General features: G+C 52.1%; 2 protein-coding genes across 12 annotated transcripts; one reads left to right on the plus strand and one right to left on the minus strand.

The window, feature by feature from the left end:
* Positions 1-5,676: 5,676 nt before the first annotated feature.
* Positions 5,677-21,700, minus strand: ARID5A (AT-rich interaction domain 5A). Of its 9 annotated transcripts, none has more exons than XM_063789602.1 (8): positions 20,065-21,209; positions 17,709-17,854; positions 10,812-10,927; positions 8,869-9,007; positions 8,523-8,575; positions 8,043-8,140; positions 7,578-7,737; positions 5,677-7,212 (listed from the first exon to the last, which is right to left on the minus strand). In XM_063789602.1, exons 2-8 carry the CDS (start codon positions 17,740-17,742, stop codon positions 5,998-6,000), a joined length of 1,815 nt encoding a protein of 604 aa, XP_063645672.1. In that variant the 5' UTR covers positions 17,743-17,854; positions 20,065-21,209; the 3' UTR covers positions 5,677-5,997. The 9 variants fall into 9 exon arrangements, with proteins under 9 accessions (XP_063645672.1, XP_063645670.1, XP_016804468.1 ...); XM_063789600.1 differs by having other exon boundaries at positions 8,043-8,299; positions 20,065-21,206; XM_016948979.4 differs by lacking the exons at positions 17,709-17,854; positions 20,065-21,209 and adding an exon at positions 21,556-21,700.
* Positions 21,701-48,641: 26,941 nt separating this feature from the next.
* On the plus strand, positions 48,642-60,684 carry NEURL3 (neuralized E3 ubiquitin protein ligase 3). Of its 3 annotated transcripts, none has more exons than XM_016948975.4 (4): positions 48,642-49,153; positions 57,400-57,885; positions 58,873-58,944; positions 59,883-60,684. In XM_016948975.4, exons 1-4 carry the CDS (start codon positions 49,078-49,080, stop codon positions 60,083-60,085), a joined length of 837 nt encoding a protein of 278 aa, XP_016804464.1. In that variant the 5' UTR covers positions 48,642-49,077; the 3' UTR covers positions 60,086-60,684. The 3 variants fall into 3 exon arrangements, with proteins under 3 accessions (XP_016804464.1, XP_525820.2, XP_054534598.1); XM_525820.8 differs by lacking the exon at positions 48,642-49,153 and adding an exon at positions 52,902-53,054; XM_054678623.2 differs by lacking the exons at positions 48,642-49,153; positions 59,883-60,684 and adding an exon at positions 52,902-53,054 and having other exon boundaries at positions 58,873-59,311.
* The last annotated feature ends 8,710 nt before the right edge of the window (positions 60,685-69,394 follow it).

Raw genomic sequence — 69,394 nt, forward strand, 5'->3', positions numbered from 1 at the left:
GGCACACGGGATGGGTACCTAAGCCAGGAAGGCTTCCTGGAGGAAGAAACTTCTGAGAGGCTGGAAGGAAAAGTGGGAGCAGTGACATGTTTTTCGGGTGAAAGGAGTGGCATGTCCTTCTATAGTTGAGGGACAGCCAGGCAGGCCAGGGAGCTGGAGTGGGGCCTCAGGGATCAGCCAAGACAGAAACTGCAGGGGTTTGGGTGCTGTGGGTGGTGGAGGGTGGGGTGGAGGTGAGCCAGGAGCCTGGGGAAGGAAGCAGAGCCCATGAAGAGCCTTCCAGACTGAGGCATTTGGGTTTTAACTTGAGGTCAGTGGAAGGTCATGGACCAGGTTTATGCAGAGGGGTGAGCTGATCAGAGCTGGACTTTGAAATGATTTTTTTTTTTTTTTCCTGAGACAGAGTCTCGCCCTGTCACCCGGGCTGGAGTGCAGTGGCGTGATCTTGGCTCACTGCAACTTCCGCCTCCCAAGTTCAAGCGATTCTCCTGCCTCAGCTTCCCAAGTAGCTGGGATTATAGCACCTACCACCATGCCCAACTAATTTTTGTATTTTTAATGGAGACGGGGTTTTGCCATATTGGCCAGGCTGGTCTCAAACTCCTGACCTCAGGCAATCTGCTCACCTCGGCCTCCCAAAATGCTGGGATTACAGGCGTGGGCCACCGTGCCCAGCCTTGAAATGATTTAAAAAATTTATCATCTACTGATTATCCCCATACTCAAGGCCACAGGCCCCAGCTCAAAGGCACTGCAGTTACTCTACAAATGACACCAGAATTGTTCCACTTGTACTCTATCCTATTGGTGTGGATCCTAGATCATCCCTCTCCAGCTGCTGTGGAAAGACCTTTCTGGTTTTTGGACAGCCTACCTGGGTTTCTCCCAAGAGGCAGCCTCCCTGACGACTACCCAGGGATCAAACTCTGTAGCTCAAGGCCAAGGGATGTCCAACCCAGACTTCTAGGATTTGACTGCCCAATCCAAGACCTGCTCCTCCACAACCCTTGCTCATGTGGGAGAGAAACTAGGCAGCTCTGCACAGGAGCTGTGGCTAAGATGTGGCAGTGAGGTCAGGACCTACATCAGACAGACCATCATCAGGCACGATTAGATCATCATGCATGTAGACAGAGATGGCAACTAAGTGGCTGGTGAGCCTCCGCACCGCTGCCTGTGGCCTTGGCAGACATTACTAATCAATTGCATCACTGTCACACTGAGTCAACCCCAAGCTGCAGACAGCCACCATCAGTCAAAGTTGATACCTGGGGGGAAGTGACTTGCCATACTTAGACGCTGACAGGATCCAAAGTTCAGTGTGACTGTGAGTCAGAAGCCAGGCGGGAGAGCAGGAATGTTAAAAAGCAGTGAGGTAAAGGGCAGGGCACGGGGCGGTCAGGCTGGTAGAGCAGAACTGCTGGTGGGGAAGGAGGTGATGATCCACATTCATCAGAACTTTAGTTTACAGAGCACTTTCACTAAATGCCCACCACTCTTGAGGTAGGAGTGACTCATTTCCATATCACAGGTGAGGGAATGGAGGCCAAGAGAAGGGTATGCACCTGGCGTCACCCAGCACAGCAGCTACTGTCTTGGTCTACGGAAGACACACCTCCTCTGAGGTAACAGCCTCAGAGGTTACCGGGTAAGCAGAGGCCTCAGATAAGATTCTCCCCTCACAGTGTACCCTGAAGCGGGACCCCAGGGAGAGAAGGCAGTTGGAGCTGAGTCGGCAGTGCGTGCTGTTAGGTGATTGACCCCTGGCTGGGGGCGGGGGGAGCCCTGATGTGTAGCACGTGCTGATTTCTTTCTTCTCTTTCTTTCTTCCTTTTTTTTTTTTTTTTTTTTTTGACAGTCTCACTCTGTCGCCCAGGCTGGAGTGCATGGCACGATCTTGGCTCACTGCAACTTCTGCCTCCCAGGTTCAAGTGATTCTCCTGCCTCAGCCTCCAGAGTAGCTGGGATTACAGGCGCCTGCCACCACGCCCGGCTAATTTTTGTATTTTTAGTAGAGACGGGGTTTCACCATGTTGGCCAGGCTGGTCTTGAACTCCTGACCTCAGGTGATCTGCCTGCCTCGGCCTCCCAAAGTGCTGGGATTACAGGCGTGAGACATAGCGCCTGGCCAGAAATTCTGGTTTTTAAAGAGAAGCCTGATACCCACATTTTTATGTGAAATCTGATTTTTAAATTCTGGCAACTATTTAAAAACATTTAGCTGGCTGCCGTGACATGCACCTGTAGTCCCAGCTGCTTGGGAGGCTGAGGTGGGAGGACTGCTTGAGTCCAGGAGTTTGGGTGCTGCAATGCATGATGGTCTTGCCTGTGAATAGCCACAGCACCACTCCAGCCTGGGTGACACTGCAAGACCCCATCTCTTAAAAAAAAAAATTAAACACATCTCAGGCCACTGTCAGCAGCCTCTGTTGTTTTTTTGAGACAGAGTTTCACTCTTGTAGCCCAGGCTGGAGTGCAATGGCACAATCTCAGCTCACTGCAACCTCCGCCTCCTGGGTTCAAGTGATTCTCCTGCCTCAGCCTCCCTGGTAGCAGGAACTACAGGTGCATGCCATCACGCCCAGCTGATTTTTGTATTTTTAGTTGAGATGGGGTTTTGCCATGTTAGCCAGGCTGGTGTCGAATTCCTGACCTCAGGTGATCTGCCTGTTTTGGCCTCCCAAAGTTCTAGGATTACAGGCATGAGCCATCGCACCTGGCCCACCCTCCGGTTTTGAGTGTAAACCTTTGCTGAGTGGTGGAGGTCTCTCACTTCCCTGCCTGGGCTCCCAGCTGCCCCTCTGCTTCCTCCCCTGCCAGCCCATGGCTGTGCCCACCCTGAGACCACTCCCTCAGCTCCCTCCAGTGCAGGTCGCTTCTCCACGCTGTCCCGAGGTGGGGGTTGCTGCCAGCCCATGTTGCTGCCCCTGCATCGTAGCCTTGCTGTGGACCCCGAGCCCCTCCTCCCCACTTCTTGCCTGACCTTGGCACAAAGGCGGTGACTCCAAGGATTCCCACGCCCCAGCCCCTTCGTTCCTTGGCCTGCTCTCCTCCACTCACTCCCACGAGTGCACCCAGGTACAGGGAACGTCAGCCATGCCTCTTATCCCCAGGCCACCTCCTTGAGTCCCGCGGTTCTCGGAGCCCCACTGCGCTGCATCAGTCCCGCCAACCGTCCTTGGCTCCCCGCACCCAGCCTGGACTCCAGGCCTTCCACTGGCCTGGCTCCCTGCACTCGCCTCAGCTCCCTGTCCCGCTCTGCTGTGCCAGACTGTCCCGGCCCAGCGCCTCCTCGGTGGAACCTGACTCTCCCCTACTCCGAATCTTCACACAGCTTGTGGCCTGGTCCCGCCGGAACCCAAAACCCGTGCCACCAACCTCAGGTGGAACCTAGTGCTTCCCAGAGGCCCCAGGGCATGGTGGTGCTCCCGTCTGAGATCACTCATTCTCGTCCCCTCCTCCCCTCAACCTCAGGTCTCCAGCCCTGGTACTTGTCCTCAGTCTCTGCTCACTGAGGAATCAGAGGCACTGACGGGACCCCACCATTCAGGCGGGTTGTGAGCCAGGACGCTACCCTCCGAGAATCGGGTACAGCTAGTACCGGGCTGTGGGGCACTGGGCCCAGAGGGTGCCCTGGGAGCATGACTACATCCGGCTCTAGCATCTGTGCCAAAGCAGGGTCCCCTGCGTCCTGCCCAGGGCGCCCACCTGCCCAGGACAGACGTCCCACGGGAAGTGCATTCTTCAGATCGGCCTCCAGAGGGCGCCGTGATCGCAGCGCTGAGCTGCCTGCCCTCAAGTCCTGCTGACGGGCCGCCTGCCCATCTTTGTGCCAGGGCCAGGCCAATGTTGCTTCGCAGATGAAGGGCACCCTGCCCCATCCTGGGCAGGACCCTGCACACAACAGGGTCACCTCCCCTTTTATCCAGGGGATCTGACCCCAGTGATCTGTGGCCCAGCACCCAGGGCCTGGAGGGTGGGCAGAACTCAGCTCCTCCCTTCTTTTTTTTTTTTTGAGACCGAGTTTTGCTCGTTGCCCAGGCTGGAGTGCAGTGGCGCAGTCTCGGCTCACTGCAACCTCTGCCTCCCAAGTTCAAGTGATTCTCCTGCCTCAGCCTCCCAAGTACCTGGGATTACAGGTGCCCGCCACCATGCCTGGCTAATTTTTGTATTTTTTGTACAGATGGAGTTTCACCATCTTGGCCAGGCTGGTCACAAACTCCTGACCTCAGGTGATCCACCCCCCCTTGGCCTCCCAAAATGCTGGGATTACAGGTGTTAGCCACTGCACCCAGCCCCTCCCTGTTCTTTATCATCCACTGAGCCTCCACAGCTCGGAGAGATGGACTGCACACGGGCGCATGTGGCAGTGCGGAGCTCAGGGCTGGTCACTCCAGGTGCTCAGGCTGACATCTTGGCATCTCTCAGAAGGAAAGAGGTGGAAGGTTGGGAGATGCCCCTGCAGAGCCTGAGTGCTCTCAACAGCAGGGACCACCACTCTTTGCCCCTCCACCCGTCACAGGCCTCGCTTGGAAGGTGCCTGAGCTCTCCTCCACAGGCTGCTCCTGAAGGAGGTGGCCAGGGGCAGGGGCTGGATAGGGTGCCCTTTTGGCCTGGCCACCCACTCCCTGGTGCCAGGCATGCTGCACGTTCCCTGGTCTGGGTTCTGTCATCGTGGATGGTGGCCTTGGGCAAGCAAGACCCTGCCCATCCCCGGCCTTGGCCTCTCTACCTGCAAACTATGGGGGCCCTTCCCATGGCCGGAGTTCATGAGCATCCCAGCCCCAGCGGCCAGGGGTAAGTTCCAGTGGTGCGTGTCACCCACTGACCTGCTCACACCTGTAGCCCCGACATCTGCCCTCTGCTTGGCCAGCAGTAGCCCCACTTTTCCAGGACTACATGTGAAGCTGTTTGGGTGCAGGCTGCTTGTGGAGGGAGGGGACAGTGCCTCTGAAAAGAACCCACCCTCCCTCCTCCTGAGCCAAGGCCCTGCTCCCATCCGGCCTGCAGGAAGCAGGGTGTCAAGCCGCAGGGATTCTAATATGAGCCCTGGGGCAACCACATCTGAAACTGCAGGGGCTTGTTACCGATGCAGACACCCAGGCCCAGACCAGTGGATTTGCTCCCCTTTCCCTCCAGGCACCTCCGGTGATTTCAATCCAGTGGTCATTCTGGTCTGTCCATGCGGTTCAGGCAAGTGGGGTGGGGCTGCAGAGAGGGCTCAGCTGCAGGCCCCAGAAATCTACATCCACCACCAACGCAGACCAACTCAGGCTTCCTGGTCACACCCCCAACCCCCCAGGGGCACTGGTAACAGCCTGGGGTCCTGCTCAGAGCACGGGAGTCACACAGCCTGTGCAGCCCTCCCCTGCCCCTCCTGCCAGGGGAACCTGGGCAAGTCACCGACCCTCCCAGGACCTCCAATCCCCATCTCCACAATGAGGAAGGCAGCAAGCATTCCCTGAAGCTCAACTAGGAAACTGGACTGAAGGCAAGGACAGATGTTAGAGGCTGCCTAAACGGCAGAGGCTGGGGTTTGCTTTGGGCCCGCTCTTGAGTGGGGTAGTGGCGTTCAGGTCCACCTCCTTGGCCCCCTAATGGCAGCCCCACCCACAAGCTCACCCCCGCCTTGCCTGCCGTTGCAAAGGCCCATACCACACACACCTCAGGGCTACGTGGATTCACACTGGTGTCTTTTTATTGGATTTTCCGTGGGCAACCTGGGTGCTTCGAGCTCTGCTCTGGGGCAGTGGGAGCTGCCCATCCTCTCCCAGCGCCTTATAACAACTGGGTCCTCTGCTCCTGGGCTCAGGCTGCTGCCTTGAGATAAACCCAGTTTTCCCATTGCCTTCTTCTTCACTTGTGCCAGGCTGCCCAGCCAGGGGCATGGCCCGGGTGTCCTGGGTAGCAGGCACTAGTTCAGAGCCCCCTGGCAGCAGTACCTGCCTGTTGTAGGCCCCTGTCGACTCCACAGTGCACACGACACCATGGGCTGGCCTACAGCTTGGTGTTGAGGTGGAAGAAGTGGGGCGCTGCATAGGTTGTGACTGGTGGTGCGTGCCAGGCAGATGAGGCCGGGCAAAGTCTGTGGCGGAGGGCACTGTCGAAGGACGTTGGGGGGAAGTGCATCAGGCCAGCGGCCATGGGCGGGGGGCCTGCAGTGGCCAGGAAGTGGGCCGGGAAGGCCGGGATGACCAGGGGGCTGAAGGGGAGTGCAGCCTGGCCCTTCAAGGGGCCCGGGGTGCCAGTGAAGTTCAGCGGGCAGTGCAGCATGGTGCCCCTGTAGGCCTCTGGGGGCACAGGCCCCAGGGCTGGGCCCAGAAGGCAGGAGACCAGGCCGGACCCTGCAGGTTTGGCCCCACACTTCTTGGCATCCGCCTCCTTAAGAAAGGGAGACACGGCCCGCAGTCTCTTCCCACTGTGGGCAGCACCCTCTTCCTCCAGGCTGCGCTTGCTGCCCAGGCCTGGGCTACTGGGGAAGGTGGGCGGGAGCGTGGGGCTCTCGGCTGGGACCTTGGCCATGGGGGACACCCAGCAGGCTTTGGGCTTGGGGTAGAGGATGCCCTTTCTGGAGCCACCTTTATGGAACGCAGAAGGGCGGTTAGCGTCCCCGCCCCACACCAGCTGGGGCTCTTTCACTGACAGCCCCTCTTTGCCAGGAGGCCCCAATAGCACCCCATCTTTAAGTCTAGAGAAGAAGTCCCTGGGGTGCTGGCTGACAGGCTTCAGCACCTCGGTGGGGTGGGTGTGGAAGCAGCCCTTGAAGATGGGGGCTGCCGGGCAGGGGCCTGCCTGCGCCTCCTCTCTGAGGCTGCCACCTGGGGCCTGCAATCCCTCCTGAGGGGTCAGCCGGTGCCTGGAGTTCTCAGTCAGCCCTTTGGGGCTCTGGGGACTCTCTGGGAGGTGAACAGCTGGGGACGCCTGGGGCTCTGCCCCATGGCGGCAGCCCTCCTCCTGGCACTGCAAGGCCTCCACCTTGCTCACCTGGGCCAGGAGCTTCTTTTTGGCCAGTGGTGACATGATGCCGTGTGTCCCCTTGCAGTAGAAGCTGGATAGGAGCCGCTTGTAGGCCTCAGGACAGCTGCTGGCACCCACAAAGGACACAGAAGACCCAGAGGCCAGGCCCTGCTGTTCTGTGCTGTTCCTGGGGGGCTCCTGGCTGGGAAGTGGTGCTGGGTCAGCAGCATCTGCTTTGGTCTTTCCTGGCATCATCTGGAATGAGAGAAAGTCTTGCCTCAGGACTGCCTGAGCCCCACATCCTGACCTGAGGAGCAAGAGGTGGCACTTTCAGGCCTGCCCAGGTCCCCCGCTAGCCCCTGCAGTCCTCTGTACAGAATTTTCCAAAGGTGCCCTGTCCTCTGAGTGGACACAGCCTCAGGTGCCTGGTGGGTGGGCGCAGGCCGGAGTTCAGAGTCCACTTGCACAACCATCTGTGGAGAACCTGGAACCTTGCAAGTCCCGCCCTGGGTGCAGGTTCTGTGTATTCTGAGCAGACAGCTCCGCGGCCACAGGGAGTTGTGGGGTAGGGGGCTACAAGAGGCAAGGGACAGGGTGGCCCCAGCCAGCCGCAGGCCTACCTGGTCCATGCGCCGCTCCTCCTTGGCCTTCTTCGGCCTCTCGGTGGCCCCATCATCCCCCCTGTTCTCCTTAGCCATCTTGTACTGTTTCCTGGGCTTGGAGGTGGGCAGCGGCTTGTCATCCTCCCCCTTCAGGTGCCGCACGTACGGCAGGACCAGCCTGGTGAGGAACCACGCATGTCCCCCAGGAGGCCGGCGCCCATCCCCTCCCTGGGCCTCTGTAGCCTCCTCTGAGCCCCCTTCCCCGCCGGCGCCGAGGAGGGCCCTCTCCTGGTCCCAAAGCTTCAGCTCCCTCAGTGAGTGCGCCCAGCCAGCCTGGGCTCCCGCAGCTCTGAGGGCGGCACAGCGCTGAGGACGGCGCATACCCTGCCCGCTCCGGGCAGAGTCCACCCGGCCCTCCCGGCAAGGTCGGCCAAAGCCCCGCAGGGTAGGCGGCGTCCAGCACCCGGGCCCGCCCCGCCGTACCTCTCGTAGTGGCGGCGCGTGCACGTGGCCGCGCTGGTGCTGCCTGGGCTGCCCCCCAGCTCGTCGTACACGTTCTTCCAGAGGCGGCGCCCGGTCACCTGCAAGGGCACCTCGTGAGGGCGCGGCCGGCGGGCGCCCCCTGGCGGCGGGGTCCTCGCAGCTCCGGCCGCCCTCGCAGGGACTCGAAGGACTGCAGTTTGGCAGCTGCTCTGCGGCTCCAGCAGCGGCCAGCCGATTCTCTCTCCTAGGGCCATGGACTGCTGGCCCAAGCAGTTTTCCCAACACGGGGCGGGCAGAACAGATGGGGAAGGCTGAAAAGCTGCTTTGAGCAGCAGAGTACCAGCGGGGAAGGCAGGGAGGCAGGGACGCAGGGGTAGGACTGGGGATCCTGGCTCTTCCTCTGTCCAGAGGCAAGGACAGCGCTGCAGGCTCATCCCAGGGATATGCAGTTTGGCAAGGACTGGGAGGTGCCTTCCTTACCAGCTCATAGGCCCCCAGCTTCTCCACTGCTTTGTAGATCTTCCACAGGTTAACTGGGGGAGAGAAGAGCAGGCTGGCCGTCAGTCTCTGTGGGAGGTGGGGACAGCATGCCACCCCTTCCTGGTGCCCTGACAGGCCAGGCACAGACCAGCACACACCCAGCCAGGGCCACTGCAATAGATGGGCAGGCTGTGCCCTGTGCACCCCTGGCCCAGTGGCAGCCTGGAGGGAGGCCTCCTTTCTATCTGCAACCTGGGTCACCCAGAGTGGGAGTGCCTGCCCGATGCCCTGCCTGGGCGGGGTCCCCTGCTGGACCCCCCTCCCTGCCTGCACCCCAGGGACGCACTCTGCTTGAAGCCGAGATGGGGCACCCTCTCGATGGGCGTGTGTCGCTCCTTCATGAACTTGTAGAGGCTGACCAGGAAGGCCTGCTCCTCCTCCCGCTCCTGCTCCTCCTCCCGCTCCCCGCCTGCCTCGGGGGAGTCCTGGGGAGAGAACAGGAGGCATTGGGATGGGCCCCAGTTGGTGGCTGGCTGCTGGGGATGTGCAGAAACCACTGGCTGTAGGAGGAATAAGGTACCTACCCCAACCCCAGTTTCCCAGAGAGCACCTAGCCACTGTACTGGGAGGGAGTGACTGTTCCTGGGTTCGGCAGACACAGGTGTCAGCTCTCAGCACCCCAGGACAGGAGCTAGAGTCCAGGACCTCCCCGGAGGCTGGGTACCCCAGAGCAGCTGGCTCCAGAGGCTGCCACGAGAGCAGTCCCCAGCCTTCTCCAGGCCAGGGTCACTTCTCTGTCTTGTTCTTGATTTGTCCTATTTGTGTCAGCTCCTCCGCCAGACTAGGAACTCCAGGAGGGCAGGCTCAGTGTCCCTGGGACTCCCCCATAACCGCAGAGGGAAAAGCTGAAGGAACAAAGGTGCTTGGTGCTTTCTGGTGCCGTGGGGTTACTCTGTGAGGCCCATGTTCCCCGAGCCTCTGTGTGGCCCCAGCCTGCCGTGCTGAGCACAGGGAGGTGAAGCTCTGGGCTTCAATTGCACACTGCTGTCAGGGGCGCAGGACTTTTGGTTGCGGGTCCCAGAGGGGCAATCTCTGCTGATGCTGTTTATCCAGCGAGTGGCTCGGGGCAGAGAGCCTAGGGCCCATACCCTGCTCAGAGAACAGACAGCTTCCAGGACATAAACCATCTGGACTAGGACAGCACAGACAGCCATGTGTTCCAAAAATATTTGATCCAGCTGGGCACCGTGGCTCACTCCTGTAATCCCAGCACTTTGGGAAGCCGAGGTGGGCAGAGAGATCACTTGAGGTCAGGAGTTTGAGACCAGCCTGGCCAACATGGGGAAATCCCATCTCTACTAAAAATACAAAAATTAGCCAGGCCTGGTAGTGCATGCCTGTAATCCCAGCTACTCGGGAGGCTGAGGCAGAAGAATCATTTGAACCCAGGAGCTGGAGGTTGCAGTGAGCCAAGATTGTGCCACTGCACTCCAGCCTGGGTAACAGTGAGACTCTGTCTAAAAAAAAATAATAATAATTGATTCAAGTTTATTTCAGTGTTTTTACTTTTTTTGTTAGTTGTAAATAGCTTCTGTAATAGCTCAGTGTTTTTAAGGTATTAAAGACCTCTAAGAAGAAACAACATAGGAACTCACATATCACCCATGAAATCATAACATGCTGGGGCCCTGAGGCTGGTCTGTGCAGACCTCAGAAGGAAGGCTCTCTCATAACTGCTCAAGTCAATCTACTCCTCCAGGCCTCTATTCTGAATTCCTGGCAAGCTGCTAAAGACAACTACCATTTGCAACCACTTTTCTGCATGAATCAGGATATTTTTCCAGACTGTGCCACCAAAGCAAATGGCCAAAATGAATGAAAGCCGGGGCCGACTGTGCTCCGAAAAAGCTGCCTGCAGCTCCCCCTTCAGATTCTGTGCTCATCGAAACAGTCTTGCTGGTCTCACCGAGTGACTTTATACGCCCATGTTATGCATCTGAATGAATGGATGTGAATGTGGTTTTACATCATGGGCTGGAGCTTTTGTCTGTTTAATGGATCAGGGTGGTGGGTCATCTTCATTTCAAAAAAGGGTTCTGCTACAAAAACCAAGATTGAAACTCTCTGCCACAGATGACAAGTAAGTCCCCTGGCTGCTGGGCAGGGCCAGGGTAGGAACATATCTCCCTCCTGAGAGCTTGGGGAGTGTCCAGGTTCACCTGGAGGCGGAGCACAGGTGAGGGTGGCAGGGAAGAGTGCCCAGGGAGTCAGCAGAGGGAGTCAACTCACCTCCAGCGAGATGGGGTTCTGGATCCCGTTCTGCTTGCCAGCAGGTTTGGGGGATGCAGGTGGGTCTAGGGCGTCACCCTCCGTGGACTGCTTCCTGTTCCCTTTGACAGGGGCTGCTGCAAGGAGAGAGGGAAGGAGGAAGGAGGAAGGGGTGGGGAGAGAGCATATGAGATGCAAGCAGGGAGGAACAGGAGCACTCTCCCTACTCCCAATCGGAGTTGCCAGAGGGTGCCAGTGCAGGGGCTCACTCCTGTGATCCCAGCACTTTGGGAGGCCCAGGCAGGCGATGACCTGAGGTCAGGAGTTCAAGACCTGTCTGGGCAATGTAGTGAGACCCCGTCTCTATTATTAAAAAAAAAAAGAATTGGCCAGGGGGAAGGGGTGTGTCCCTGGCTGCACATAGGCTACATGCACACACACACACACACACACACACACACACACACACACACACACAGGCCCTCCTCCCCGCTCCCCTACAACCCGCTGCATCCGCTCCACACCTGCCCCTTTTCTTTCCTCTGCTCTAGCTATCTCCCCACATCTTTGAAGGAAACACAAAACCACCTTGAGGTCAAGTCACAGGAGGCCGGGGTTGGCTGTGGTGCTTGGGGAAATCCTGTCTCCAAAATCTGCCCCATGCTCAGACACAGAGTTGAGAAGCAGCTTAGTCTCACTGGAGAGCTAAAGGATCCCATGGCTGTGGCCCCAAAGCAACACAGGGGTCCCTGGGTAGTAGTTCCTCTGGGAATATTCAGGAATATCTGACCTTTCCCTGAGCATCTGCAGAGTTCTAACTGCCCTAATAAGGCCACATGCTCTCCTCACCTACAAGGGTCCTGGTGACCCCTCAGGTCTCTGCTGACAAGTGCCTTCCTCTGGGTGGCCTCCTCTGGCCCCTGGCCACGGGCAGCTCCTCCCTCGCCCTAGGCTACTCACAGCCATCCTGGCTGAACTGCCTGTGGCTCCTGGGGCTCCCTGATAGTTGGGTGAGGCTTCCCATACCCCACACAGCAGGTGCCAAGCTGGAATGAGCAAGGCTCACAACAACCCTGCGTGGTGGGCAGGAGAAGCCATGGGCTGTATTTTACTAAGAGCCACCATGTGCTGATGGTTGCAAAAACGCAACACCTCTGCCACTGCAAAAACCACAACCACTGGAAACTGCCTGAGGCCACACAGCAGGCTGGCAGCAGATACCAGACCAGGAACCCACGTCTTCTGACAACCTTTTCTTTCTGTCCTTTGTTCTTTTGTTAATCAAGTATGAATTGGTTCACTCCCTCCCAGGACATCCTTATTGTTAGGAACCTATGAGATTTCCCTTCCATCCCAGACAGAAAAAGAATCTCCTCAGGAACAAGAAACCCAAACCAGTGTAAGCCAGGGGCCAGTGGTACTCAGAGGCACAGGGTAGAATCCTTGGCCACTGAGTGGTCCTGCTTTGGTAGGTGTTCTTATGTCTTGCCTCCATGTTGATGGCTGCTGACTGATTTCAGGGTGGTGGTTTCTTGGGCTGGGGTGACTGTGGCAATTTCTTAAAATAAGACAACAATGAAGTTTGCCACATCCATTAACTCTTTTTTTTTTTTTTTTTTTTGAGACAGAATCTTGCTCTGTTGCCCAGGCTGGAGTGCAGTGGCGTGATCTTGGCTCACTGCAATCTTCGCCTCCCAGGTTCAAGTGATTCTTCTGCCTCAGCCTCCCGAGTAGCTGGGACTACAGGTGCGTGCCACTAAGCCTGGCTAATTTTTGTATTTTTAGTAGACGGGGTTTCACCATATTGGCCAGGCTGGTCTCAAACTCCTGACCTCATGATCCGCCCACCTCGGCCTCCCAAAGTGCTGGGATTACAGGCATGAGCCACTGCACCTGGCAACTCTTCCTTTCATGAAAGATTTCTCCATGGCATGCATGTGATGCTATTTTTGACAGCATTTTATCCACAGCAAAACTTTCAAAACTGATGTCCATCCTCTCAAACCCTGCTGCTGCTTTATCAACTAAGTTTCTGTAACATTCTAAATCCTTTGTTGTCATTTTGACAATGTTCACAGCATCTTCGCCAGTAGATTCCACCTCAAGAAGCCACTTTAGGATGGGCGCGGTGGCTCACGCCTGTAATCCCAGCACTTTGGGGGCCAAGGTGGGCGGATCACCTGAGGTCAGGAGTTTGAGACCAGCCTGGCCAACGTGGCAAAACCCTGTCTCTACTAAAAACACAAAAGTCAGCTGGGTGTGGTGGCAGGTCCCAGTAGTCCCAGCAACTCGGGAGGCTGAGGCAGGAGAATCCTTTGAACCTAGGAGGCGGAGGCTGCAGTGAGCTGAGATTACTCCACTGTACTCCAGTCTGGGCGATGGAACAAGACTCTGTCTCAAAAAAAAAAAAAAAAAAAAAAAAAACCAAAAGAAAAGGAAAAGAAAAGAAAAGGAAAGAAAAAAGAGAAGAAAAAAAGTCACTTTCTTTGCCCACCCATAAAAAGCAACTCCTCATCCACTCAAGTTTGATCATGAGATTGCAGCAATTCAGTCTCATCCTCAAGCTCTGCTTCTAACTCTAGTTCTCTTGCTGGTTCCACTGCATCTGCAGTGTCTTCTCCACTGAAGTCTTGAAGCCCTCAAAGTCATCCAGGAAGGTTGGAATCAAATTCTCCCAAATGCTTGGATATTTTGACCTCCTCCCACGAACCACAAATGTACCTGAAATGCTCTCCGGAGGTTTTCAATGTATTTTGCCCGGATCCATCAGAGGAATCACTATCTATGGCAGCTACAGCCTTACAAAATGTATTTCTTAAATAATAAGACTTGAAACTTAAAATTATTCCTTGATCCTTGGCTCTAGAATAAATGTTGTGCTAGCAGGCATGAAAACAACATGCAGCTCCTAGTACATTTTCATCAGCGCTCTTGCATGACCGGTTGCCTTGTCAATGAACAATAATATTTTGAAAGGAATCCTTTTTTCTGAGCAGTAGGTCTCAACAGTTGGCTTAAAATACTCAGTAAACCATGTTATAAACAGATGTGCTGTCATCCAGGCTTTGTTATTTCATTTTTAGAACACAGAGTGAGTAGATTTACCATAATTCTTAAAGGTTCTAGGTTTTTTGGAATGATAAATGAGCACTGGCTTCAACTTAAAGTCACCAGTACCAGCTGCATTAGCCCCTAACAAGAGAGTCAGCCTGTCTTTTGAAGCCATGCATTGACTTCTCCTTAGCTATGAAAGTCCTAGATGACATCTTCTTCTGATACAAAGCTGTTTCATCTACATGGAAAATCTGTGGTAGTGTGGCCACCTTCATCAATGATCTTAGCTGGATCTTCTGGATAAATTGCTGCAGCTTCTACACCAGCCCTGGTTGATTCGCCTTGCACTTTTATGTGATGGTGATGGCGTCTTTCCTTAAACCTCATGAAGCAACCTCTGCTAGCTTCCAACTTTTCTTCTGCAGCTTCCTCACCTCTCTCAGCCTTCACAGCATTGGAGATTTAGAGCCTTGGTCTGGATTAGGCTTTGGCTTAAGGGAATGTTATGGCTTGTTGGATCTTCTATCCAGACTTCTCAAACTTTCTCCATTATCAGCAATAAGGCTGTTTTGCTTTACCATGCGTGTTCACTGGAATAGCACTTCTGATTTCCTTCAATAACTTTTCCTTGGCATTCACAACTTGACAAACTGGTGCAAGAGGCCTAGCTTTCGGCCTATCTGGGCTTTCGACCTGCCTTCCTCACTAAGTTTAATTATTTCTAGTTTTTTTATTTAAAAGTAAAGACCTGTAACCCCTCCTTTCACTTGAACACTTAAAGACCATTGTAGGACTGTTAATTGGCCCAGTTTCAATATTGTTGTGCCTTAGGCAACAGGGAGGCCAAAGAAGAGAAAGAGAGGAAGAGAGATGGGGAATGCTGGTCGATGGAGCAGGTGGAGGAGGAGCACACATAACATTTATCGATTTAGTTCACTGTCTTTGTGGGTGGGGTTCATGGTACCCCAAAACAATGACAATAGTAACATCAAAGATCACTGATCACAGATCACCATAACAGATATAATAATGAAAAAGTTTGAAATGTTGTAAGAATCACCAAAATGTGACACCGAGACACAAAGTGAGCACATGCTGTTAAAAAATGGCATCGATAGCCTTGCTTGATGCCGGGTTGCCACAAACCTTCAATGAGTAAAAAATGCTGTATTTGTGAAGTACAATAAAGCAAAGCATGATAGAGCAAGGTGTGCCTGTACATTCTCTCCCTCAGTCCCGGAGGAATTCCATTTTAAAGAGGGGGAATCTGAAGCCAGAATGGTTATGGGTAAGTTGCTTGCCTCCCTGGGGGACCAGGATTCAAAACAAAGTCTGATTCTGGTCCAGTGGCTGCTGTGGTTATCAACATTTGCAAGGCCTTCATGAAGAGTCCAAGTAAGCCTGGAGAGAAACCAGTCCTAAGGCTTGTCAAAGAGAAAGAGACCAGGGCCACCCTCTTGGGCTAGCCTCTGACCCACCAGTCTCCAGAAATCCTGGGTACTAACAAGTGACCCAGCAGACTGATGCCTTTCCAACCAAGTCCTCTGTGACTCTGTGCTTCAGTCTTCCCTGCTATGAAATGGGAGAGGAAGATCCTTGAGTTCTTTGCTAGCTATCCGTGAATTCCTGAAGTCTTCCAGGTCCAGAAGCACCTCCTCCACTGGCTCTTCTCCCACTGCCTGCTACCCTTAGCTCACACATCCCCTCCCCTCATTCCTGCTGCCCCAGAGCCTCGGCATCGACAGACCCTCTCCATGTCTTCCTTGGTGTGACTGGGGCTTCTTAGTCACAGACTTGCTATGTGACCCTTGGCAAGTCGCTGCACCTTGGGCTTCAGAAAAATACAGTGGTTAGACAGGGCCCATCAGAATCACCTGGAGGAGCACAATGCTCTGGCCCCATCCTCAGAGTCTGATTTAAGGTCCAAGGTGGGGCAGCAGGGTTTAAAGCTCCCCAGGGCATCCCAGTGGGCAGCCAGGTTGTGAGCCACAGGGCGAGAGGGGCCCTAGTCCCTTCTGCATGGTTCAGAGTTTGCAAGCTCTGCCTGGACCACACCGGGGGAAAATCTCCTGGAGTTGGGTGCTCGTGTTACCTGGAAAGGAGGTCACCAATCCGAGCTGTTTAACCCCAGATGGGAAAGGGATTAGAGCTGTCGCCTTAAGCCACAAAGGGAAACATTCTATCTCTGTGTCCAGCTGAGTCCCCAGATGAACTCGGTCTCCATTCTCAGGGTTAGTGCTCTGTCCTGCCAGGGCCCTCTGGGTTGCAGGCCTTTGGGCCCCCACTTCTGCAGCATTAGATGAGCAAGAAGGGAGAGTCCTCTCCCCCTTGGTCTCCAGGGTGCCCTCTGTCTTGTCCCTGGCTGCCCTAATCCCTCCCTTTCCCTGATCATTCACAGATCAGGGTTATATTTGTAAAAGGGGTTCTGCTATAAAAAATAAGCTTGAAACCCGCTGCCATAGATGTTGGGCCATGCAGGTCCAGCGTTGGGAGGTAGAGAGCTGGGAGCCAGGCAGGCAGGACCTGCGTGGTGGGGTGGGCCCTCTCCTGGCTCTGTGGAGGAGGGAAAAGGCTTATGGAGCTGGAGGCCCCGTCTCCCAGCCCCACTCAGCCCACAGGCAGGAGAAACCCACTTGCCCCTGATAGCTGCTGCTGCTGCTGTGAGCCACCGCACTACTGCCTTGTTCCCAGCCTGTGTGTGCAGATTCTTTTCTGGCACAATGCCTTACATGTTTTATTTGTAACAGAAGTGGGGGATCAAATGCAAAAAAGAAAACTGCTCTCCATAAGAATGTCATCCAGACTTCACCTTTCTCCATCCAGCAAGCAATAATGATGATGATGGTGATTATTGTCTCATTACTCACTTGTAACACATCTGGAATCTATTCCAGTATACAGGATGAAATAGGGATCCTAGCCATACTTTCCCCTCATTGGTTGGGGGTCCCAGTGAGTAGCCTCCTCCCCCAATGGTGTAAAATGCTACTTTCCCCATAATGTCAGTGCTTATAAGGAACACATCTGGGACTATTTCTGGACTTTCTATTCTGTTTCATCCATGGTGGGATGCTAGGACCTGTGCACACTGTTTTAATTTTTGTAGCTTTATAAAACAACTTACTATCCAGAGAGCAAGTTGCCCAATATTACTCTTCTTTTAAAAATATTCCATCTGAACTTTGGGATAATTCTGTAACATTCCCTTTAAAAAAAAACAAAAACAAAAACACTTTGGGAGGCCGAGGCGGGCAGATCATGAGGTCAAGAGATCGAGACCATCCTGGCCAACATGGTGAAACCTCGTCTCTACTAAAAATACAAAAATTAGCTGGGCGTGGTGGCGCATGCCCGTAGTCCCAGCTACTCAGGAGGCTGAGGCAGGAGAATCGCTTGAACCCAGGAGGTGGAGGTTGCAGTGAGCTGAGCTCGCGCCACTGCACTCCAGCCTGGCGACAGAGCGAGATTCCTTCTCAAAAAAAAAAAAAAAAAAAAAAAAAAAAAAAAGCCAGGTGCGGTGGCTCACTTTGGGAGGCCAAGGCAGGCAGATCACTTGAGGTAAGGAGTTCGAGACCAGCCTGGCCAACATGGTGAAACCCCATCTCCACTACAAATACAAAAATTAGCGGGCGTGGTGGCACACGCCAATAATCCCAGCTACTCGGGAGGCTGAGGCAGGAGAATTGCTTGAACCCAGGAGGTGGAGGTTGCAGTGAGCTGAGATTAGGCCACTGCACTCCAGCCTGGGTGACAGAGACTCCGTCTCCAAAACAAACAAACAAACAAACAAACAAACAAAAAACCCCCACTACCGGGGCTTTGATTGCATTTAAATTTAGAAACTACTTTGAGGAGAAATAATACCTTTACAGTATTGCATCTTTCTTTTCAGGACCATGTGTCTCCATAATTCAGGTTTCCCTCTGCAGTCCTCAGAAGTTCCTTCTTAAAAAGCCCCTGTGCTTTCTTGGGGAGGTTTATTCCTAGTTTGTTCCTTGAGTTTTGTGCAGCTAGAAAATGGTGTTAGAAAAACCCTGATAACAGTAGTTCACTCCACAAAAGCCCCCCTGCGATTTCCTCATTTCACTGCTGGGAAGAGGGCCGAGGCAGGCTAGGTGGCTGCGCCAGAAGATGAGCCTGGGCTCCTAGTGACCCAGTCCCTCACTAGGCAGAGAGGGGGTGCGGCAGGGTGCTGGGCAGGAGGATTGCGTGAGGCTCTTCCTGTGCTATGAGTCTGATTTCTTTCCAACTCCATAGCTCCTGTCTGAGTCAAGCTCAACTCCCAGATCCTAAAACTCCAGCACTGAAGATGTTAGTCTGTCACTGCCTCCAGTAGAGGATGCTCCCATAGGTCTACTTGTTCTCAAGTTACATGCTCCACCGACTCAAATCAGTGCCCTGGCTGGTGTGGGCTAGGCATCTCATACAACATTGCTTTGCTGAATCTTCCCAGCCATCCAGATATAACAGATATAATGTCTGAGGCTCAGAGAACTTCAGTAACTTGCCTGGGGCCACAGAGCTTATCCATGGCAGAGCTGGGATTCAGAACCAGGGTAGTCTGACTCCTGAGAGACGATGATCCCTGAGAGCTAGAGATTTTTTTCTTTCTAATGGGAGCAGGGAGACCTCAAGTTCCTTATCTGTGCTCAGAGGATGCAAACTTGTCCCCTTTCCCCAAGTAGATGTGCAGTTTCCCAGCACATCGCTCCTGACACTCTGCTAACAAGAGCAGGTCTGTGTTGACTGCTAAGGCATCCAGGCTCAGGGATGGGAGGGGGCTGGTCAGAGAGCTGGGCAGCAGCGGGGAGAGGGGGAGGGCCGGGAAGGGGCATGGCCCCCACACTCTATGAATCAACTTCCCTGGCCTGGGTGGGGGAGGGCCCAGAGGACCCACCATCTTTGAATAAGGGGTGTTATCTCCATAATCTTGAGGAAGGAGGAAAGACCTGTTGATACCTACTGAGATTCCATTTAAAAAACTGCTACCTGTTACCTGAGAGAGTAGGGGGCCAGCTCTGGCCAGGGCCCAACCAACCTGGCGAAGCAAAGGCAGGTATGCAAAGGCAGGAAGGTGAAGGCAGTCGGGCGGTGGTTGAGAGTCACTGAAGACAAACTTAAGATGTCTCACGGGGCTTAGCCAGGACTAGAAGGTAGCTATGGGGCCAGGCAGTGGGTGGATGTGGGGAAGTCAGTGGGCCCCTGCCCTGCCAGACATCAAGCTGGAAGCAGATGAAAGTGGGCCAAGAGGACAGATGGGGCAAGGGGTTCCAGCACTGCATGGCTGCACCTCTTACCAAGTTGGTCACTGGTTCTGTATCTCCCTTTCCCCATCTACAAGATGGGCGTGCTAGACTCAATGTGCCCAATGTTCTCAGCAGAAAAAAGTGAGAAGAGAAAGGAGGCTTCCCCCACAAACCACAGCCAGGCTCAGTGAGAAGATCAGAGGCCTGCCTGTCCTGCTCCCTCCCCAAGGCACCTCGCTGCCCAGCAGGTGCTCCGGAAACATCAGCCTCCTGGGTGCAGGATGAGCGCAATGGACTTACAGACCCCTGTTGCCCAGAGAGGGGCAGTGACTAGTACAAGGCCACACAGCTCTCAAGTTTAAGGGTCTGCTGGAGGCACACACCCCTTTCCTTCTCTCCCTCCCCATCTTTCTGCTGCCCGCCCCACTCACCCTGGGTGTGATGGGAAGGAAGTGACACTTCCTTTCATGAAAAGTCACCGACTGGGAACACTGCGTCAATTACCACAATAATGGTAACAGCAGCCTCAATAACAACCAGCAGACGCCGCCCCGCCCCCTCGGCTGAGGTTGTTGGCTTAAGTTTCTCTAAGCTTGAGCTGGAGCAAAACAAAGACAGCCTTTGAAGCGGCGAAACGGCCGGTCCACTCGGCAGCCCGGGAGCGGCGGCCAGGCCGAGTCTACGCGAGCTTGCTCCAGCAGTTTGGGGAGGGGGGCCTGCCAAGTGTTGAGCTGGAGCCAGCAGTGAGAAGAAACGCGATGGGCCTGGGACCCCCACTCCCTAACAGGGCACAGGTGCAGCTCAAGCCACAGCCCAACCTCAGTACCTCAGCTTGGGGGAGGGCGAGAGAGACAGGGTCTGGGAGCAGCTGAGGCCACAAGAGCCACCAGAGGGTACAGAAAGGGAAGGAGGTGCGGGGGACACTGAATGTGAGGCTACCAACTTCCAAGCCCCATTCTCCCCGTCCCTCTTACCGGGCTCTGGGATGTCCTAAAAGCCCCAGTTCCAGGATGGGACTGTCCCTCCCCACTGAGTCTGGGCCACATTTGGTGGTGACGGACAGTGAGAGCTCCTCAGATGGTTTCGTGTGTTCCCATTTCACCTACGGGGCAGAGGCTCAGAGGTGCCAGTTGACGTCTCTCAACTGTAGAAGCATATTATCGGAGGCCCTTTCTACCTCTGCCACACCAAGTTCTAGGTCCCAGGCGGGTCCCTAAGGCCTGGATTGGGCTCTGAGCACTGCTGCGGGGTGAAGCCCTCGAGCCCCGACCTCCCACCCCTCCTGTGCTCTAGCGTTGCCTGTAGGCGCAGTGACGCCACCGTGCGTGTGGGCTCCCACCAGAGGAGCCCGGGTGGGGCAAGAGGCACCTGTTGTCCTCCCCTGGGGCCCGCGGAGCACTCCTTACTGGCCCAAGACTCTGCAAACAAAGGGACACTGGACCCGCAGCGCCTTGGGACCCCCTGGGCCCTCGGGGGTCCTGCACCGCGCAAGCCCCACCACGCCGGCGCTGGGCGGAGCGTGACGCGACCCCAGCCCGGGCGACCCCTAGACACCGCGGAGGGACGGAGCGCGGGCCCGGGTTGGCCCGCAGCTCCCGCCGAGCGCGAAGCCGGGCATCGCCTGCAAGCTCGTAGCCCACGCTCTTGCCCTCTTCCCCCGACGCTCCCCAGCCGCCACCCCGTCCCTTCTGCAGACCGAGGGAAGACAAGGGGACACACAAGGGACAGGAGAGGAGAGCAACCAGGGAAGCGACCCCTCTCCTGCGGGGCTGCGGCGGGTGGGCGGAGAGACAGGAGAGGAAAAGAGAGAAGGGAAGAGAAGGAAGGGGCAGGGGGCGAGAAGCCGGGCTCCCCGGACCATCGGCGCAGCCCGCGGCCGAAAGAGGAACAGTGGAGCCTACAAAGCGCATTGAGCAAGTTCTTCACACCCGCGCAGCCCCTTTCAGGAAACGGCGGCCGCAGAGGAAAGGGCCGCGCGCTCCGGACCCGGAGTCTGTGCCCGGCGGCGCCGCGGTTCTGAAACCTGCGGGATGTCACGGGGCGGAGGGGCGGCTGCCGACAGCTGTCACAACAAATTAGCTGAGCCCAGCTCGAGGTGGAAACCGCAGCAGGAAGTGGGACGACAGAGCCGTACCGGGCTCGGCATATTTCAGGCAAGAGACGGCGAAAAGAGTTTCGAGATAAACGCCCGGGAAGCCCCTGGCCGCCAAAACTTTTTGTCTTTCCTTTTCTCGAAGCTCGCGCGGACGCCCAGCCTCACCCCTTCCGCGCCGGCCGGGGAGCGCTGAAGCCGCGGGCCGGGCTCGCTCCCCTTGGCCCGCGCCCCGAAACCCACCCCGGGCCCCTCTCCGCCCCACACAGCGCACCGACTGCCACGAGGGCTGGAGGGGACCCGACGCCGGCACCTTGAACCTCCCTACAGGGCCGCCGAGCCCCTGTCCGGGCCGCGCCGCAGAGCCGCTTACCCATGGCCCGGAGAGGTCCCGCGGCGCCCGCCCCGAGACCCTCAGCGCGCGGCTGTCCGGACCCCGCGCTCTCTGAGATACTGGCTCGCGGCGCGGCCCGCCGGCCACCTCCCCGCAGTCCCGCCCCGTCCCGCCCCTGCTCGCCCCACTCCGGGCTTCCATTGGTAAGCCCGGCTTCGTCGCGCGGAGAAGGCGGGGGGCGGGGACCGCCCTTGAGCCCGGGGACCTCTGGGAATTGTAGTGCGCGCCCCTCGCCTCTAGGCTTTCAGAGTGGAGCCCCTGGAATAGGCTCCTCACCTAGAGGAGCGGAGGTAGGACCCCCAGGAATCATTGCTGCCTTGTGCCTCAGTTTCCCTGGAGGCAAAACTAGAGCCTTGGAAAAAGCCTCCTTGCTTTCAGCAGAGCACTGAGGGCTCTGTGGAGCGAGCAAAGTGCTTCTGACTTTGATTTGAAAGTGGCCCTGTGCATTTCCCAGTCCCCACCTAGCCCAGCAAAGAAGGCCAGGTGAGGCCGGGAGCGGCGGCTCACGCCTGGAATCCCTGCTTTGGGAGGCGGAGGCGGGAGGATCACTTGAGCCCAGAAGGTCGAGGCTGCAGTGTGTCTTGATCACACCACTGCACTCTATCCTGGATCCTGGGCAATAGACGGAGACCCTGCCTCCAAAAAAAAAAAAAAAAAAAGGAGAGGTGGTTAGTGTGAGCTAGACAAGGACCAAACTAGTAAATCCTTGGCCTAGGCTCTGTGGCCAGGCCTGCCAGTAATAGTCAATGTCCACACACATAATGCAGACAGAGTGTGGCAGCTACAAGCTGAGTAGTCCAAAGAAGGGGCATGAGTTCAGGCTGTGGGAGGTGGGAATGAGGCCTAGGGTGAATGGAGGCAGGAGGAGGTGCCCAGCCAGCCATAGCAGCAACCTGGACCTGTGCAGGCCAAAGAGGAAGAAACAGAGGCTCAGGGTTTCAGTCTCAGCAGGTGGCTAGCTAGGATGGGAACCCTGTTCCTAGCACATAGAAGCTACACAAAAATCTTTGTTGATGAATTTTAATACCCATAATAGCTCTATGCACTTGACACCATCATTGTCCTCATTTTATAGGGTAAAACTGAGGTCTGAGAGATTAGCTCAAGTAGCACAGCTGGTAGGTGTTGGAGCCAGAGCTAGACCCAGGAAGAGGAGCCCTCATACCCAGGCATCCCGCCACCCACTTTGCACCCATTACTAACCACTCATCATTCTGGTGCCCCTCCTCACACTAAACGAAGGGACCAGGGCTGCAGTTTGGTGAACCTGAAACCCTGGCCCTTACCCTTTGGCCCTGGGATGGAAGATGTCTGCAGGCTCAGTCTAGAGCAGACGACCCTGTGGGATCTGCAGGATAAATCCCCTGTCTACCTCATAATGGGTTGGCTTGTAAGAGCCAGCACCTGTAGAATTGGTAATAGACACCCAGAACAATCATAATGGTAATTATAACAATGCATCCCACTTTGGCAAGTTTACAAGCCACTTTCCCCTCCAGGAAAGCTAAGGCTGTGGTGGAAGACACTATGATGGGATGCCATCAGGAAGCACCTTTGTCCATTCTGGAAGCATTGATTGGCAGGCACTATGCCCAAGGTTGGGGATGGAGCTCTGGATGCAGCCCCCGGGGTCACAATCTAGGCCAACCCCTCACTTGTGGGTTGGATACCCCTAATGACAAGGAACTCACTATCTTATAAGACAGCAGCTCATCCCACCAAGAGTTAGGGTTATTCTGCCATCCGGGCAGCTGGGCACATTCTGACAGACAAGGGCTGTTGTGCAAAGCCTCAGCAAGTCAACACCTGCCTGTGCCAGCCTGGGAACGATAGGATCTAAATTTAATTGCTTCCTGAGGCAACTGTTTGCAATAGAAAGTAATTTACAATGGCCAGTAAATCCTGCAGAAAACAGACATCTCCATTCGTCTGGCTAAAAGCATAAACACTTCCATTGCTCAAGCCTCCATCTCACACACCTCCACTCCGGCCCAAAGCCACCCTCCTCCTGCACCCTCCAACCACAGGATCCCAGGCCAGGACGCCTCTGTGCCTACAGAGGGGGTCAGCTAGCCCCTCAGTGTCCTGGTGTCTCTGTGTGTGTCTTAATAATAAGAAAAACAAACCATCACTTATAAATAAACACATTCGTCCTGTAAAAACATGCAAGTAAATCAGCCCTCTCTGATGCTACACCAAATCCAGTTCCCTCCCTGCCCCAGAGGTAAAGACCCATCAGATTGGGTGAAGTCTTCCAGAACTTTCCCTATGTGTATTTTCAAAATTATATATGTATCCATGGTATAGAAAAATAGATAGCTTTGTTTTATGTGTGTGTTTAAAGAAACGATACAATTCTCATTGCTCCATTCTGAAACTTGCTTTTTCGATCACCGCTAGGTCTTACAGACTTTCCTTGTTGGAACACAGATCTGCTTCTTTGGGAACTGCTGGGCTGTGTGCCCAGCACAGTGTATTTAATCTCCTCTTGATAGCGTTTAATCTTTTTGCAATTACATGAATCCTGCTGAGAACATTATAGACCCCCTTAGAACAGTTTCAGGGCTAAGGAGCTCACAAAGTGTTCCCAGAGACTGAGCTAAAAGCTGCTTTCTAACTCCCACCTCCATGTCCTAGCACCTCTTGTTAGCCCATTTCTAGGAAGAAAATCTGGCCCCGGGGGTGGTTCTCATCCTGGAGCTCTCAGAGATATAGGGACCATTCAAGATCATCTGTCCACCTGGTCTCATTTTAGAAAGGAGGTCACCAGGCCCAGAGAGGTTAAGCAAACTGTCCAAAGTCACACAGCAAAATCAGTGCTTTTGTTTCTTCTGGGACCCGCAAACCCATCCAGTGCCTTCAGGAAACAGAATGCACAGCCAGTCTTCTATCCTGGGAAGCTCAGTTCCCAGGCTCAGCAGTTGCCAAAGGCCCCTGGGGGTTTGTTTTCAAAGGAGAAATGAAGTGGGGAAGTATTTTTAACGCGGCCCCGCCCGGCTTGCCTAACTCCTCGTTCCCCGTGCTAGCTGTCCAGGAAAGGCCAGCTTCACAGCAGCATTTGCAACTCATGGAAAACAACAAATGCCCGAAATAGATGATACCCAAGCTCAGGAATGGAAAAAATTGGCTCATGGTTTCAAATGCCTCTTTTAGAAAAAGACAAGAATAGCTTTTGGCCTTTGGGGAACTGCTGGGGGTGAAGGAGTGGGGAGGTGGTTGTGAGTCCCAGATCACCAAGGGCCAACTTCCTGCCTGAAAGAGCTTTGGCCACTATACCCCAGGGCGCGTGTAAACCAGCTTCCCAAGCTTTGTCCACACTGGAAGCTGCATCTGCACCTGGCTCTAGGTTCCCTCCAACCTCCAGCCAATCTGGAAAGATTTACTGTGTTGGGCCAGGGCTGGGCTGGTTTCCCCTCTCCACCCCACATCTCCCCAGTGTGTCCCAGCAGGGTAGAAACCCATGGTTCTGAACTTCCTGAGCCTGAAGGGTGGAAGCTGAATTCCCCTGGGGGTGGGGAACGGAGGGCAAGGAGAGAAAATTGGGGGTTTCATTCCCACTCAGACACAGCCCAGCTGTGTGGCCTTGGACACTTAACCTGTCAGGGCCTCAGGCCCCTCCCGTGGAAAGCAGGATAATGCTCCACTTATTCAGTCATCCACTCATCCAACATGTGTTGTGTGGTCCTACTATGTGCCAGCACTGAGCTAGACCTGGGATGTAGCCACAACCAGAAGGAAGTCCGTATCCTTGTGGAGCAGAAGATGTGGCCCTTGCCAACCTCACAGGCTACTAAGAATCAGTCCCCGCTCCAGCTACTCAGCCAAGGCCTTGTGCTGAAAGGGGTGAAAATGCCTTGGACCAGGGCTGACCCTAACACACACTGCACCATCTTGCATGGAGTATTTCTTTCAATGTCACTCTAGCCCTCTGAAGTGGGCGCTGTATCTATATCTATCCCCTTATTACAATTGAGAACCAGAGAGTAAGTGCTGGACAAGCCTACAGACTCGTCCACAGACAGGAGGGAGTAAGTTTGGGCTGGGTGAGGGCCAGGCCCTGGTAAGTCCCAGGGTCAGGGTAACTAAAGCTCTGTGTGAGTCTTGACTGGTGCTTAGCACAGAATGCACTGGACAAGAAATCTCTTAAAACCATTGGGTCTCTGTGACACTTTTACTTAAAATAAGGTCTCAACTGACACTTCCACTCTCTGTTGTATGTCAGGTGACCTTTCCATTTGACAGAAGAGTAAACCAAGGCATGTAGAGATTAAATGACCTCTGCCCAGCCACACCCTGCCCATCTCCCACCAAGATGAGGCGGGAGAGGGGCGAGGAGTTGGGCTGGGGATGGGGGCATGACTGGGGCCAGGACAGAACTCCATCTCCCAGGATACCATGCAAAGGGGGCGTGTAGGGGCTGGGCCTCCGCGTAGGCAGGGCTGTAATTTCTTGGTATTTAAAAAAAAAAAAAAAAAAAAAGGAGCAAAAGGAAAGAGAGAAAGAATCAAAGCCTCAAGCGTCACGTCTAGGAATAGCGCTGGAGTCGGGCCAAGTCATTAGAGACGATGAGTAATCCGGTTAAGTCATTTCTCTAAACACCATTCCTTGTAAGAGAATTAAAATATCAGCTTACATCAGAGAGGGAGAGGCTGGCTCCAGGGGCCCAGGCAGGAGCACGGCCAGGAAGGGGGCACGGCTGTTGCGCTCTGCCACTCAGCCCTGCCCCGGGCGGGGGCTGCATGCGGGGCCCTGCCAGCTGAGCCCTGGGCTTGCGGTGGGGGCTGGCATCCAGCTAGCAGGGGTAGGGGGAGCGGCCCGCCACACCTCCGTTTACCTCATTGTTCAGGGTGCTGGGAGAAGTTCGGGACTGCCTGCTCTTGGGAGAATCGTTGTCCCTCCTGGGGGCAGCTGTTTTTTTTTTCTTCAGTGTCTCCCCTCCCTCCTAAGATGTTGAGTTGATATCTCGACAGCTTCAGGTCTACCGTTGGAGTAAAGGGCTGGGGATCGGCCTGGGGACACAGGGAATGGAAAGAGGGGTCCCCAAACCTCTGGAGAGGTGCCGATTTCCCCCTAGACTAACTGGAAAGTGATGAGGGGTGATGCCTTAATTCCTATTTCCCCCTTTTCCTTTTAGTTGCCCTGTATTTGGAGAACGCAGGGCTGGGAATCTGCCAGACTTACGGAGGCGGTGGTGACTGCCAGCGCCACTTTCCGCATCCTGGGGGCAGGATTATGGTGACCTGGGGAGAGCTGCTGATCATGAAGCTGACCCTTGTGCGAGGCAGTGGTGCAAGTCTGTGGTCCCAGTGACTCCGGAGCTGAGGTGGGAGGGGGATCTCTTGAGCCAGGAGTTCAAGGCTACAGTGAGCTATGATCGCACCAGGGCACTCTAGCCTGGGCGACAGAGCGAGACCCCAACTTAAAAAAAAAAGGATGCCCTCAGGCTCATTATAACGCCTACCCTCTGAGCCAGGACCCACAATGTGAATTGGGTCTCAGCTGTGAGCAGGACACAGACGTCATCTCACCCTCTGTAGCCCTAAAGAGGCCCGGAGACTTCCTAATGGCCTCCCAGCCATTCCTAGGCCGTGTGGAATCACTCAGGTTTATGGTGGCGGGCCCCAAACACTTGAGGCAGGCTCTCACCACATGCTGACTCCTGCAGCGACAGGCTAGGAGAGGTCCATGCCTCCCTGGGAGCTTCTCAGCCAGTCCAGAGAACAGAAACCTCCCCGGCTCTGGAGTCAGGTGGACCGGTTTGCAATCCGGGTACCCTCCCTTGCAGGTGGTATGACCTGGGATGGGTTATTCACTGTCTCCAACCCTTAGTTTTCCCGTGTGAAATGGCGTTAGCAATACCTAGCTTGCAAGATTACTGTGAGTGTGAGAAATAACATAAGCCTTCGACAACTGGTCATTCTATTGTGGCAGCTACCTGAGAACAGCCTCCTTCGCCGGTGGCATCAGAACTTCTGCAGGGTGGATTCTGCACTCTTCAGGCCTTGCCCTGATGACCTGGGGCTGGGCCCTGAGACCCCACTCCCGATCGGGCTTTCCAGGTCTTCGGGTAGCAGCTGCAAAGCCCTCCCGAGGTTCCTGGGGGGGTGGTCCTAGGCTCTGGCCAGGATGCGGGCATGAAGGGAGGAATTGTGGGGGAAGTCAGTGACTCATCTCCAATCTGAGTGGGCCCCACTAACCCCTTCAATACTGGAAGCCCAGGCTTTTGGGGGAGGGACTGCTCTCATTCCTCCTCCCCAGATGAACTCATGGGACTTTGCGAATATGAAAACTAAAGCTTTCAGCCTTGCAATGGCCTGGGGTCAGCTGGCTCCAAGAACCCAGATCCCCTAGAGGTTTCATACTCTTGCTGTGGCTCCCCCACACTGCAGCCCCGACCTGAAGCCCAGGCCCCTGCTTTGATCATCGTGGTATCATCCACCAGGCACCTGCCACAGGCAGGGCTACCCTCCTTGCCTGACATCCCAACTACCTTTGTTGGAAACAGTACCTGGCAGGGAGAACCCAAGGTGAACCCAGGTCTACGTGGTTCTGTCTACACCCCAAGAGCTCTCTCATTCTCCCCGCACCTGCTGTGCATCCTTTCTGCTGCTGCATGCCCAGATGTGAGTGTGCAAAGCTGTGTACACACGCCTGTGCATCTATGCATGGGTCTTGCCTGCCAGGAGCCCACAGCTCACACATAGGATCACACAAACATATGTATACACTAACTCACCAGAGAGCCTACAAGAAGCCCCTGAAGCTCTTTCTTCCCCACATCTGGGGCACCCTGGCCTGCCCTGGACTCCTAGAAGAGGACACAGGGTTGTCCAGCCCCCCTCCCTCACCCCAGCTGCCCACCTATGCCATGGTGTCTTCAGCCATGGGGCCTGCCTGAGGGATTCTGCTCTGTTAAAACTGACTTCTCTCTCTCTGCCTTGGCCTCAGCAGGCTCTTCCAGACCTTCCTGAGTGGTAGTGGCCACGGCTGAAGACAGAGGGCTGCGTGGAGGCTGAAGGCAGAGGGCTGGGCCTTGGGCCTGGGTAAAGACAGCTCTGGACATGGAGGTAGGTTGGCATCCCCCCTCTCTGGCACATACGGCAATATAGCCACACTGGGAGGGCTTTGCCCCAGTGCCTCGTGCTGTTCCTGGAGCTGTGTGTGTGCATGGGCTATACCCTCTGGCCTGGAGGAACCTTCCCGGGCTTGGCAGTTCCCACTGTATCTACCTAGTGAGCTTCTACTCATCCTTCAAGGGCCCACCTGAGGCAGATACCCAGGGGTCTCACCACACACCTCCAGCAGGGCATGTGCCACATCGTGCTCCTGTGGTCAGCCCCATGCCATTCTGTGACTGGCCAGCAGCTCCCGAGCCTCTCGTCTCCAGCTAGGAGTGGTCTTTACTATCTGCCCACACTACGCTGCTGAAAGGGCCGCAGAACCCTGGCCACTGCTCCTCCAGAAGAGGAAACTGAGGGTCTAAGTGGGAAGGGACTTATCCAAGGTCTCACAGTCGCTTCAAAAGATCTCACAGTTGGTAAAGGAATTGGGAAGGAAGAGGAGGAAGTGAGAGGCCACTGAGGGCAGGTGCACAGTAGGTGCTCAATGAAGATCCACAGAAAGAGAATGAAGGGCACGGAGGAGAGGGAGGAGGAAGAGGCCATGCACCCACCTCCACCCCTATCCCACATCTCCCTCTATCACCAGGCAACATCTGCCCTTTCTTCCCCAGGGGTTAGCGCTTCCTAGTTGTCAAGGGCAGCACATTCTAGATGCTGGGGACTTGACCTCACATGCGGCCCTTCTTGCTGGAGTTTCGCTGGAGTCACACCCTCCCTATGGCTGCAGGCTGGCTGCTCAGGCCACAGCCCCTTTCCTGGGTATCTGTGTTGCTGCTGAATCCTGGCCAGGGGTAGTGAACACAGCCCAGGTCTTGGACTCCAGGACAGCGCCCCCTCAGCTCCCCAAGGAGCTCAGAGGTCCCAAGCCCCTGGCCAGCTTGTCTCAGCTGGAGGGAGGTTCTGGGCATCCTGTAGCTGGACTCTGGGGACTCTGAGGCCTGCCTTGGCTGAGGAGAATCTGTCTTGGCACAGATTCTGTGCCAAAGCGATGGGCAAATTTTTCTCCACAGGAAACCCAAGTACCCCAGTGCAGTTGAACTCTCCGTGCTGTCTCCTATCTATGAAACCGGCTGGCAGGCACAATAACAGCCCTCACGCCTCCGGGTGCAATTACGGGCATTGGATGAGCTATTTCTTATAAAGGGCTTAGAACTGTGCCCGCTGGCGGGAGGAAGTGCTCCATAAACATTAGCTGGTTTCCACAGCCCTGGGTGAAACAGAAGGCACGGGGTGGGCCCAGGCTGGGGGAGTGGGGACAGGAAACCTGACTTCCAGCTCCAGCCCCAGCTCAGCAGATAGGCCATTTGGTTCTGCAAGGCCCCCACCCCCTTGCCTTCCCTCCTTCTGTACGTGTGTGTCATATTTTGTTGGCTTTGGGGCTTTCTTTTCTTTCTTTCTTTTCTTTTTTTTTTTTTAAATAAACAAGGGCTGCATGAAACCCCTAATATTCTGGGTAAGTGTTGAAACAGCTCAGAAATCCCCTCCTCCCCTTGTGACTCAGTGGCAGGAGCGATAAGCAGAACTACTGGTGACACTGTGGGAGAGAAATTCTGCAAAATAACAGCTGGGCAGCCCGGGACCCCAGGGAGTTGAAATGGGACCTCGGAGATATCAGGATGTCCTGGAGAGGCACCAAGGCCAGAGGTCCCCCAGGGACCGTGGAGGGGGCATTAAGCCCTGAAAACAGATCATGATGCCCATCCCCCCAGCACAATTAGAAATAAAAACAACCCGGGACAGTTAAATTAGTGTAAGGAAGTCCCTCAAGAGTTTTACTTTTCCCGTAACGGCGATTTTCGATGCTCCTTCGGAAACATCAGATTCTTTCCAAGCATTATTCTTTTTCTATTTTGGTGCCCGAAGTACTAGCGTGGTGGACCCCTACACCAGCCGTGAGCGACCCCTGCGGGCTGCCTGGCCCCTGTGGGCACTGGCTCCGGGGATGCGGCAGGGGGCGGAGGGGGCGACACCGGGCTTGGGGGGCGGGCAGCGGGGGGAGGACTGGGGGTGGGGAGGGGGGAGGGCGGGGAGGGCGCCCAGCGGCGCGGCCGCGCCCCCCACCCCACCCCATTCCACCCCCACCGAGGACCGCGCTGGGGTTTCAGAAAGCGCTTTTCTGGCCCTGCCGCCGGATCTGACTCAAAAAGGGGAGCTGGCTCAAACCGAAAGAATAATTCGGTTAGCCAAAGCGCCGATATTTCCCTGGGGCCCAAATGGCTGCCAGGCAGGGGGCTCCAGGGCCGCAGCCTCGCCGGCCCCTCGGGCCCCGCCGAAAGCCCCGGGCCCCATCCATCTTCGCCACCGAAAGGGGCAGGAAGAGCAGCTGAGAGGAGGGCGCCTCCTCCAGCCCCGCAGGCTCTGCTGCCGGACCGTCGTGTCCCTCCCGAGGCCTTCCCCTGCCTGTCCCAGCGGGCCCTGCTCTCTCGGGTTCTCAGGACGTTGGGCAGACCCCTCAGGCCTCTTTTCTAGCAGCACGCACATTCCTGCACACCTCTGCATGTGAAGTTTTTCTGGAAGTATCATGTGGACACTTTTGGAGGCCTACACCCACTCTTAGAGGTGTCTGGCGTCCCATTGCAGGGGCGTTCCGTCTTTTGAAGTTGAAGAATTGTCTTGGACCATACGTAAAATACACTAACACTACCGACAGCCGGTGAGCTAAAAGAAAAAATCGCGAAAATACCTCAGTGTTCTAAGAAAGCTTTATGAATTTGGGCCGCATTCAAAACCTTCCTCAGTCACATGCCGCCCTTGGGCCACGCGTTGGACAAGCTTGCATTCTAGAGACCAATGCGAAATTCACTCGAAAAGAAAGAACCGCTCGGGCCGATTCAACATCCCTGTCACCTATCCCCAACCACGATTTCACTCCCAGACCCCTTGGCCTGGCGGCGCTTGCCCTTTGGCCAGTGTCCTAGAGGTCACAGTGAGGCCCAAATGAACGGGGTTTTACCGAACCGACATGCCCAGGAGAGAAACATGGATCTATACAGAGAGGCTAATCATTTGTTTCAAGCTGAATTGCCAGGGTGGAGTGGGTGGGGTGGGCCCAGGGGCTCCCCTCCGCTCCCCCCGCAACCCCTGTGTCCAGTCTGAGGTGCCTGTATGCATTCTCTTCAGGTCCCCACTACCTTCAGTCTGAAGCAGGGACCCGGGCTTTGCAGGTGCAGAAGCTCTCTGGCTCTGGGAGCCTGCTGGACTCAAGTTCATTCTGACCTCAGGACAGGTGTGGGCAGGAGATGCTGACGGCTGGTTTTCCTGGGCCGCCCAGAACACCTGGCCTCTCAGCTGTCTCAGCACAAAATTCGCCCTGTAAGCAGGACCCTCCTGAGCTCCCAGAAGGGCCAGGCACATAGCTGCTGTCACCGGTAACAGTCCTGCAGACAGCGAGACGGCTGTGACACAGTGCTGCACACAAAGCCTGGCTGCTGCCCGCCATATGCAAGGACAGGCACCAAACACAGCCTAGGTCAGGGACCTGCGGGGTCAGCTGAGCGTGTGAGGAGGACTCAGGTGCCTGCAATCCCTGCCTCCCTGCCACAGCGTGATGCTACAGGGTGGCCCAGCAGGACTGGGTCATTACAGCTCCTGACCTACCAGAGGACCTAGTGTCACCCCCCACTCAGTTGTCACATTGCTGGGGAGTCTGAAGAGGGGGAAGGCACCAGGGTGGTCCCAGCCACGCTGGGACTTGGAGCAGTCCCTAGTACTGACACTGAAGTATGTCAATATCACAATAAGTGGCTTAGAGGGGGCGGCGTTGACTGTTAATCCCAAGGGATGAAGGGAACACCTCGCTCCTGGAAGAAAGCTGGGAGCATCTCTCTGTTTTTTTTTTTTTTTATTGAGGCAGGGTCAGGCTGAAGTGCAGTGGTGCAATCTCAGCTCACTGCAGCCTTGGACTCCTAGGCTTAGGTGATTCTCGCACTTCAGCCTCCCAGGCAGCCACGACCATAGGCATGCACCACCATGCCTGTCTAATCTTTGAAAAAATTTTATGGAGGTGGGATCTTGCTATGTTGCCCAGACTGGTCTTGAACTCCTGGGCTCAAGTGATCCACCCACTTTGGCCTCCCAAAGTGCTGGGATTATAGGCGTGAGCCACTGCACCAGGCTACATCTCCATTTTAAGATGCTGAGTGGGCACTTGGAGGAAGGACAAGAAGCAGAGTGGGTCCTGCTATATTGTGTACATTCTGGAAGTCCTCACTGCCCTGGTACCCAGACTTAGGTCTGTCACTCAGGAGTGGCAAGGGCTGCCCTAGGTCTGGCCCAGAAGGCCTCTGAGCTCCTGCTTAGAGTGCCATAGTGCCATGCCAGTGGTATGGAGGGGCTTGAGCACACTCGGGCTTATGCACACATGTGTCCCGTGGACTGTCTGGGTGTGTCTCCATGTGGGAGAGCATTCTGCCTTCTTGCATGGCAGCAAAGCTTTCGTAGGAACTCTAACCCTGTTGAAGGGAAGTAGGGAAATGAGGAGTGTCTGAGACACCAGGCTGCCTGCTCAGTCTTTCAGAGGTAGGAGAGAAGCCTGCAGAGGTCTCAGGGCTCACTTCCGCTTCCCATGAAGGCTCCCACCTGGGATCCCCAAGGTCCAAGAGCCCTCTGGAGGGAGGACCTCTCCTAAAGGTCGGCAGCCTGGGATCATCAACCAGTCCATGAAATTTCCCTCCGAGCCCTTTACAGTTCACTGTGCCCTGATTTTACAGATGGGAAAACCAAGGCCCAGAGAGGGAAAGTGGTGTGCTCAAAGCCACACTGTGGATCAGGGGCGGGGCACGGTCTGGTGCCTGCCAACGTCCTGCGTTTCTTCCCACACTGCAGTCAGGAGAGGGAGGTGGCCGGGCAACCCTGGATCTGCTGCCCTCGGGCAGTTAGGGGTGGGGAGGGAACTCCAATGGATGCTGTGCCCCTAGCAGCAGTGGCTGCTTCACATCCCGTCCTTGGCCAGTTGTTTTGAACAAGGTTTGTTTTGCTAACTTTTTACCTGGGGATCTCCAAGCATGCGATGAATTCGGAGAATATGGTTGCTGGTTTCTGCACATTTTTTTTTCCCTGTAGTCTGGCCTGTTTATCACGAGCTCTGCTAATCAGAATATTCGAGTGCATGCACATACACAGGCATACACGATGTGCAGGACGTTCTGGGGAATTTACTTTTCTGGGTAACTGAGGGTTAACTGGAAACCTGTGTTCTTATGCCTTATTGAAAATTTTTCTACAAATGATGAGCATTTCCCCAACTTAGTATTTTGAAAAGTTCCACCACTTTCTAAATACGTGACCTTGGTTGAGTTACCTAACCTCAGTAACCTCAGTTTCCTTATCTGTAAAATGTGCAGAGCAATGCCTCTCTAGGTAATGAAAGGAACTAGAAATAAAAGCAGTGCATAGCATACCGTGTGTGCTTTAGAAATGGAGCCATTGCTACTGCTGTTAGGACCCTTATTACCTGGTCAAAGGATCGGGAGAGTCGACTGAGGATCTTTGTGGGGATTTGGGACTCGGGTTTGGATGCCGTTGCACATCTGGCATCCATCTGCAGTTTCTGTCCCAATTAAGTCCTCCCAAGGAGATAGTTTTCTTATGATTTGCTGCTTTCTCATAAAAGCCGCTGCAGCCGTGGGAGCTGCATGCAATGAACCAAGGACCTTTGGTCTGGAGCCCATACGTTCTCTTTGAGTTTGTTGTGCCTCCTCTGGGAAAGGGCCAGGGGATGAAGGGCAGGGCCTGGGCTCAGCCTTCCTGGGATTCTGTTCCACCCCACTCTGTGTCACGCATGCACCCTGCACACAGCTCAGGACCCACTCCCTTGCCAGAGGGCACGCCAGGAAAAAGACAGGGAAAGGGGCACCCCGGCCACTGAGAAGGCAGGAAGGGCACCCTGGGCTGGGGGAGAGCAGGACAGGCTCTGGATCCCCAGCAACTACAGGGAGATTGGGATAGCTGGGGAGGGGTCTGGGTCTTAGTCTTGGCCTGGTGCATTCTAGGAAACCCTTTCTTCCTTCCTTCCCTTCCTTCCTTCCTTCCTTCCTTCCCTCCCTCCCTCCCTCCCTCCCTCCCTTTCCTTCCTTCCCTTTCATTCCTTCCTTCCTTTTATTTTTTTGATGGAGTCTCACTATGTTGTCCAGGCTGGAGTGCAGTGGTGCGATCTTGGCTCGCTGCAGCCTCTGCCTCCTGGGTTCAAGCGATCCTCGTGCCTCAGCCTCCTGAGTAGCTGCCACTGCAGAAGCATGCGCCACCACACTCAGCTAATTTCTTTTTTTTTTTTTTGTTATATTTTTAGTAGAGATGGGGTTTTACTATGTTGGCCAGGCTGGTCTCAAACTCCTGACCTCAAGTGATTGGCCCACCTTGGCCTCCCAAAGTGCTGGGATTACAGCTGTGAGCCACTGCGCCTGGTCCAAGAGGCAGCCTTTTCTGACCCACCCCCAGATAGATCCAGATTGAAGAGTTGAGGAGCTGCCTGGAAGTGGGGAGCCCACGGGACTCCCAGCTCCATGAAACTGCTCCTGCTGGCTGTGGAGGGGGAGGAAGCAGCCACAGATGGGGAGGGTGGCAACCAGGCACCTACCCCTGCAGGGCCGCTGCCTTGCCCCCACAGGTGTAGCACTATCCGCCCAGGGATGAGGCCTGGGTGCCTGCTGGTGCCCTGCGTCAGAGGTACAGTCCTGTGAAAGGGCATGGAGTTCAGAGTCAGATCAACCCCAGCCCTGTCCCTTACTGGATGGCCTTGGGCAGCCCACTTAGATCTCTGGGCCTCACTCTCCTTACCTGTAAAATGGAAATACTTACCTTTGGGTGATGATATTGAAGATGCAATGAGACTAGTGTGTGAAAAGTCAGCCTGGTGCAGTCCCTAGGCTTACAACGTGCCTCCTGCCCTTTGCTCAGGGCTGCTGAGAGGAGCACCTGGTGCTGGGCTGGGCAGAGCCTTGCAGACTGAGGGTAGAGCATTGTAGGCTTTGGTTTCTGGAATGGGGGCAAAGGCTATCTCTAGACCACATCTGTATGCAGTCCCTCCTCGTTCTCGCTCCAGCTCAGTCTGTCCCTGCCTCTCACTTCTCTCTCTTCTTCCCCATAGCCCGCCCCAGGCCCCCAGCCTTCATACGGAGACCTGCCACGCTGGCACAGGGCCTGCAATAGGATGAGGAAGTGCTTGCTTTGATGTCCCACTCCCCTTAGACTCACTTTTGTCCACCTGGAGACAGCATCCTGGGGCACATAGAGGCCCACCATGGTGCCTGAGCTCCTGCACACCCAGCAGAAGCTGGAGGGTGGGAGCGGGGGAGGAGGATGTATAAACGTTGTATTGAATGATAGAGTGCACACATGCTGAGCATATACTGTGTGCAAAGACAGTGCCACTGGCCTCTTAGTTCATTTTCTGCTGCTGTAACAGAATACCACAGACTGGGTAACTTACAATGAATGGAAATCTATTCGGCTTACTCTTTTGGAGGCTGGGAAGTTCAAGAGCATGGTGCCAGCATCTGGTGAGGGCCACTCTGTGGCAAAAGGCAGAAGGCGAAAGCAAGGGCAGGAGAGACAGAGAGAGGAAATCGGCTGAATTAATCCTTTTTATCAGGAGCCCACCCCTCGGCGATAACGCTTCACTCACTCTTGCATAATAGCATTAATCCATTCATGAGGGCAGAGCCCTCATGACCTAATCATCTCTTAAAGGTTTCACCTCTTAATACCATCAGAATGAGGACAAGCTTCCAACACATGAATTTTGGGGGAACACATTCAAACCATAGCAGCTGGGGTGGGTGAGATTGCGCAAAAAGCATTCCTGCTATCGATAATGAAAATATCACTCTGTGTATGCACAGCACAGAAAATTTCACAAGCGCTTTCCTACACTAGCTTTTCATCCTCGCCACAATAGTCCCTGATTTCAAAAAGCTTATAATTTAGTTACTGGAGAAAGTTGTGAATAACTATGATACAGTGCAGCAAGGCCAACATTAGGGGGAAGTATCCCTAATCTGGAGGTATCTGGAGGTAAAGACTTGAGCCACGTCCTTAAAACAGTAGCCAATTAGCAAATGTAGGTTAATTTGTTGTTAATTAAGTATGTGGCAGAACCCTGATTTTGATGGGATTGGCAAACAAATTATACTTCCCATCATCCCTTGCAGCTAGGGGTAGGCTTAGGATCCAGTACTGGCCAATGAGATGTAAGTAGAAGTTAGCTGGGGATTTCTGGGAGGTAGACTTTCCTGGTGTAAGCCTCACCCCTTCCTTGTTGTCACTTCCTTTTTTTCTTCTTCTGGGAAGGTGGAGCGAGGCTGAGGTGGAATCAGGCGGCAGGTGCTTAAACAGTAGTTTAAGGCTCTTGGAAACTCATTACTGTCTCTGGATCTGTTTCCTTATCTGTAAACCAGAGGCTGAATGAGATAAAAACATTTTTAAGCATTCTACTTTGCTAATTTATAATATGTGAATATATAATACACATACAAGCGTCTGTGAATGGGTTGAGAAATATGATTTAATTGACAAAAACTCAGATTACTATAACCTAATGTCTTAAGGAGCACAGCCACCCTCAGTGTAAAGTAGGTGCTCCAGTAGATTTAAAATAAATCAATTTAGGACAGCTGCCACTCTTTGAGGCTCATGTATTTGTGGTAGGAAAAAAAATGATTATTTTAGTAAAAAACATCTGGCTGTGCACATTTCTGCTGCCTGACAAGTGTGCAGTTATTCAGCCAGCATGAGGACAAACCTCTGTACTGCCTCCTTCAGTTTACACAGACTGGCAGGTGAAGAAATCATGTCTAGAATTAGACCATGTTAAAGGAATGATTGTAATCTTAAAGCATCTGTGATTCTAACACGTAGGCCTGGAGTTGATAACCCTTTGTTTAAAATCTCTCAGTATGATGGTGACTTTGACAGTTTTTTCTTGTAATTCTGTAACTGTTTGCTGTATATATTTTAGAGTTATTAGTTGCAAGCAGGTTCAACATTGTTTTATCCTATTGATGAATTATTCCTTTTATCATTACATAATGACACCTTTTTCTTAGTGATGGCTTTTGCCTTAAAGTCTATTTTGCCTAATACTAATATTGCTACACTATCTTTCTTTTGGTTAGCATCTGCTTAGTATAAAAATATTCCCAATATTTCTGTGTCATTATGTTTTAGGTGTATCTCTTATCAATAGCATATAGCTAGAATTTTAAAAATATAATCTGAGATTCTCTGTTATTTAAATGAAAAATCGAGTCCATTTACATTTATTATTATTATATATTTGGATTTAATTCTGCAATTTTACTTATTTTATATTTACCATGTTTTCTTTCTTTTTTTTTTTTTGAGATGGAGTCTCTCTCTGTTGCCCAGGCTGGAATGCAGCAGCGCAATCTCGGCTCACTGCAACTTCTGCCTCCTGGATTCAAGTGATTCACCTGCCTCAGCCTCCTGAGTAGCTGGGACTACAGGCATGTGCCACCACACCTGGCTAATTTTTTTTTTTTTTTGGTAGAGATAGGGTTTCACCATGTTGGACAGGCCAGTCTTGAACTTCTGGCCTCAAGTGATCTGCCTGCCTTGGCCTCCCAAAGTGCTGGGATTACAGGTGTGAGCCACTGTGCCTGGCCTATATTTACCATGATTTTGCTTTGCTTCTTTCCTCCCTTTGCTAGTATCTTTTTTTTTTTTTTTTTTTTTTTTTTTGAGACGGAGTCTTGCTCTCTCATCCAGACTGGAGTGCAGTCATGCAGTCTTGGCTCACTGCAGCCTCCTCCTCCCGGGTTCAAGCAATTCTCATGCCTCAGCCTCCAGAGTAGCTGGGACGACAGGTGCACACCACCATGCCCAATTAATTTTTGTATTTTTAGTAGAGATGGGGTTTCACCATTTTGGCCAGGCTGGTCTTGAACTCCTGACCTCAGATGATCCACCCACCTTGGCCTCCCAAAGTGCTGGGATTGCAGGGTGAGCCACCATGCCCGGCCTGCCAGTGTCTACTATATTAATCAAATTTTCTTTATCTCCACCCCCTTTCCTTATACTGGTTTGAAAATTATACATTGTATTTTGATTCTTTTAGTAGTTAACTTATATTTCTATCATGTGTATTTGATTTAACAAGGGATAAATTAATCAGTATATTTAATTAATATAATTTTATTTTTTAAGAGATGGGATCTTGCTCTGTCACTCAGGCTGGAGTACAGTGGCATGATCATAGCTCACTGTAGCTTCAAACTCTTGGGCTCAAGGGATCCTCCCACCTCAGCCTCCCAAGTAGCTAGGACTATAGGTGTATACCACCATGCCTGGCTAAGTTTAGAAAACTTTTGGTTGTAGAGGCAGAATCTTGCTATGTTGCCCAGTCTGGTCTGGAACTCTTAATCTCAAGAGATTCTCCTGTCTCAGCCTTCCAAGTGCTGGATTACAAACATGAGCCTCTCTACCTGGCTTATATCTTTATGCCCCTCCCAAGCAAAGATCTTAAAAGCTTCAACTCCAATTACACACCTTCCATTTTCCATGTATTATTATCTAATGTTTTATTTTCATCTTATTTTTAACATCCCAAATTATTCATTTTTGTTGTTGTTGGTATAAATCAATGACTTTTTTTTTCTTTTTAGAGATGGGGGTCTCTCTCTGTTGCCCAGGCTGGAGTGCAGTGGCACAATGATAGTTCACTGCAGCTTCCAACTCCTGGGCTCAAGTGATCCTCCCACCTCAGCCTCCTAGGACTGCAGGCATGTGCCATCATGCCCAGCTTTTTTGTTTTTGTTTTTGTTTTTTTAATGTTTTTGTAGAGATCCAGGGTCTTGTTATGTTGCCCAGGCTGGTCTCAAACTCCTGCCCTCAAGTAATTCCCAGCATCAGCCTCCTGAGTAGCTGAGATTACAGGTTCAAGTCACCAGGCCCAGCTCAACGACTACTTAGGTTTATAATGGATAACATTTTTGTTTACTGTGGCAGTTTGTATTTTTTTAAAGATAGAAGCAACCATAGCTCCCACCTCATATGCTCTTCTGCAATATGACCTCGACACCCCCCATCAAGAGATGGAATCTATTTCGTCTCCTTTTGAATTTGGGATGACCTTAGTGACTTGTTTGAGTCAGTAGAATGTGGTGTGTGATTTCTGAGACCAGATTAGAAAAGGTCACCCATCTTTCCTAGTTCTTTGGAGCACTTGCTCTCTGGACACTCCCATGTAGAGGCCATTTGTAGATGTTACAGTCAACAGTCTTCACTCAGCATGGTCTTTGAATAATCTTAGCTCAGATCCTAGATATGTGAGTGAAGGGGCCTCCAGGTGCTTCCAGCCCTCAGCCACATGAGCCATTCGGGACTTTCCAGCTGGAGCCCCAGACATCATTTAAAAAGTTGAGCTGGCTGGGCTTGGTGGCTCATGCCTGTAATCCCAGCACTTTGGGAGGCCGAGGTGGGTGGATCACTTGAGCTCAGGAGCTCGATACCAGCCTGGCCAACATGGTGAAACCCCGTCTCTACTAAAAATGCAAGAATTAGCCGGTCGTGGTTGTGCACGCCTGTAATCCCAGCTACTTGGGAGGCTGAGGCAGAAGAATCGCTTGAACCCGGGAGGTGGAGGTTTCAGTGAACTGAGATTGTGCCATTGCACTCCAGCCTGGGCAACAAGAGTGAAACACCATCTCAAAAAAAAAAAAAAAAAGTCGAGCCATCGTTGCTGTATCTGTTTGAGTTCCTAACCCACAAAACCTGTGAGCATAATAAAATGGCTGTTCTTTTACTTCACTAAATTTGGGGTGGCTTGTTATACCCCCAAAAAATAACTGGGACACTTCGATTGCATATATTTCCTGTGGGTTCCATTTCCATCTTACCAATATATATCCTACAGTTCCTATAGTAATTATTTCAGTGAGGATCTTGAGTGATAAAACTTGTTTTTGTCTACAAATATCTTTTCCCCCTTACTCTTAAATAATAATTTTCATGGGTCTGGAACTTGAAGTTCATGGTTGTCTTCCCTCAGCACATTGAATATATTTATGTTTATTGTTTTTGGCAGATATTATTAAGAAAATTTGTCTCCAATCTAATTATTGATCCTTTTAAATTAAGCTGTATTTTCTCCCTAGTTGCTTTTAAGATCTACCTTTGGTGTTCTGCAATGTCTATTTGTATATTTATTTTTATCATGCTCAGTAATCAATGTGCCTCTTCAATCTGAAGATTCATGGCTATTTCTTGTTCTAGAAAAACTTCATGCATTATTTGTTTGAATGTGGCAAATATTATCACTTTCTGATTCATTTTGACTTTTTCTTCTGGAACTCCTATTAGTGGTATATTGGACTTTCTCGTTTTATTATCCATGTCTTTTAGCTTTTCTTTCAAATATTCTCTTTGCCAGAGTTCTGGTGAATTTCTGCAGATCTGCCTTCCAGTACACCTATTCTCAATTCAACTGTGTCTAATCTGCTGGCTTGCCAGTATATTGTGTTTACAAATTCAATAACCATATTCTTTCGTCTCTGTGGTTCTTTTCCAAATCTGTTGTTTTACACAGTATCCTGTTCTTTATCATTTTTATTCCTTCCTTTGTATTTTTAATCATTTTAATATGCTAATTTTATATCTCTTTTGGCTTGTCCTATTATTTCAGGTTCTTAGAGGTAATGATTTTCTTTCTTTTTTTTTTTTTTTTTTGAGATGGAGTCTCACTCTGTAGTCCAGGCTGGAGTGCAGTGGCGCAATCTCGGCTCACTGTAAGCTCCGCCTCCCGGGATCATGCCATTCTCCTGCCTCAGACTCCCGTAGCTGGGACTACAGGTGCCCGCCACCACGCCTGGCTAATTTTTTTGTATTTTTAGTAGAGACGGGGTTTCACCATGTTAGCCAGGATGGTCTCGATCTCCTGACCTCGTGATCCGCCTGCGTCAGCCTCCCAAAGTGCTGGGATTACAGGCGTGAGCCACCACGCCCAGCTGGAGGTAATGATTTTCTTGTGTGTTGTGCCTGCTGGCTCTCCTTCATGGCAGATGGTTTCTTCATGTGATTTGTAGCTGTTGTTTGTGAATTCATCTGCAGTGGAGTTGTTTTGTTCCATGGGAGTCCTATATATTCTGGATTGTGAAAATGGCCTCAGAGATGTTTTGTATTTGTTTCTGACAACTGCTCCCAAGGGCTCATGGGGGAGCATTTTTGTGTAATTTTTCATCTTGGGAATTCTTTGCCATATGGATATCATAAATTTGGCTGCCACCTTCATGAATAGTTTTGGTTTTCAGTTTTGATTTTTCCCAGGAAACTTTTCTGCCACCCAGAGGCCTGGGCAAAGACAAAATTCATGTGTCACCTCCTAGTTTTGTGGGTAATTCTTTTCTGAGGGGCCATCCTTCCAGGGTTCTTGCTTTATACAGAGGTCTCAGTTCCAGTTCTCCACAAGGCCACACCTCTGGATCCTAGTGGGTGTTGAACCCTCAGCTCCCGTTGGTGGGGCCCCCGTCCATGTCCAGTTTCTCACTGGGCCCCCTGGGTTAAAGCCCAAATCTGGCTCTAAGTTCTCTCTGTACACTCGACACCTCGATGCTTCTCCACTCCTTTTTCAAGTTCCACTGTTGTTCTAACATCTTTCACTTATATTTGGTTCTGAGTTTCTCAGTGTTGGCAGGGGAGGTGGCATCAGCATTAGCTGAGTCCATGGTGTTGCCAGAATCTGAAGTCAGTGGTCTTGATGTTTAGCAGAGCACCTCAGGGAGATTTGGGGGCATGCAAAGTTAGGCCTGGGGATAATATTAGTTCAGAGGGGGAGCTGTACTGCTCTGCATGAGAAATAGATTTGGGGGTGAGGAGATTTGAATTGGCTCCAAGAGAGGGAGAATGAGGGGGCTGGGGGTGGAGGAAGGCTCTGGCTTATGAAGAATGAACAGTGTGATGTCATGTTGACACAAATATTGCAGGGCCCTTGAAAATAGGGGTTGGGGGTGCATGGTGGCTCACAGCTGGAATCCCAGGACTTTGGGAGGCTGAGGCAAGAGGATTGCTTGAGCCCAGAAGTTCAAGACCAGCTTGGGCAATATGGTGAGACCCCATCTCCACAAAAGTTTTTAAAAAAACTTATCAGGCATGGTGGCAGGTGTCTGTAGCCCCAGCTACTCAGAAGGCTAAGGCAGGAGGATCACTTGAGCCCAGGAGTTCGAGGCTGCAGTGAGCTATGATTGCACCACTGCTCTCCAGCCTGGGTGATAGAGAAAGACCAGGTCTCTAAAAGAAAGAAAGAGAGAGAGAAAATAAATAATGGTTTCCTGAGATTCAGTTTAACTTGGTTCTCTGTGCTGTGAGCTGCACTGTAAGCCTTGCCTCCCTGCTCACACTTTGCGTGACCCTAAACCTTCAGTAAAAGTTGCTGCTCACAAATGTCTGTGTCAGTGCTATCTGAGTAAAATCAAGGGGGAAGAGGCTACCTGGGTGCACTGGGCTGCAGGGAAGTAAACATCCGCAGGAAAGGAGACAAGGAGAAGGAGGGACCTAGTGGGAGATGATTGAATCATGGTGTGGGGGATCTTTCCCGTGCTGTTCTTGTGATAGTGAATGGGTCTCACAAGATGTAATGGTTTTTAAAACGGGAGTGTCTCTGCACAAGCTTTCTCCTTTGCCTGGTGCCATCCATGCAAGATGTGACTTGCTCCTCCTTGCCTTCCACCATGATTGTGAGGCCTCCCCAGCCATGTGGAACCGTAAGTCCAATAAACCTCTTTCTTTTGGAAATTGTCCAGTCTCGGGTATGTCTTTATCGGCAGCATGAAAATGGAGCCTTGCTTACCCCACCCACCCTGGAGTCCCTGGAGCCCTTGAGCAGGAGGCAGTGGGCTTCTCTCTGAATGGAGAAAGAGGATCCAGAGGATCCAGGCAGTCTCCTTACTTCAGCTCAAATAAATAGCACACTACCCTCAGCTAATGCACTCACCTGCAGCCTCCACTCGGAGTGACTCCTGCAAACATGCATGCTATGTCTGCAGTTCCATCCAAAGCCTGCAGCCCCACACCCACCCAGTAGCCTCTGACTTAGCCACCTGGATGATCCAGAACAAACCTGAGAACAAAGAAGTGTGGCTTAAAAATGATACATGTCGCCCAGTACATGTACTGTACTTTTGCACATTTTCAAAGGACATGTGAGATTTCACTCAGGACCCTGATCTTTATTTTATTTTTATTTTTTTTGAGATGGAGTCTCTGTCACCCAGGCTGGAGTGCAGTGGCCTGATCTTGGCTCACTGCAACCTCCGCCTCCCAGGTTTCAAGTGATTCTCCTGCTCAGCCTCCTGAGTAGCTGGGATTACAGGTGTGCACCATCAAGCCAGGCTAATTTTTATGTTTTTAGTAAAGATGGGTTTTTGCCATGTTGGCCAGTCTGGTCTCAAACTCCCGACCTCAGGTGATCCGCCTGCCTCAGCCTCCCAAAGTGCTGGGATTGCAGGCCTGAGCCACTGTGCCTGGCCTTATTTTTTATTTTATTTTTGAAATAGAGTCTTGCTCTGTCACCCAAGCTGGAGTGCAGCCGCATGAACTCGGCTCACTGCAGCCTCTGCCTCCTGGGTTCTAGCGATTCTCGTGTCTCAGCCTCCCGAGTAGCTGGCGTTACAGGCGTGTGCCACCATCACACCCAGCTAATCTTTGTATTTTTTTGTAGAGACAGGGTTTTGCCCTGTTGTCCAGGCTGGTCTCAAATTCCTGGCCTCAAGCAATCCACCCACCTGGCGCCTCCCAAAGTGCTGGGATTACAGGCATGAGCCACTATGCTCGGCCTCATCTTTATTTTAGAATTAACAAAACGGTGGAGAACTTTGGGGTCAGTCCTGGTTTGACCTATACGAGTCACTCAGTCTTTCTGAGCCCCAGTCCCCATCTGTAATACACCCCAGTCCCACAGCCAGTGGGTGGCAGAGTCCCCACTCTGTGCTGCTGACTGTGCTAGGCTATTTCGTGGCACTTGCAAAGGCTCAGCACATCATGGGCCCCCAGTGTGTGCTGACTGTATGGCTGAAAGGATTGATGAGACACTAAAGTCCCCCATGAAGGCACAAACCAGAAAGTAAGTACTCGTCCAGTCACAATGAAAGGAATGAAAGCATAAGGACGATGTGCATGCACGTGTGGCGCCGGGGACCCATGCTCCAGGTTAGCTACTGGAAGACACAGAGCCTAACCCAAGCCAAGACAACTCAGATACACTGACAGGATTTGAGGACCCTGTCTTTCTTCCCTCCACCGAATATCTTCACACACAAGGAGGAGCAGAGAGAGGCAGCAGCAGCCCAGTCAGGGCAGAGGTAGTGCTTCGCTTCAGAGGGAAGGGTTGACTCTTAGCTTGCTTCTCAAAGCTCAAGTCGGGGGCTGGGCATGGTGGCTCACGCCTGTAATATCAGCACTTTGGGAGGCCAAGGCAGGCAGATAACCTGAGGTCAGGAGTTCGAGACCAGCCTGGCCAACGTGGTGAAACCCCATCTCTACTAAAATTGCAAAAATTAGCCTGGCATGGCGGCATGCCCCTGTAATCCCAGCTACTCGGGAGGCTGAGGTGGGTGGATTGCTTGAACCCGGGAGGCAGAGGCTGCAGTGAGCCGAGATCGTGCCACTGTACTCCACCCTCATGACAGAGCTAGACCTCGTCAAAAAAAAAAAAAAAAAAAAAAAAAAAAAAGCTCAAGTTGGGAGAGGAGAGGCTCCTTAAGACAGAATGGGCTGGAGTCCACTCCACTCCGGCAGGGAACATTTGGCCCTAGCTCTGCCAGGGTGGAGGGGGTGTCAGGAGACCTAGGGAATGGTCAATCCCTGCCTGTGGAGGATGGACCGTGCCCAAGGCCTGGGCAGTAGAGACAATGACAGTGGCTGCAATGAGCTTTGACAATGGGCAAAAACTCAGAGGAGTGGAAGGAAGATATTTTCTTCCTCTCTGCGCTATTTTGGCTTTGGTGAGGGACCAGAAGGAACTCCAGGGATCTGGAAAAATTCTACTGGAGAAGTTGGTGATTTGTCCTTCTGGCCAGTAGAGGTGGTTCTCAGCTACAACAGCTCCCCTGCCCACCCACCCACAGTGCCCCCACAGCTGAGTTGCTGCGGGCTGGGTGCCAGGCGATGTGCATGCCGCACATGTGAGTCCCAGGTGCATGGGGTCTCCCAGCGCTCAGAGCCTCCCACCACCCTGCACCCAGGGTGCCATGCCCTCTCTCTTTCCCTGCACCCTATGGCTGCTGTTTTCCCTCAATATCCATTCTCTCCTTCTCTATTGTAATATTGGAACACTCCAATTTCTGTCTAGCTGGGCACATGATTGCCCAGAATGAAGCCTACACTTCCCAGTTCCTTGCAGCTGGATGTGGCCACACAACTAAGCTTTGGTCAATGGGATTCAAGCTGAAGTTTGGGCCATGTGTGCTCTTTCTGGCTGTGCCCTTTAAGGAAAGGGGCATGCCATGGCCCACTCTGGCCTCTTTTCCCTGCTGGCAGGAGGCATAACACTTCTCTTGACCCACCTGTCTGGGGCTGCAGATGCCCCTGTCCAGGAGGTTTGGCAGAGCCAGGGGCTGCCCTAGCCATGCTGGGTTGGAGGTCTCAGGGTCCTGGAGAGGCACAGTGCTTGTGACCTCACCTGAGCGATCCCACACAGGGCTCCACGGGCCCCACCTTGCAGTGAGAGGACTGTTGGGCACAGTGAATGGCCCCAAGAAAGGCACTGATGTCCTCTTCAGTAAGTGGGGGGCGGGGGGGTGGTTTACTGGTAAGAGCAGGTATTTACTGGTTAGTGCAGTTCCCTGTGTGGGAATGTGCTACTCATTACTCATTCAGCCCTCCTATCAGCCCGCACAGAAGGCCTCTTTATTTCCATTTTGCACATGAGAAAATTAAGGCTTAGAAAGTGTTGTTAGCCAGCCCACAGGCTTATGGCTATTAAAGTCTGGATTTGAACCCAGCTCTGGCTTCAAAATTTATGCAGTTGGTCACTCCATTGTTCTTCCCCAGTAACTCCGAAAGATCCATCAGAGTCCTCCAGCTGAACGACTGGATCCCTGCCTGGCTGATCCCATCCACCACTGTATGACTGATCGCTCCATCTATGTTCCCAGTGCTGTCATCTCACCTGAGCTTCCACTTGGATTCTCAGTTGCCTTTGAGCCACCTGACTTGATGGTTAACAGCTGCCTCAGACACAGCTATCTGCTAGTACTGTGTTCCTCCCAGACTACCCTCAGTAGATCTGTGTCCCTCCCCGGGGCCCTGGCATCACCTCCCACTGTTGCCAGGCTTAGCCTTGGCTCTCCTGGGGTGCCCTTCCCTGCCTCGTGCCCTTATTAACTTCTCACAGTTCCCTTCCCCTCCTTGCATGCTTCCATTTTCTGCCCAACAGTTCCAGGTTCCTCAACCCTTGGCTCCTGCTGAGAATCTTTCAGCAATCCCCTATTTGCTACGGAAGAGTCCAGCCCCTCCACGGCACGGCCCCTGTGATCAGGCTGCCTTCCTGCCCCCCTCCTCACAAGTTGAAGGACCACTGCTCCACTCTACCCTGGGCTAGGCAGTGCTGGCTTCCCACCAACATCCAGTTTCTCCTTCTTCCTTAGTGACAGACCCCAATTTTTAGCTGCTCTTCCCGATAAAGACTACATTTCTCAGTTTCCCTTGCAGCTAGCTGTGGCCATGTGACAAGCTTCTGGCCAATGAGCTATAAATGAAAACGTTACATAGGCCCTCCAGTAAATCAGCTTAATTGCAAGCTGGCTTGGCTTAGCTTAGAGGAGTGCCCATTTGAGTCTTTCTCTTCCCTGATGCTTGGAGCTCTGATGTACTGGCTGGAGTTCCAGCAGCACTTTTGGTACATGACGTGACCTTGAGGCCAGTGCTAGAATGGTGGAGCTGAACAGCGGAGAAAGCCTGGGTCCCCTGTGGCTGCAGAGGTGTCATGACTAGCTGGACTGCCTGTCTTCAGCTTATTTTATGTGAAAAAGAAATGAACATGCCTTGCTCAAGCCACTGTCCTTTTGGACATTCTCTTGCATGCAAGCAATCCTAATCCTACCTGATACAACCATACAGCACAGATCATGTCTCCGTTCCTATGCTTTTGTGTGTGTATTCCTTCTCCCTGAAATGCCTTTCATTCCTTTCCTGGCTGTTGAAATCCTATTTACCTTTCAGGGCACAATTTTAATAACTCTTCTTCCACAAAACCTTCACCCATTCCCTGGGCATAACAACCCCTCGACACCGCTGGTTTTCCCAGCCCTCAGTTTGGCCCTCTTGTAGCACTTACCTAAATTCCAGGGCATGCACAAAGTGGCTGAAGGATGAGGATTGGGTTTCCTTCAATCTCTGGTTACCCAGAACTGGGACAGTGCTTGGCACATAGCAGGCACTAAATCAATTCCTGTTGAACACACATGCATGCACACACGCATGCACACGCATACACACACCCCACACAGGGCAGGCACCACCAGGGCAGGTACCAGGTGTCTTTCCAGGACAGACACCCTGACAGTTGTGTATGGGGTGAGGGGGCACGGGAAAAAGGAAAACAAGAAACCAAAAGAAGAGAGGGCACACCTTTCCCTTGACCCTTCCCTCACGCACAGGCATGAGCAGCCACGCCAGGCCTGGAAGCTGTGCCTCTCTCCCCCAGCTCCCCTCTCTGGCAGGCTCCCCATTCATGCCCAGTGGGCGCTCCCGTGCTGGCTGCTGGCGGGGAGAACCAGGAGGGAGGAAGGCTGTGGAGGCGCCCGGCAGAATCAGGACCCAGGAGGACCGCAGCAGAGCGGAAGTGACAGCACAGACCTGTTAATAACTCTGGGCTGGTACTGTGCTACAGGCTGGCCTCCCTCTCCTCCCTCCCACCCCCAAGGCCCCGTGGGGGCTGCAGCTATTGGTCCAGAGGGCTTGTTGGAGTTGTTGGGTGCTCGAGAGGCAGGCCGACTTGGTGGCTGAGGGCGGCGCCTAGGACACAGTTGCAGTCCTGGCGGAGCGTTTGTGGCCCATTCTCTCCAGGGCACCAGGCCTGTGGTCAGTTCCGCTGCCGGCCACCGGGTGGCAGTGCTGGTCAAGCCCTCCAGCCTCCAGAGCCGGTCTTCCCAGGCGGCGTGGATGCTTCCTGACTCACCAGCTCCGCCAGAACGACATTGTTAGGGCTGGAAGGGCTTAGCCAACATAACACGAAGACGCAATTTATGTATGATTTGAGGGTCCGATTGGAAGGGTTTTTTTGTACATCTACACACCTGTGTGACCACGATCAAGGTGCAGGACGTTTCCAGCTCCCCAGAGGCTTCCCGTGTCCCTGCCGATCACTACCTCCCAAAGGCAGCCTTGTCCTGCTTCGAACACCACGGATGGGTTTTGCCTGAACTTCCTATGAATGGCAGCACGCGGTGCTCTTTGGGTCTTCCCTTACATCAGCCTCACGGCTGTGAGGTTTATCCACGTCGTTGCAGGTAGCAGTAATTTGTTGTCATTGGCACAGTATTCCATGGCGCGCATATGTGGCAGTTTAGGTCCTGCTGATGGTTGTGGGAAGCTGGGCCGGGAGCAGCCTCTGAGACAGAGATCAGGGACAGGGCTGCTTAGGCGGCAGACCCGGGGAAGCATAGGCCTGGACTGGGTGTGCGTGGGACACTGGCCTTGGCCTCCGGGGAATGGGCCCTGCATTCCCGGGGATCTGAGCAGCTCAGCTCCCCCAGCTGAGGGTGAGGTGGACAGCAGTGGACATTCGCTTGTTTCCAGGCTGGGGCTGTTGTGCAGAGCGCTGCTGTGGGCCAGCACACTTGGTTCACGGGGGTGGCATGGCTGGGCCATGAGGCTGGCAGAGGGGTGCCTTGTGCAAAAGCTCCCAACGCTGCCCTGTTTGGCCCCTGCGCGCCCTGGCCGACCGCCCACAGCGCCCGCGGCCCTGATGTTCTGGGGCTGGTTTCTAGGCAGGGCAGCCCCTGCCCTCTGAGATTTTGGCCCGGCGGGGAACGGATGAGGGCTGGCAAGTGTCATAGGTAGGCGTCCCTGGGCCTTAATGGCAGGGACCACGAGGGACCGGGCTGCCTGACAGTGCCCCAGGTTGGGCTGGGCTCCCGGTCCCGCTGGGCCGCACGCTGGAGTGGGCGCGGGGCAGCAGTGGCTTCCTCGTGTGTCAGGCTCTTCCCGGAGCGCGGGTTGAGTCTTGAGAGATAACCTGCGTGAAGACATGTGTAGTGATGGAGCTCTGGGCAAGAGAGGCCGACTGCAACAGAGGGGTCCCAGTGAGGCTACCACCCACCCTGGGAGACGGGTGTGTGGGAGCTGCGGTATAGTGAGCCTCGGCGCCGCTCACCTCCCTCTGGGGCGCCCCTCCCGGCTTTGGGGGCTCCCGGGCCCTCGGCGCCTCCTGCAGTACTGACCGCCGCCAGCAGGGGCCGCCTCAGTCTCGGCACAGCGGAGACCGCCCCGCGCTCGAGGGCACGGGCCCGCCCGTCTCAAAGCAAAGGTTTGCAGCGGGGCTGGCGGGTGACATCTACTGCGGGGCAGCCTCCACCTGACACTCAGCAGCCAGTTAGGCCTATCTACAAATCTCCTGCTCTGTGCCCGCGCAGTCCAGTGGAGGAGATATTCCTAATTAGGGGGCACTTCCAAGGGGCGGAGTCTCCGCGGCGAGTGGCCGTGGAGGGGCGCAAGGCAGACGGTCTCCAGCCACGATACCTGGGCCAGTCCCAGCCTGTCACGTCATGCCTAGTGAGCTGAACAAGCTGCGTAACTGTCGTGTGCCTCAGTTTCCCCACGTGTATAATGGAAATGATTACAATAAACAGGACCTTTTTGAGGAGTTGCCATGAGGACTATCAGGTAAGTTCTGGACTTAGAACGGTAGCATTCCGGGCCAGGAGCGGTGGCTCACGCCTGTAATCCCAGCACTTTGGGAGGCCGAGGCGGGTGGATCACGAGGTCAGTAGATGGAGACCATCCTGGCCAACATGGTGAAACCTCATCTCTACTAAAAATACAAAAATTAACTGGGCGTCATGGAGAGCGCCACAGTCCCAGCTACTTGGGAGGCTGAGGCAGGAGAGTTGCTTGAACCTGGGAGGCAGAGGTTGCAGTGAGCCGAGATCGTGCCACTGCACTCCAGTCTGGGCCACAGAGCGAGACTCCGTCTCAAAAACAACAACAACAACAACAACAACAACAACAACAACAAAAACGGTAGCATTCTGCAGGGGAGGAAAAGTACAAAAGTAAAATCTTTCCCCACCCATTGCTCGGTTCATGGCTAGGACACCTATAACAAAAGACAGGTCAACAAGAGAAAAGCACACAAATTTATTTCATGTAAATTTTACATGACACAGGGGCCTTTGGAAATGAAGACCCAAAGAAATGGGGACATGTATTTTTATGTGTTGGTTTCATGAAGAGTGGGCATCGTGGAGAAGTGATTGGCTAAAGGGGAAGGGGTAATAAACCGGGGAGAGTCGGCCAGCCTGTTCAGATTCTTCTCTCTGTCCCTGTGTCTTCAGAGGTAAGGATGGGTCTTATGGCCTCATGGCCCTACTTCAGGGGATTCGGGCAAAGGGAAGGTGAGCGAGGCCTTCCTGCTTCTGCTGTTTTCTTAAATGCCAAAGTGCCATATTTTGGGGTGGCATGTCCTGAACCCTGGCAGTTTGTTCAATAAACAAACACAGAGTGTGTGGCGGGTATGCCTGTACCCTGGATGGGAGGCTTTAGGCAGGCTTTAGCTCCTCAGAATGACCTCCTCTGCCCCCCAGCTGCCTCATGGCCCAAGGTCCCACTGATGCAACTATACCACCCCAGCCTGCTGGCTTTGGGTGGCCTGAGGGCCATAGCTTGCCAGGTAATTTTCCAGACAGTCTGAGGCTCAGAGTTGACTTCCCTGATAAGATGCCATACATACCTCTCATGAGAGTGTGATTTATTAACAAGATGCATGGCTGCAGCGCTCTGGGGAACCACCCAAGGCAGCCTGCACTAAGGTGGAGACGTACCTGGCACTAGCCATCCCTTAGCCGAGCAGTCACTGATTGTGGCCTTGATCTGGGGTTGAGGGTCAGGGCACTCACAAGGCTCCAAACCCACCAGGCCCTTGCCCCCGAAAGTGGGGTCCACTTGGCCAGGTGCGGTGGCTCATGCCTGTAATCTCAGCACCTGGGGATGCCAAGATGGGGGGACTGCTTGAGGCCAGAAGTTTGAGACCAGCCTGGGCCACATAGCTAGACCTGTCTTCACAATATCAGAAATATTAGCTGAGCATGGTGGAGTGCAGCTGTGATCCCAGCTACTCAGGAGGCTGAGGTGGGAGGATCAATTGAGCTTGGGAGTTTGAGGTTGTAGTGAGCCATGATCACACCACTGCACTCTAGCCTGAATGACAGTGAGACCCTGTCTCAAAAAAAAAAAGTCGGGTCCACATATCTCAGGTAGGGCCTCAGGCTTTCTGAGTCAATCTGCATTTTAACAAGATCCCCAGGAGATTTGAGAGTATGTTGCAATGTGAGTGAGGAGCACTAGGTTAGAGTAAGCCACCTTCCCTCCATGAGCCTCAGTTTTCCTAACCGAAATAAATATTGACGGGCTAGAATACCTTTGGCTTCTTTTCCAGTGCTAACACATTGGGAGCTAGACCTTTGCAGTGACCGTCTGTAGGGCTATTTGCATTTTGTGGCAGTTCTGGGAAAGTGGAATTCCCAGAAATTCCAGTGGGAAAGGCTGGAGGGACCATCAGCTCCTCTCCTCTTCTGTCTGCTTTACCCCTCCTCTCTGTTGGAGGTGCACAATTTCCCAGGTCCTGGGATACAGCAAATCCAATTCAATCTGCTTCAGCAACACAGATTGAGTTCCTTCTGTGTGCCAGGGTCTGCTGCAGTGAATCTCCATCCTGGCTGTACATTAGAATCATCTGCGTTGCTCTGTAAACTCCCGATGCCTGGGTTCCACCCTAGGCCAGTGGAACCAGAGTCTTTGGGGGCGGGGCTGGACATAGGTATTTATTAACATGCTTGGACCATTACAATGCACAGCCAGCTTGAGATTGGTCAGAAGTGAGAAAGAAGGCTACCGTAAGACCTACCCAGGCCAGTCCCCCATTCCTGTTTCCTTCTCTTAGGCCGGCCAGCACCAGCAGGTCAGGCTGCGAGTCAGGAGAAATCACTGGGAAATCCCCTGGATATAGTAACACATGACAGCACCATTGAATTAATCATCAACTTTGTAACGTGATCTCTGGCCCATAAAAAGCAGACCTGCTGAATCTTTGGTAACCTGTCCACTGGCCTTCTCCAGGAAGTTCCTTCTAGACCTGGGGACCTGTGCCCGAGGACCTTAGACTGATGGGTGCCCAGCTCTGCTTCGAGGCCAGTAAGTAGACCTCCTGCAAGCCTGGAGCTTGGTCTCTGGACTGGGGGTACAGGTAGCAGAGGGTGCTCTGTGTCATTGCTGGAGTAGAGATGTGGTCAGTGTAAAGTTTAGGGGGCTGGTGGGGTCCCAGTTCTGCCAAGTTGAGCTATGGGACCTTGGGTAAGTCACTTTGTCCCTGGGCCTCAGTTTCTACATCTCCAGGCCGGGGACGATGCCTGCTGGCTTACAGGGATCTTTATAAAATCAAAAGCACAAATCAAAAGAGTGATAGGCACAAAGGTTCTCTGCAAGCCTCACCTGAGGCCACAGGTGTCCCGTAGTGGAAGAGCCATATGCGGGGGAGATAGAGGACCTGGTCTTTTTTTTTTTTTTTTTTTTTTTTTTTTGAGATGGAGTCTCGCTCTGTTGCCCAGGCTGGAGTGCAGTGGCGTGATCTCAGCTCACTGCAAGCAAGCTCTGCCTCCTGGGTTCACGCCATTCTCCTGCCTCAGCCTCCTGAGTAGCTGGGACTACAGGCGCCCACCACCACGCCCGGCTAATTTTGTTTTGTATTTTTAGTACAGAAGGGGTTTCACCATGTTAGCCAGGATGGTCGCGATCTCCTGACCTCGTGATCCACCCGCCTCGGCCTCCCAAAGTGCTGGGATTACAGGCGTGAGCCACCGCGCCCGGCCTTGAGGACCTGGTCTTTCAGCACCAGCTTATTGGGGTTGTGCATCTCTGGACCTACCCTCCCAGGTAAAGAGCTGGGAGCCTGGGCTCAGGGTCCTCTGTCCCCTGGTGGGCACCATGGGCTCACAGACTAGTAGTTGGCTGTGCCAAGAGCCACTGCTGCTGTCACAGTAATGGTGTTTGGCAGGGAAATGATGGGCCTTAAAGGAGGTGGCATGAGAGTGAAGCAGCCAGGAGCAGCGCTGGGATCCCCCACTTTCTGGCTGCAAAAACACAGATGACTAGCACAGCCTTCTCAAGCTCTGAGGGCTTCCCCCGAGGCGGGATGAGGAGAAAAAGAGGCTGCAAAGTGTTTATGGGTGCCTGACACCCCGAAAGGCTTGACACCTGGAGGAGTGGTGAGGATGGAGATCCCTAGAGGCTCTTGCTGAGCAAGGGGCCGCCCCTGCCCCACTCAGATTCCAAGACCTTAGAGAATCTGGAATCTGACTCTACCTGTCCTGGAGTAGAGACACCCCAGAAGCCCTGTTTAGCCCGCAGGCAGTCCACCCCCTCAGCAGTGGGGACCCCGGGGCAGGTGGAGTAATTGGAGAGATCGCCCATGGGCAGGGCACTCAGCTTCTCTGAGCTCAGGGTCCTGCCTGCAAACAGGACCCATAGAAAGAGCGGCTGCCTCTAGGTGTGAGGGTGCTTGGGCACCAGGATGATCTGAACCCTGTGCCAGCCCAGCCACTGGGGACAGGTCTGCTTGGAGAGCCACATGTGGCCTATGCCCACCTCTGCCACTCCCCACCCTGGGAGTGGGGTGTCCCGGGCTGCCTGGGTCAAAGTGTGGGAGGACCCCTGCAGGCCTCGTGGGAGGAGGCAGGTGGAGTGGAGGTGGTGATCACACCCGTCAGGCCACCCCGACCCTGCTCCAGACCCAGGCACAGAGCCCTGTGTGAAGTAGGTGGACACGGTCCTGTGGGCCCTTGCCAGGCTGGTGGGTCGGGGGTGGGTTTCGGCCCCACTCAGCCTTAGTGGTGCACAGTGAATAGCTGACATGACCATGCAGACAGACCAAGAGTCTTCATAGATGAGAGGCTGTGCCCTAAGGGACCTTTTGCTGCCCTGCCAGGTCCCAGGGGGCTGCCCGAGGTAGGGGGCGGAGCCTGAGTGAGCAGCACAGAGGAGGCTGCTTAGGTGCCCCGGCTGCGGAATGACCTGTGCAGCCACCACGTCCCCTCGGCACCCACCAGCCCTGGTGACATGAGGACTTAGCTCCATACAGGGCTGCTGAGAAGGCTCCTGAAGCAGGGATCGGGGAGCTTTGCAAACTGTCAAATTATCCTCCAGGGCAAGGCCTGCTTCTCAAGGGCTCCCAGGGCCTCATGCACCCTCAAGGCCATTCCGGGGGAGTTCCCCTCCTCCCTGGACTGCCTCCAGCCAGCCAGTTCCCTACTCCCTCCAGGAAGTGGATGGAGGAGTGAGGTCACCGGCCATCCTCCACCCCTCCTTGCCCCCAGAGCCAGTCCTGCATGGAGCCAGCCTCTGTCCCGGGCACCTGCCTAGAGGGTGGGGTGGAAACTCCATCCCCAATGAGCACGGGCTCATCTCTGCTGGTTCCCGTCTAGGCCCATGGTGCTGAGCATGACAGGGCTCCAGCTCCCCTGACCCCAGGGGTTCCCCTTTCCCTGTAGGGGCTGCACTGGGTGAGGCTGGGAGAACTCCTCATCAACCCTAGTTCTGCCCCTGATTGCTGTGGGGTGGGGCTAGCCACTTGCCCACTGTCTGCCTCTTAGGATGGCAGCAGGATTGGGTGTGGCAGTTTGTAGAGAGGGCTCGGATGCCGGCCACCATCTCCGGCACCGCCCCTCGTCCAGGGCCATTGCTCCAGCCTCTTGCCAAGCCCACTCCAGGGCTTCTCTCCAGTTCCCACCTCAGGGATGGGCAGTGACCCAGCCAAAGGGCTGGCCTCTGCCCTCCTAGATTGTGGCTGGTTGTGCCAAGAGGCCCTGCTTGCCCTGTCACCCCCAGCCCCATGCCTGGCCAGGTAGGCAGTGAACAGGACTCCAGACAGGTGTTCTGAGACTCCTGGCCTTGCTGGACATGCACTTCACTGCCGTTTGTGGGTGAGGAGGCTGGGCCCTGGAGGACAGTGACCTGCCTGGGCCAGCAGCAGGGCAGGCCTGGAATGGGGGTGTTAGCCATGGCCCAGCTGGTGTCCCACTGCCCTCCATGGAGCAGCCTCAACCATGGGCACAAGGTCAGGTTCACTGATGTCAGGGACCCCAGCCTGGCTCCGGCTCTCCATGTGTGCTGGCTCTGGGACTTCTCCTTGCCTAGGTGCAGCCTTGAGGCACGGGGAGCTGGGCAGGCCTGCTGGGATTCGCGGGAAGGGATGAGTGCATCGTGGGAAGGCACGGGCGGGGCACAGGCGAGGGGTGAATGCGGATACACAGGGCTCTGTGAGAGTCCCAAGGCCACGGTGAGCACTGGTCTTTAATGCTGGGGAAAGGTCACTGCAGGTAGGCTTACCTTTGGCCTGTGGAAGTCAGGGACAGAGTCACTGTCACCGCAAACATGTCCTGGTGCCTGACCAGATGGAGCCTCCTGGCCCTGGGCTCCGCTAGAGGGTGTAAACCTGTGTGTAGTCAGAGTGCCTGCCTTGCCAGGGGAGTGTGACCTGATCTGGGAGGGGAGTGGCCTTGCTCCTTAGGATGGGGTCTGGCTTAAGTTCTGATTGAATTCGCCTTTTATTTTCAACAGCAAACAGCCAGCCAGCCTCCCTCTCCCAGCCCAGAAAGAGCAGGACCAGGAGGGGAGGGGCAAGGCCGGCTAAGGCAGTTCTGGGGTAGGAAGCCCCACCAGCTTCCTGCAGGCTGAGTGGAGAGGAAGGGCTGCTCAGTGAGGTGCTTTCCCCTTCTGACTGCCAGGCAGAGTCCTATGGGAAGTCCCCTGGTTTCAGAGCCCATGCCAGAGCCAGGCTGGACCCCACCCAGGATTCTGAGGGGCTAACCTGGGACTTCCTCTCCAGCCTGCACCTATACTCTGTGGGGAGCAGCCAAGCCCCTTTCTCTCCCAGGACAAGGATGTCACCATTGCTGGGGGCCATGGTCTTCACAAGTGATGCAGTTCCCCATGGGAAAACAAGAGAGACAAGCAGAGAGGGAATAGCAGACCGCCTCCTGGAGCAGACCACAGTCAGCGAATCTGTCTGTCTCCTCTTCCGTCATTTTTAGGTGCATATGGAATAAACGTATGGGCTGGGCGCAGTGGCTCATGCCTGTAATCCTAGCGCTTTGGGAGGCAGAGGCAGGAGGATCACTTGAGGCCAAGAGTTCAAGACCAGCCTGGGCAACACAGCAAGAACTCATCTCTGAAAACAAAACAAAACAAAACAAACAAAAAAACCGTGTATAACAAACATATAGATATTTATGCCTGACTAACCCTACTCTTTCTCTTGAACAATAATAACCATTACTAGATTGGTCGCAGGAAGAGCGCAAAGAGACATCAGTTCCTATAGTTTTCATAACAACCCTGCAGGAACCGAGAGAGGTGGAAATGGTCCCTAGGGGAAGGTCAAGGTGCTCCCAGGTGTGAGGGACTCTGGGATACTGGGGGCTCTCTGGGGAGCTGGTGGGTCCAGACCCGGTTAGCACTGACACTCCCCATCCTCAACCCACAGACGCCAAGGCGCCCCGAGAGGCACTTCGCTTCCATGCCGAGGCCAAGGGCGCACAGGTGCGTCTGGACACGCGTGGCTGCATCGCGCACAGGCGCACCACGTTCCACGACGGCATCGTGTTCAGCCAGCGGCCGGTGCGCCTGGGCGAGCGTGTGGCGCTGCGAGTGCTGCGGGAGGAGAGCGGCTGGTGCGGCGGCCTCCGCGTGGGCTTCACGCGCCTGGACCCCGCGTGCGTGTCCGTGCCCAGCCTGCCGCCCTTCGTGTGCCCCGACCTGGAGGAGCAGAGCCCGACGTGGGCGGCCGTGCTGCCTGAGGGCTGCGCGCTCACTGGGGACGTGGTCCGCTTCTGGGTGGACCGCCGCGGCCGCCTCTTCGCCAAGGTCAACGCCGGCTGCCGGCTCCTGCTGCGTGAGGGCGTGCCCGTCGGCGCCCCGCTCTGGGCCGTGATGGACGTGTACGGGACCACTAAGGCCATCGAGCTGCTGGGTGAGGCGACCATGGGGACCCCGCAGGGGAGGTGGGGAGATGGGGGCTCCAGTGGCACCCCACAACGATCCAGAGCCACAGGAAGAACGTTCACATTCAGTTATTCCATCAGCCCCTGCCCAGTGTTAGCTGTGAAGATGGGCACTGGAGACGCCAGATAGACAAGGCTCAGTCGTAGGGAGGGCAGTCTTGTCCCTAAAGAATGATAAGCAGATAGGACCAGCACTCACACCATCTGTTACTCAAACACCTGTTAGAGTGCCCATCTCCTTTTACAAAGGAAGAAACATTTGGGCTGGCTTTGCAGCCTAAATAGGAGTTCACTAGATACAAAGGTGGCAAGCAAAGGGAACACACAGGTGAGGCTAGAGGTGCGCATGGAGAGTGCCTGCAGGGAGAAAGCTGAGCCTCTCAGTCAGTGGGGGGGAAAAGAGAGCCATCCCTTTAGCGACCCCAGAAGAAGGTGGATTTCAGGAGAGCACAGAGAGGCAGTAACACCCATAACAAGAAATATTGGCATTCCTGGGCCTGGTGGTGGTCCACTCCCCGCCTCCTGCCAGCAAATTTGTTAAAACCATTTGTCACAGCTGCCAGCGCCTCACACCTGAAGCACCTGATTTGCTGGGTCTGGAGTGGAGCCCTGAACCTGTGTTTGTCCAGGCTCTTGGGAGATGTTGATGCCCATCTGGGTTGGGAATGTGGCTCGGCTGAGGGTCTCCACTCAGGCAGCGGCTGGAGGGCAAAGAAGAGGGGCCTGAAGGAAGGTGGCTCAGGAGGAGGAATCTCCAGCCCCAAGGATTCTCGGATTCTCAGCTGGGTCAAGCTGGGGAAGGGATGGCCAGGACAGGGTCTTAAAATTTGGGGATGGGGGCTCAGCATTGCAACCCAGGAAAGAAAGGAGACCAGACACTTTGCTGCGGGGCCAGGGGCGGGGATGGGGGCACCTGGGCTTGCCGTCCTGGACCTGAGTTTCTCTCTCTGCCTCAGATCCCACAGCCAGCCGGCTCCCAACAGCCATGCCATGGGACCTCAGCAACAAGGCTGTGCCTGAGCCCAAAGGTGAGTGCCTTCCCAAGAATCAGGGACTCCCCGGGAATCCAGCACGTGGGAGTGGAGGGAGAAGCCCCACGTCCTACTGGTTGTTCATTCAAGTCTCTCACAGGCTTTGGGCCAAAAGATTTGGCTCTGCCTACTGGAAACCTAAAAGCAACCTGGCGTCTCTGCCTTCGAGAGCATTTGCCTACTCTGTGAGTTATAAGAGCACTTTTATGAACAGACAGTGTTATTTTGTTCTTGCTTTAAAAAGTCATCCACATTCATTGTAAATGCTTTGCCGATGGAAATAAAGATGAAAGGATAGGTGGGGTGCAGTGGCTCACACCTGTAATCCCTATACTTTGGGAGGCCGAGGCAGGAGGATCGCTTGGACCCAGGAGTTTGAGACCAGCCTGGGCAACATGGCGAAACCCTGTCTCTACAAAAAGTACAAAAATTAGCTGAGTGTGGTGGTGCATGTCTGTGGTCCCAGCTACTCGGGAGGCTGAGGTGGAAGGATGGCTTGAGCCCAGCTGGCTGAGGCTGCAGTGAGCTGTGATCACACCACTGTACCCCAGCCTGGATGACAGAGTGAGACTGTCTCTAAAAAATAAAAAAAGATTAAAGGATAAAGAGGAAAGTTAAAAAAAAGCACCCATTACCTCTTGGGTGGATTTCCTCCCAGTATTTTCGGTCATCGATATAGACATGTGTGTATATAGGGACTTGTCTGTGCTGTGTTTTCCTTCTCTCTAAATTGGAATTGGAATATATATATATATATATAAAATGGTTTTCTTCCCCCTTTTTTTTCACTTGATTACACTGTAAGCATTTCCTCACTAGGTAACAGTCTTCAAAATATAGCTACATGTTTCTCTGTCATTCTCTGTGGTCACATTGTGAGCGGGTTGCCCACCCCTTCCCCCATGTGCCCTGACCTGTGTTGTTCCCTCTTCCAGCCACACCAGGAGAGGAGTGTGCCATCTGCTTCTATCACGCTGCCAACACCCGCCTTGTGCCCTGCGGCCACACATACTTCTGCAGATACTGTGCCTGGCGGGTCTTCAGCGATACGGCCAAGTGCCCTGTGTGCCGCTGGCAGATAGAGGTGGTAGCCCCTGCGCAGGGCCCTCCTGCTCTGAGGGTTGAGGAAGGCTCATGAAAGGAGGCTTCCCAGTATGAGTGGCAGCCCGGGCCTAGATCTGAGTCTGGCCCCTGCAGAGGAAGGAGGCGCAGCCCTACCTTCTTTCTGGGGAAGAGTCAGAAAGGCTGATTAGCAAGAGGTGCGGCAGAGAGAGGAAGGCAGGGAGGTGCTGTCTGCTGCCTCCACCTGTTCCCCAACAGGATAGCAAGGAAAAACCCCTCTTTCTGTCCATGCCAGAACTATCCTTCTGATGGGGTGCTTTGTTTAGAGATGGGGTGGCCCAATCCCCAATCAGTTTTACGTCTGAGGGAGTTCAGGTATCTGTTGTGTCTGGTGAAGCCCTGTACCTCCTGGGTATTGAAGAACCTGGACTTGAAGCAGGAGGTATCTGCATGGAATGTATAAAGTTCCACGTGGAAGCTGGGTTGCCTCCCACAAGTCCCCAGTAGAGTGGATCTGTAGTTACCCGCCCTGCCTCCCTTTCAGGGTGGTCATGAGGTCCCAGAGAGACCATGCATCTGAAGATGATTTAAAACATGAAAGTGTATTGTTGTCACTGTGGTAATTTCCTTGCCAGTTTCTGAGATATCAAAATAAAGTTTGTGTTTCCTGAATGATTTTGTAGTGCCTGTATCCTCTTGCTTGCAGTCTGGGAGTGGGGTAGGAGCTGTGGGTTGTTTGGGATGATGCAGCATTTGGAGACATGCCATTCTGTCTTCCCCACAATCTGGGCTTGTAGGTGGCCTGGGTGGGCCTCTGGGCACTCGGGCCCATGGACTGAGCACATGAAGGGGGTAGTCTTATAATCCCAGTCCTTAAGTCCCAACCAGACTTTTTGCCCTTGCCACCCTTGATTTTGGGGCACTGCCTGGAGGCTCTGACCCCCGACTGAAGGCAGGAGTTGGCCGGCCTGGGAGCCCACCTCAGCAGGTGTCTGGCAGTGGCAAGCTGTGCCTGTGACTTTGCTGTTGTCCCCTGCTCTGTGGCTGCTGGGGAGGCCACTCCTGGGGGAGAGGGCTATATGAAGGGAATCCGAACCTATTGTGCCCCAAATGGAAAGTATGGGCACCTCCACACACTGCCTTTCTGCCCATCGCATAGCCAAACAGAAGGTCAGGATGCTGGATTTGATGACACCTGAGTATCTTTCACTCTGGAGTGGGATCCCCTCACTACCACCCACAAGTGCTCTGACCTGGGGCATGTGAGTTGACCTCCGTGAGCCTCAGTTTCATCATCTGTAAAATGGAAGTAGGATAATTTTCTTGCTGGTAAGTTGTGAGGAGCATGAACATTCAACTTCTAACTTAGAAGAAGGACTCAAAACTGGCAGCTCCCTTTCCCTGGAAAAGGCATCTCCCAGGGGAAGTTCCCAAGAGTGCACTGGAATGGTTGTCAGGGGCCTTGTGTGAGTCCCGGTAGCCCACTGACTTTTACCAAGGGCCTCCAATCACCCCAATACTTTGGAATGATTTCTATGGATCCTAAAGCAAGTGTTTTCATCCTTTAAATGTCTTATTTTTCCCCCCTATGCCCAGATAGCTTCAAGGTGAGGGCAGTACTTTAATCCTAATTCCAGTGAACACTACCTTATTAGGTAACATCTAGAAAGCCTGATTTTAGAAAACATCTCTAACCAGAGGTGGACCTTCTGGAATGGTGGAGTAAGGAATGACTTCTGTAAACCCATTGTTCCATAAAAACAACAAAAATACTGGCAAAATTACCAAAATCAACTTTTTCAGAACTCTAGAAATTAACCAGAGGCTAACAATAATCTGAAGGATGCTTATCTGAGATAAACCGCTGTACTCTGGTAAGAACAGTGGGGTTTGTGTGGTTAACTCCTCCCATCCCTCTGCCTCTAGCTCCACAGTAGTCCTGAAAACCAGCAGCCTTGAAGCCACTCAGGGTGGATGGACAGACTCAGTTGGGAGCTCCTCGGGAAGCTCCATCCCTAGACTATTGTCACTATCTGACCTACATTTTCGTTCTCTGGAAAAGTTTCATTCACAGGGCGTTGTCATTCTTTAACCCTACCTGGGGCCCTCTCCATGGGAAACCCCTATCCCTGGGACATTTGCCAAGCATAATCAGTTTCAATTGTTTAACATTACAGCTGCCTAAGTCTGTGATACTAGCTGAGGCAAACAAGAGCCTGGCCAGAGATTTAAAAGGAAGATCTGTGAAACGAGACGTCCGTAGAGAACTTTGAAAAGTTATGATATACTCCTGGGGATCTACAAGGCTGTGTACACACTCAGGAAAGACTAAGAGGACCCCAATCTCTCACTTTGGCTGACCTTGAGGCCCTGTGAAAGTAGGAAGCGAAGGGTAAGGCAGAGTTAGAAACTTCCTGAGCATTGAAGGTGTGCCCCAACCCATAAACAGAGCTCCTTGTCAAAAGGTGGAAGATTTACTAGCTCAAGGCATTTAAGGAAATCTCTGTCTGATCATTAGCTGACCACTAATCTAACTGGGCATAGACTTCAGTTGGCTACACATTACGAGAAGTGTAGACTTTACAGAATTAGTCCAGGAAAGTGAGCAAAAAACAACAGAAAAACAACAACAACAAAAGCCCCACAGAAACAGCAGCAACAAACTGGCAACGACAACAAGCCCTGGAAGAGTGAGTGTCTGATTATCAGGGCTTCCAAATTATATTACCTAAAGAGCTCTAGTTTTTAAAGAAAAATTACGAGATCTGCAAAGAAATAAGAAAGTATTGCCTATGCACAGGAAAAAATCAGTCACTAGAAACTGTCCCTGAGACAGCCTTGATGTTAGATTTACTAGACAAAACCTTTAAATCAGCTGTTATGAATATGTTCCGTGAGCTAAAGGAAGCCATGTCTAAAAAAATTTTTTTAAGTATGTCAATCATGTCTCACCAAATACAGAATATCAATCTCTCAGAAAGATAAAAAACCAACCAAATAGAAATTCTGGAGTTGGAAAGTACAATACTTGAAGAAAAATTCACTAATACCAGCGGGGTCCAATAGCAGATTTAGGCTGGCAGGAGAAAGGATCAATGAACTTGAAGACAGGTTAATAGAGATGATTATGATTTAGTCTGAGGTATAGAAGGAAAAAAAGAAGAATGAACAAGCCCCAGAGACCTATGAGACACTGTCAAATGCACCAACATACATGTAAAGGGAGTACCAGAAAGAGAACAGGAAGATAAGGGGGAAGAAAGAAATTGTATAAGTAAAGTCCAAAGAGTTTTCAAATTTTCTAGGGAAAAAAATATCTATATATATATCTATATGTATATATTTGAGACAGAATCTCACTCTGTCACCCAAGTGGGAGTGCGGTGGTGAGAGCTCAGCTTACGGCATCCTCTGCCTCCCGGGTTCAAGCAATTCTCCCGCCTCAGCCTCCCAAGTAGCTGGGATTACAGGTGTGCACCACGAGGCCCAGCTAATTTTTGTATTTTTAGTAGAGACAGGGTTTTACCATGTTGGCCCACCTGGTCTTGAACTCCTGACCTCAGGTAATTCACCTACCTCAGCCTCCCAAAGTGTTGGAATTACAGGCGTGAGCCACCACGCCTGGCCAATTTTCTGAAAATATTAATCTATACATCCAAGAAGCTCAATGAATTCCAAGTTGGATTACTTAAAGGCTGGTCCTCACTCTAATGTGCTACTCTGCCTCCACCCTAAGAAGGATAAACTGAAAGAGATCCACACCAAGGTATATCGTAGTCAAATTGTCAAAAACCAAAGACAGTGGAATCTTTAAAGCCTCAAAAAAAACAAAACAAAACAAAACAAAAACACTTAATTGCATACAAGTTATCCTCAATAACAACTAACTTCTCATCAGAAATCATGGGGACCAGAAGACAGTGGAATGATGTAAGTACTGGAGGAAAAGGACTGTGAACCAAAAATTCTGTATCCAGCAAAACTGTCCTTCAAAAGTGAAGAAGAAATTAAGATATTCCCAGATAAACAAAAACAGAAAATTCATTACCAGTACATGTGCTCTACAAGAAATATGGGATTCTTTAAGACTGAAATGAAAGGAATGATCTCTAACATTTCTCTAATTTTATAGATAGGAAAACTGAGGGGCAGGTAGAAGGAATCATCTTATAAATGATGGGATAAGAATTAGATCCTTGTTATAACCACACTGATGCAATCATTTCTTCATTCATCAAATTAATTCCAAGAACATTGAAACATCTGACTCTAGAAGCCATCTTAGTACGAGCACAGACTTGCCTTGTCCTTGGGAGCAACACTGGGGAATAAATAATTATATTCAATGTGGTAAGTGTTAGAATAGCTTATACTGGCTGGGTGCGGTGGCTGACGCCTGTAATCCCAGCACTTTGGGAGGCTGAGGCAGGCAGATCACAAGGTCAGGAGTGTGAGACCAGCTTGGCCAATATGGCGAAACCCTGTCTCTACTAAAAATACAAAAATTAGCCAGGCGTGGTGACGCACGCCTGTAGTCCCAGCTACTCGGGAAGCTGAGGCAGAAGACTCGCTTGAACCTGAGAGGCAGAGGTTGCAGTGAGCCAAGATCATGCCACTGCACTCCAGCCTGGGCGACAGAGTGAGACTCTGTCAAAAAAAAAAAAAATAGCCTATACTAAGAGCTTTTCAACTTCCATTTCAAGATGATAGACTGAGCACATGTAGTTGTTTCCTTTTATTCCAAGTCTCTATACATTGCTCAGAATGATTTAAACAAATATATTTCTTCCCTATAAAACAATATAGGGAAAATCTGGTGAACTAAAACCACAATAAAAGGTGGAAAACAGGTGGGATCAGATTAAATATGGAAACCGTGCCAGAGGAGAGGACTGCCGCAAAAGGTGAGAGCAGCTCTAGGAATGCTTCAAACTCAGGACTTGTGAACTGGGAACCGCAGGTGGTCCATGATCGACTGACCGTGACTGGTAGAGGCTCACAGAATAGACAGCCAGGAATGTTCACCTCAGGCCACACAGTGAGTCACAGAAGTGTCTTCCCATGGGCAGGATCAGTGAGAGGTGAACAACTGGGTGTGAGGCAAGACAAAGCCCCAGAGATTAACAGCTCCCAAGGATAGCAGGAAGCTTCCACATCTGGAAGTTTCACCATTGGCTCATGCTGCCCAGCAGCACATCCCATCCTTTCATTCCACTTTACACAGGTACACCAAGTCATAGCTGCATGTCCTACACCTTTCTGCAAGCAGGCCACTTAGGCTAACAAGGAATTTCAGATCCAAAGGTGAACTCACAGCCAAGAAAAGCCAAATATTTGAAAAAAGTGAATATCATGATGGAAAGGACTGACAGCAAAAGGAGTTCATACCTGAAAAAATAGGGTTAATAAAGCATACAAACCTGGGCTTTAGGATAACTATAATCAGATATGAAAGGATATTGCATTGAAAAATCTAGATACCTTTGGAATTAGAAGCTTGACTATTAAAATTTAAAATAACTTATTTGATAGAGTGAGTAGCAGAAAGTATGTAGCTGAAAAATGTATTAATGATCTGGAATCAACCAGAATGCACTCCAAAATTAACAAGAGATGAAATATATAAAAAGAGAATAAACAGAATAGATGAAGTTCAAATAACCATCCAATGTGAATTCCAGAAGAAAAAAATAGAGAAAATGGACAAAAGAGAAACTCAAAGAAAGATTAGAGCTGGGCATGGTGGCTCATGCCTATAATCCCAGCACTTTGGGAGGCCAAGGTGGGAGGATCGCTTGTGGCCAGGAGTTCAAGACCAGCCTGGCCAACATATAAGACTCCCATCTCTACCAGAAATAAAAATAAAAGAACAATTTCTCAGAATTGAAGAAAGACATAGCTTTTCAGATTGAAAAAGCCCCCCAGTTGCCAAACAGAATAAGTGAAGAAAAGACTTTCATTTTGACACATACTGGTGACATTTCAGAGTACCAGGGATAAACAGAAAACCCAAGAAGAAAAAAAAAAACACCCCAAAAGAGATCACACACAAAAGAATTAGAATCACATTATCAGTAGGCTTTTTCTCAGCAATACTTGGTACAGAATGACAATAGAACAATATCTTCAAAGTTCAGGGGGATTTTCTTTAATTGAAGAATATTTACTATAATAATATGCACATATCTTTTTTTTTTCTTTTTGAGACAAGGTCTCACTCTGTCGTCCAGGCTGGAGTGCAGTGGCACAATCATGGCTCACTGCAGCCTCCGCCTCCCTGGCCTCAGGTGATCCTCCCACCTCAGCCTTCAGAGTAAGCTGGGACTACAGGCACATGCCGCCACACCTGACTAATTTTTTAATATTTAGTACAGATGAGATCTTGCAATATTGCCCAGGCTGGTCTTGAACTCCTGGGCCCAAGTGATCCACTTGTGTTGGCTTCCCAAAGTACTGAGATTATAGGCATGAGCCACTGTGCCTGGCCTATGCACAGATCTTAAGTCCCCATTTTGATGAGGAAATAATTTTGAAATCTAAAATTCTGCAGACAGCGACTCTCTCATTCAAAGGTGAGCATAAAATGAAGAAATATTCAGATATAAAAAGACTCAAAGTTTATCATTTAACAGATACTTTATAGGCAAATTATTAGAAGAATCACTTCAGAAAAAAGAAAAAACAAGAAAAATTAGTATGATTGTAACCATTAAAAGCAAAAAAAGTTGAATCTAAGTAAATGTTAATTGTAAAAAATTAACAATAATTTGAAATGAAAACCACAGATGATATCAACATGGGTGGAATGGCAAAAATAAAAAGCATGCTAAGGTTCTTTTCTTATCAAGAAGAGGGTTTTTAAAATTTTTTTAGTTTTTTTGAGACAGAGTCTTGCTCTTGTTGCCCAGGCTGGAGTGTAACGTTATGATCTTGGCTCACTGCAACCTCTGCCTCCTGGGTTCAAGCAATTCTCCTGCCTCAGCCTCCCGAGTAGCTAGGATTATAGGTGCCTGCTACCATGCCTGGCTAATTTTTGTATCTTTAGTAGACAAGGTTTCACCATGTTGGCCAGGCTGGTCTTGAACTCCTGACCTCAGGTGATTTGCCCGCCTTGGCCTCCCAAAGTGCTGGGATTACAGGTGTGAGCTACCACACCTGGCCAGGAAGAAGTTATTTTTAACAATATAAATGAGAAAAAAATAAGTTTAATTTGTATGGTAAAGAACATACAAACAAAATGTAGAACTACAAATAAAATATATAAATTCCAAATCATGCAAAAAATAATAGAACTTCAATTCCTGCAGCCCAACAAAAGTCAGGAAATTGGATAAAAGGATTTTTAAAAATGTATATAGTCTAGCCCTGTCATCCAGGCTGGCACAATCGTAGCTCACTGCAGCCTCAAATTCCTGGGCTCCAGCTATCCTCTTGCCTCAGCCTCCCAAGCAGCTGGTACTCCAGGCATGTGCTACCATGCCTGGCTTTTTATTTTATTTTATTTTTTATTTTTATTTGTAGAGACTGAGTCTCAATATGTTGCCTAGGCTGGTCTCAAACTCTTAACCTCAAGTGATCCTCTGACTTCAGCCTTCTGAATAGCTGGGATTGCAGGTGCAAGCCACTGCACCTGCTGAGACAACACACTTTCTGATTTTGAATTATACTACAAAGCTATAGTAATCAATATAGTATGGTACTGGCATAAAAACAGAAAAATAGATCCATAAAACAGAATAAGGATCCCAGAAATAAACCCATGCATATATGATCAACTTATCTTCAACAAAGCACCAAGAATACAGAATAGGGAAACGACAGTCTCTTCAACCAATGGTATGGAGAAAACTGGATAGCCACATGAAAAAGAATAAAATTGGACCCTATCTTACACTAGGCAACTGAAAATGGATTAGACTTAAATGTAAGACCTGAAACCGTAAAACTCCTAGAAGAATGATTTTTTGGATATGACATCCAAAGCATGAGTAACAAAAGCAAAAACAAGTGGGACTGCATCAAACCAAAAAGCTTCTGCATAGCAAAGGAAACAATCAACAAACTGAAAAGGCCACAGTAGAAAATATTTGCAATATTTTGTGTACAATAAGGGGTTAATATCCAAAATATATAAGGGACTCATATGACTCAATATTAGAAAAACAAATAACCTGATTTAAAACTGGGCAAAAGAGCTGAATAGACATTTCTCCAAAGAAGACATAACAATGGCCAATACGTATATTAAAAGGTGTTCAATATCACTAATCATCAAGAAAACTGCAAATAAAATCCACAATGAGATATCACCTCACACCTGTTAGAATGTCTAATGTCAGAAAGTCAAAAGATAACAAGCGGTTGTGAGGATATGAAGAAACAGGAACCCTTATATACTGCTGGTGGGGATACAGACTGCTACAGTCATTATGAAAAACAGTGCGTTTCCAATTGCATGGCTTAAAAAATAGGAACACAGTATGCAGGTTCCTCAAAAAATTAAGAATAGAACTATCATATGATCTAACAGTCTCACTTCTGAGTATGTATCTGAAGGAAATAGAAGCAGGATCTTGAAGAGATGGCTGCCCTGCTATGTTCACTCCTGCATTATTCACAATAGTCAAGATATGGAAACAACCTAAGTGTCCATTGATAGGTGAATGGATAAAGAAAATGTTATATATATGTATTTATTTTTCAGCCTTAAAAAAAGGAAATCCCGTCATTTACAACAACATGGTTGAACCCGGAGGACATTATGTCAAATGAAATAAGCCAGACACGAAAAAGCTGAACTCATAGAAACAGAGTAGAAGGGTGGTTACTAGGAGATGGTGGTGGGGAAAATGGGGAGATGTTGATCAAAGGGCACAAACTTTCAGTTATAAGATGAGTAAGTTCTGAAGACCTAAATGTATAACATGGCCACTATAGTTAATAATAATAAGGTATTGTATACTTGAAATTTGCTAGGCTAGTGGATCTTAAATGTTCTCACCACACCTCCAAAATGGTAACTATATGAGATGATGGATATGTTAATTAGCTTGATTATGGTAATCACTTCACAATATATACATATATCATATATACATTTATCAAAACATTATATCGTATACCTTAAGTATATACAATTTTATCTGTCAATCATAGCTTAACAGAGCAGAATGAAGTAAAGAGACACACACACACACACATATATATACACACACACACATATATATACACACACACATATATATATATATATTTTTTTTTTGAGTCAGAGTCTTGCTCTGTTGGTCAGGCTGGAGTGCAGTGGCATGATCTTGGCTCACTGCAACCTCTGTCTTCTGGGTTCAAGCGATTCTCCTGCCTCAGCCTCCTGCTGGGATTGCAGGCG

This window comes from Pan troglodytes, chromosome 12 (genome assembly GCF_028858775.2).
Source record: "Pan troglodytes isolate AG18354 chromosome 12, NHGRI_mPanTro3-v2.0_pri, whole genome shotgun sequence".
Taxonomy (NCBI): Eukaryota; Metazoa; Chordata; class Mammalia; order Primates; family Hominidae; genus Pan; species Pan troglodytes.

What these genes read in the sequence shown, in the direction of transcription:
- ARID5A (XM_063789600.1), bottom strand. Translation starts at nt 17,742, where the DNA reads ATGGTCCTGAAAAGAAAGATGCAATACTGTAAAG. An exon ending in AGCTGGGGGCCTATGAGCTG is followed by an intron (nt 8,300 to 8,522) that starts GTAAGGAAGGCA and finishes TTGGGCCAGCAG; the next exon opens with TCCATGGCCCTAGGAGAGAG. An exon ending in AGGAGCGGCGCATGGACCAG is followed by an intron (nt 7,213 to 7,577) that starts GTAGGCCTGCGG and finishes CTCTCATTCCAG; the next exon opens with ATGATGCCAGGAAAGACCAA.
- NEURL3 (XM_054678623.2), top strand. Translation starts at nt 53,027, where the DNA reads ATGGGTGCCCAGCTCTGCTTCGAGGCCA. An exon ending in CCAGCTCTGCTTCGAGGCCA is followed by an intron (nt 53,055 to 57,399) that starts GTAAGTAGACCT and finishes CTCAACCCACAG; the next exon opens with ACGCCAAGGCGCCCCGAGAG. An exon ending in TAAGGCCATCGAGCTGCTGG is followed by an intron (nt 57,886 to 58,872) that starts GTGAGGCGACCA and finishes TCTCTGCCTCAG; the next exon opens with ATCCCACAGCCAGCCGGCTC.